This window comes from Camponotus vicinus, unplaced genomic scaffold (genome assembly GCF_025532165.1).
Source record: "Camponotus vicinus isolate PSW18456_S1 unplaced genomic scaffold, iyCamVici1.0 SCAF_12, whole genome shotgun sequence".
Taxonomy (NCBI): domain Eukaryota; kingdom Metazoa; phylum Arthropoda; class Insecta; order Hymenoptera; family Formicidae; genus Camponotus; species Camponotus vicinus.
In genome coordinates, this window is record NW_028141948.1 from 5572417 (window position 1) to 5644505 (window position 72089).

The following is a 72089-nucleotide window of genomic DNA, read 5'->3' on the forward strand; positions in this document are numbered from 1 at the left end:
ACAGACATTTTTTCGATATGTCGAGTATACACATACCGACGTGTGTAGATTGGTTTATAAAATTTTACTTTCAGTTTGCGCAATTCTATGGCGATTAAGTTTTCCGAAAAAACGCTTCGACTATGAAAATTTGGTTTCGCGATCATCGCGTTTGCACCGTATCGTCCATCCCACTTTGTTAATAATTTTACATCAACACGATTACGCACATTTTCCATCGTTTTACCAAATACCGCATCGTTCATTAATTTGTATAAATTTTTTTCAAAATCATTATTCGCAAGTGTTCTAAACTGTGTATTTAATTCGATATAACTGCGAAGCCACGGAGATTGTGTAAATTGTAATACGCGATGTATTTTTGTAACGCGAAGGCCGTATCGCCTACATTGCTGTAGGTTACGATAGTGTATCACGTAACACTTCTTATCGTATAACGTTATAAGAAGCTTGTCTTGCCGCTTGCCGGGCGGCTTGTCGCGTGTCGGACAAAATGGAAGGTCAGTGTGCGTATCGTGAAGATATTGCGGGTACTCGAGATCGACTTCGAGGATATAGCCTGTAGAGGAATCTAGCGCGATAGATGATGCATCAAAATTTGACACGTCATCGACCCATCGAAAATCGGCGTAAGGCAACGGTTGACACATTGCCCATCCGTATAAATTATTAACGTCAAAATACATTAAGTACGACGATGGTTTCGATGGATCGTACGATTGCATGTACTTGTTATTAGCACGCGCGTATCTGTTGGAACATTGGCTCAGACCACCGCGTATACCGCGTTCGATAAACATGACCATGTCGATGTCGGTAAGCAATTTGAACGTAATCTTTGTATGCTTTAACATGGCGTCCCACATGTATCCGGGAAGAGTATAATAATTCGCGGGGTCGAGTCCGTAACTTTCGATGTAACTATCGCGAAAGTTTTCGAAAATATCGGCTAATAACAAGACATCGATTTTCAGGTACAAATCGCTATATTCGCCTAGCGTTCGAATGGAGAATCGCGTCCAGATGTTCTCGGCGTGCGCGTAATCGCTCTCGGATATAGTTTCACCGGTCAAGGAACTGTAAAACGATTCGCGAGGTGGTAAATACGTATCTTGCAACCTGTCCACAGAGTCGACGTATTCGTACGGAAAGACGCCTTTCCGTGTTAATAAACTGAAATTTTCTGCAGATAAATTTTGAAATTCCGATTTTAAAATTTTGAGTTTGTCTTTGTCTAGATAAGATGTCAATTTGTCGAGACTCGATGTAAGAAATTTGTATGATTCGATGAAGCGTAATTTTACATGATTTTTCCATGATTTTTTTTGTCTTCCTTAAGGTCAACATTTTTCGTAAAAGAAATATATTTTTCTTTAGTTATTGGAAATAATTCGATTTCCCCTTCGAACGCTGTGGCTATATCCTTGATAATGAAATGCGCGTCGTATACCCCACCCCCACCCGATAAATTGTGAAAGACTATGGGAATGTAAAAAGATTCTTTGTAATTTAGATTGCAATTTGAGTGCGCGGGATCCCTATATCGCCCGGTCAAATGACAATGATCGCGTACACGTGTATCGTCTTCCGCGAACGATTTTTCACATATATGACAATGTGTCGCGTTATTAAATATTTCCCACTCTTCGGATGTTAAATCTACCATGGGGACATTTGTCGTTAAAATAGTCTTAACGCGAATAGCTAAATTTTTAAGTTCTTCGGTGAACCACAAAACGCAATCGGCGCTACGGCGAGAATTATAAACGGATAATGAGTCGTCGTACGAACAATGCACATAATACGCTATACTAAATATCCGATGGTGTTGGTACAAATTTTGCTGTTCTTCCTCCATCTTGGTCAAAACGCATTCCAAGTCGAAAATTTTTTTAAATTAAAGATTTATGCAATGCATTATATTTTATAATTATATAAATTATATAAATTATACACACCGGTCACAGATATATTTTTGATTCTTGTGTTTGCTCAACTGTGAACTGACAAGTCGTGATAGATTCTTGATCCAAGCGAAATGCCCGACGTTGTTGCCGTCTTCCACGTACAACAAGTTGACGTGCTTATCCCGCTTCTGCTCCGTAAGACGTATCGGGACAATGCTGTTCTCTTTCTCGATGCTGTACACGTTGATTGAGATATTGTTTGCAAGTTCAAATTTTTTAATCTGATTCAAAGTCACTGGAAACTCAATGTCCCGGAGATTCAGCACTGTCGCGTAATGCGGGTACGAGGATTCCCGTTCCGCGTGACTTTCGGTAGGATATAGAGCGGCGACCACTGTCCACGCGAAACATGCATTGTCTTTTGATTGCACGTTAATCACCGCTCTCTTCATCACAATCTCCCGCGGCAATTTAATGTGACATCCCGCGTGCATAGAATTATATTTATTTACATTAACAGTCAAATTCAATATTCGCGACAGTGCCCAGCCACTATCGCGTTCCTGAAATTCTTCCAGCGATGCTAAGGTGGGCTCGATAACGCTCCGTTCGTACCACTCGCGTAAATCAGACGTGCGAAAGAGTTCATAGTTTCTCGTATTGATACTTTTATTCACGCGTTTATCAACCGACGTAAATTCACCGTTGAATATAGTATTCACTTTTACACAATTGTGTCTTTTTATAACGTCTTGCACTTGCTCGAGCACGATGTCTGTGGCATCCTCGATTCATATTATTCGTCTTATTTACATATATCATAAAGTTATTTACGTTTATTTAGCTTTCTTGCAGCAAATACTTAATGGAATAAAGCGTAGGTAAATTACGAAATCGTTCCATGTTTTGCAGAATAAAATGGCCTACTCTACAGCAATAATACATAAAATTTTATGTATTTGCTGCAAGAAAACTAAATAAACGTAATACATAGATATAGAATGCAGTTTATACATATATTATGGCTTGTATTCAGGGGGTCAATTGTGTATTTCTGAAGAAATAAAAATGCGAAAAATAAGCAGCTTGCGTGATCACTAATTGGTGTATTGTATACTTTTAAATCTAACAATATACACCAATTAATACTGCTCACATTTTCACTCCTTTAAAAATACACAATCGACCCCGAACGCGCTTTTATCAGTAAAGCGTCGTCTACAATAGGAGTAAGAGTAATATTAAGAATAGAAGTATAGGAGTAAAAGGAAATAAAACTATTTTATTCGCTCATACGCTTACTCCAGCTCTTTACGCCCGCTTTTACTGCTTAATCTAGGCTTACTCCATGTATTATTTTTGACGATGCTTAAATAAGGTTATAAAGGGCATTCTACAATGACAGTAACCAATAGAGAAAGAATAATGAGACATCCATAAAAGGCAGTCTACAATGGCAGTAAGCAGTATAGAGTAAAGAGTAAGCTTTATGGAATTACTTCACTCTTGTCTACAATGACGGGACAATGCGAGTAATGATTAACCAATCAGCGAATAGACCACCTGAAACTGTAGACAGTGACAGAAGACAGTGATACGAGGTTGGTCGCTGACAGTAAGATAAGTAGGAGTATGAAATGGGAATTGCCCATTTCATTACTCTCAGTCTTACATCACTAAAAACAGTATAATCTCTACTCTTACAACTTTGTTACTGCCATTGTAGATAGCCCTTAAGAGATAAATAAGTTTTAGTATTTCGCGGTTGTCATACAGCAAAATTGATATCAGAGGATCAACCTGATATTGCCCAATTTCCATCCCGAGAGGATAAAACGTCTTATGGCTGTCCACAGGAGCTATCAGGATCTTGTCTTATTCAAGATTAACATGTAAGATAGTTTAAAGATATCTCGTCATAACAGTGCGTAGATGAACAAAACGCACTCTCTATAAGACATGCCAAAGAAAGAAAAATAAAATATGCATATATGTAACTCAAAATGAAATTCCATATAATAATTTCAGTACTTGGTTCCATATAATGTTCTTACATCACAAAGATATATCGATCGACAAATTCGAAAACGTACTCATCTCTCATACACGTCGTTATTCTTTCCTTTCACATCTTTTCTAAACGTCTTATCGCTATCCATAGGAGCTATCAGTAAGACCTTGTCTTACTCAAGATCAATATAGGATAATTTGAGGATATCCCATCATAACAGTGCATAGACGAGTAAAGCGTATTCTCTATAGGACATCCATAGGAGCTATCAGTAAGACCTTGTCTTACTCAAGATCAATATAGGATAATTTAAGGATATCCCGTCATAACAGTGCATAGACGAGCAAAGCGTATTCTCTATAGGACATCCATAGGAGCTATCAGTAAGACCTTGTCTTACTCAAGATCAATATAGGATAATTTGAGGATATCCCATCATAACAGTGCATAGACGAGTAAAGCGTATTCTCTATAGGACATCCATAGCAGCTATCAGTAAGACCTTGTCTTACTCAAGATCAATATAGGATAATTTAAGGATATCCCGTCATAACAGTGCATAGACGAGCAAAGCGTATTCTCTATAGGACATCCATAGGAGCTATCAGTAAGATCTTGTCTTATTCAAGATCAATATAGAATAATTTAAAGATCCCATCATAACAGTGCATAGACGAGCAAAGCATATTCTCTATAGGACATCCATAGGAGCTATCAGTAAGACCTTGTCTTACTCAAGATCAATATAGGATAATTTTAAGATATCCCGTCATAACAGTGCATAGACGAGTAAAGCATATTCTCTATAGGACATCCATAGGAGCTATCAGTAAGACTTTGTCCTACTCAAGATCAATATAGGATAATTTGAAGATATCCCATCATAACAGTGCATAGACGAGTAAAACGTATTCTCTATAGGACATCCATAGGAGCTATCAGTAAGACCTTGTCTTCTCTATAGGACATCCATAGGAGCTATCAGTAAGACAAGGTCTTACTGATAGCTCCTATGGATGTCCTATAGAGAATACGTTTTACTCGTCTATGCACTGTTATGATGGGATATCTTCAAATTATCCTATATTGATCTTGAGTAGGACAAGGTCTTACTGATAGCTCCTATGGACAGCCATAAGACGTTTTATCCTGTCGGAACGGAAATTGGACAATATCAGGATGATCCCGAGATCAATTTTGCTGTCTGGGCACAAGATATATTATAATACTAGCAAGTACAAAGCAATAAGATTATCTCACAGACGCGCCGTGAAATAAGTAAAGAAATAGCGCATATACAAATGCGCGACGCATGAAACAAATGAATAAATGCTTATAGTGCTTCATTTTTCTGCGATATGTGACAACAGTTGGACACGCAGTCAGCATGTCTCGTAAGTAATAAATCAAATTATTATTATTTCTATTTCATTATCTCATTTCAATAGGAAAGTATTAATAACTGTTAATTTTAACATAACTTATAAGTATTTGTTTACTTTTACAGAAGAACCAAGAGGCTCAACCGGCGATTAATGATTCTGCAAATATACAGCAAATATTGCAGCAAGTGGTGCAGGAGCAAAAGCTTCAGCACCAGTAGTTGCAATATTTGCTGCAGCAGCAGCATCAGCAGCAGCAGCAGCCGCAGCCGGAACCGCAGTTGCAGCCGCAGTTGCAGCCACCGTCGACACCGCCACCGACACCAACGTATGTAATAGTATGTATTATATATTATTTATTTTAAATGAATCATTTATTTTGCATGGATATTATAATGAACATTATTACTTATTTGTGTAAATGTTTATTTTTCAGATGTACGAAGAAGAGGACCCGGCAGCCGGTCGCGTGCTCGATGGTATGCCCGGCGACAATTAATGGGCATACGAGGTGGCCGCGTAGGAAATCAGAGCCGCAGCAGAGCCATCTTCCGAGGCATGAGGGGCCGCGGCATGCTAATAAAAAATTATTTTCATTAATTTTAAATTAAAATTAAAATTATAAAAATAATAAAATATACTAACTTCAATAATACATATATAAAATAATTATTTATGTCATTTTCTTCCTTCACCCTCCAATTTACATATTCCCCCTTTTTCTATCTTTCAGATATAATATAACATTAATTAAAATGTGATACAATAGGGCTCCGGGCGAAGGTCCACACTCTAAAATAAAAAACCTAACGCGCCTTTGGTGATATCTCACGGGTGATGAGGAAAATCAACATTCATTTATATTATTTTTATATTATTGTCACGACGCAAACGTATAAGTGGTCAGTATACGTTTGTTGTCGTTATTATTGCAAATATATCGTTACGCCCGCGGAACAACTTTGATATATCGCAGCGCGCACGATGCTATCGTTCGGCACATTCATTAGTTATTATATATTATATTATATAGTATGTATGCATTATGTGTGTTATATATTAGTGATTTTGAGATATGTATATTTAAATTATCAAATGATATATAATAATTATAAATTATAAAATTTTTACAAGTTTTTCTCACAGAAAATTAATCGATCACAAAATAAAAAATCAATAAGTATATAAAGTATATGATGAATGGTGTTAATGTCATAAGAAGACTGAGAAAAAACGTTGAAAAAGTAAAAAAATATAATTAATATTAATAGTGACTGCTTTATATTCAAAAAATATATATTAATAGATTTAATATATATTAATAATTATATTAATAAATATATAATAATTATATTAATAATTAATATGTTCTTTTTCTTTGCATATATTTATTTGTATGTGTGTATACATACACAAATAAGTATATGCAAAGAAAAAGAACATATTAATTATTAATATATATTAAGTATTTTTTGAATATAAAGCAGTCACTATTAATATTAATTATATTTTTTTACAGTCTTTCAACGATTTTTCACAGTCTTCTTGTGACATTAACACCGTTCATTATGCACTTTACATATTTATTGATTTTTTATTTTGTGATCGATTAATTTTCTATGCGAGAAAAGCTTATAAAAATTTTATATTTTATAATTATTACATACCATTTAATAATTTAAATATACATCTCAAAATTATTAATATATAGCATATATACAGGGTGTCCCATTTTAAAAGTTCCACCCTCATAACTTTTTTAATTTTGATTGTAGAAAAAAATGTTTCAGACAATAGTTATATGGCTTAAAGGGGGCCATCAGATGGTGGCAATGATTTGATCTTGGAGAGTCATTCGAAGATCACGTGAAGGTCACCGTCAATTTCTTAAATGGAACTCTCTATATTTTATTGCATATTCTTGTAGCTTATCTCGAGGGCTTTCCAAAACACTATAATAAAATATTTTTCCCTCAAGTACTTTTTGAGTTATAAGGCTTGAAATAATTTATTAATTTTACATAAACCGTAAAATATCTAGCAAGATATTCATTTTTCGATTATCTTATCTTAATACTTTTATGTACAAAATAATGAGAGGAATCGATTGGTGTAAAGAAAACACATAGTTGTTTTTGAGAAAAAATATGTAATTTGCAATTAACCATTACATACTTTTTTTTAAATAACTGTGTTTTCTTTACACCAATTGATTCCTCTCATTATTTTGTACGTAAAAATATTAAGGTAAGATAATCGAAAAATGAATATTTTACTAGATATTTTATGGTTTATGTAAAATTAAGAAATTATTTCAAACCTTATAACTCGAAAAGTACTTGATGAAAAAATATTTTATTATAGTGTTTTGGAAAGCTCTCGACATAAGCTATAAGAATATGCAATAAAAAATAGGTGGTTCCATTTAAGAAATTAAAGGTGTCCTTAACCTCACCTTAACGATGCCATCCAAGGTCAAACCAATGACACCATCTTATGTTCCCCTCAAAACCATACAATTTTTGTCGAAAACGTTTTTCTCTAAAATGCTTAGTTTTTGAAAGAAAAGGGGTGTACGGGTGGTCTAGGACACCCTGTATATATACACAGGGTGTCCCTGAATGGTCTGTACAAACTTTGTGAATAAGTTCCAGGGACCTAAACAAGCAGAAAATGTCCCATAAATATGGTCGAAAACGCTTGCTTCTGGAGTTACGACGGTTCGAAGTTTTCCTGCAATAGCTGGAGAAATTATCACGTCAAATCACATAGGTGTTACAAAACTGTGGAGAGGACCCGCTCCACGATCCGCTCGACGAGATTGAGCGACGGGGCGGGATCCATCGGGGGCCCCTCCATAACAGATGTTCTTTCTTTGGGAGGATCCTCCCGGGAGGGTGACATCCCAGGAGGGTACTCCTCTACTTCCATAGCGTCCCCGCCAGTATCTATCTCGAAAGGCGGGATACGGCAGGGTGGAGGTGAGGCCCTTTTAGCCCTATAGGCCCGAAGGGTCTCTTTGGCCTTCAAGAGCCTCACCTCCTCTTCTAGGCGCCGGATCTTCTCCTGGGCCTCCTCGACCAGGTCACGCGCAGCGCGAAGCTCGCGCCGCGCCTGAGGGCCCCCGCTTCCCGGTCACCCGTTACGCGAATCGTGGCGCGGTGAACAGGTTTGGCAGTTTGGAGGCTGCCACAGCCCGCCGCGAGGCAGCCCGGAGCCAGTGTTGTTAGACGGGCCAGGTTTTCTCGCACATGCGCATTGAATATGATATCACTGAAGTTAATCGCAATGAAATAGGGTTCTATATTCCCTCCCATTGAATCTTTTTTAAATTATTAAAAAATTTTAAATATAAAATATAATATAAAATAAAATATAATATAAAATATAATATAAATTAAATATAAAATAAATATAATATTTTAAATATAAAATTTTAAATATAAAAAATTAAAAATATGAAGTATAAAAAATTTTGAATTACAAATATGAAATATAAGAAGAAACAAAATTCTATAATGTATGCAAATTACGAGTTTAACGAATTTAATTTGTATAATTTATGATTTAAAATATTGATCAATATTATAATATATATATTATATAATATATTCTATAATACGATTTCTTACTATATTTTATAATACTATTACTATTATATTTCTATAATAATATTACTTATTCTAAATATTCATAATATAAAATGATGATAAGAGATACAGAAGATTATAATGAACACAATTTTATATAAATTAAAATTTTTTATTAGGCAGAAATTAAAGAATACCAACATTTGTTGCGTGGGTAAGGAAAACTGTCAAAAACCTTACCAGTATTCATAACATAAAAATACATCTTCTTTCTAACAAAAATATATATTTAATAAAAATAAAACTAGACATTTCATTTGATCAACAAAAAGTAATATATATATATATATGTATATATATATATATATATACAGGGCGATCCTGAAAAACGTTATGTCTTTAAAATGACGTATTCCTGACACCATTCTAAGACAATTTTTCCTTTACCAAAATTTGATTTGAAGCGTAGTTTTTGAATTATGAGCAAAAATAGTTAGTAAATCACGCGTCGGGTACAGAAGGCAGGCAGGAGCGGCGCGGCGTGCCGCGAGCGCGGGCGCAGCTGACCGCCCGACGGGTGATTATCACCGCATGAGTCGCTAACTATTTTATCTTATAACATAAAATTATGCTTTAAATAAAATTTTGGTAAAGAAGAAAATGTCTTAGAATTACGTCAGAAATACGTGTTCCTTAAAATAACGTTATTTTAATAATGAAAAGTTGTTCCGGATCGCCGGCCGTCCGACGTTGCAATCAGCTGATTGCTACACGCGATGTGTGTATGGCGGAGTGTGTGCGTAAGAGAGAGAGAGAAAGAGAGAGAGAGGGAGGGTAGGAGGGACAGACATTCATACACACGCACGCACTTTTTTTCTCGCTCTCTTTCTCTCTTTTACGCAACACTCATACACTCTCTCATTCAGTCTCTCACTCACACTCTCTCGGTCACTCACTCACTCACTTACCTGCTTACTCACTTGCTCACTCACCTTGTAGCAGCGTAGCGAATCTTCATGCTATGTATTGTTGTTATCTGCTGCACGGTTATGATTGCTAGAGATGCGCGACACATCGAAATTTTTTCGATTATTAGTCTCACACTCGATTGACACAATACAGATTACACGATAACGAGTTTACTGTTTATTCACTCACTATTGATTTATCGATACCAAAAATTACTTTCAAAGAAACGCGAATGCAAACAGCACATGACTCGACGTGAAGCGACGGACCGCGGAGACTGCGCGACCACAAGAGTTATGTTGCCAGAAACGCGACACGCGACATCTAACAAACGACTTGCGCGTGGCGCGTGATTGACGCGAGATAAGACGAACGATCGGCTAAAACCTTCGCATTGCGAATGCGGTAGAAAACATGAAACGTATAATGACATACTTAAAAAATTAATTATTTATTATAAATAATAACTATTTCTAATTATAATAAATAATTATTATTTTAAAAAGCATGTGTTGTACGTTATTACGTTTTCGAAATTATTGCATTCACGATGCAAGATTTAAGTCAATCGCAAGAATAATGTAATTTTAATTACGTCGCGTGTCGCGTTTCTGGCAACATAACTCTTGTGGTCGCGCAGTCTCCGCGGTCCGTCGCTTCACGTCGAGTCATGTGCTGTTTGCATTCGCGTTTCTTTGAAAGTAATTTTTGGTATCGATAAATCAATAGTGAGTGAATAAACAGTAAACTCGTTATCGTGTAATCTGTATTGTGTCAATCGAGTGTGAGACTAATAATCGAAAAAATTTCGATGTGTCGCGCATCTCTAGCAATCATAACCGTGCAGCAGATAACAACAATACATAGCATGAAGATTCGCTACGCTGCTACAAGGTGAGTGAGCAAGTGAGTAAGCAGGTAAGTGAGTGAGTGAGTGACCGAGAGAGTGTGAGTGAGAGACTGAATGAGAGAGTGTATGAGTGTTGCGTAAAAGAGAGAAAGAGAGCGAGAAAAAAAGTGCGTGCGTGTGTATGAATGTCTGTCCCTCCTACCCTCCCTCTCTCTCTCTTTCTCTCTCTCTCTTACGCACACACTCCGCCATACACACATCGCGTGTAGCAATCAGCTGATTGCAACGTCGGACGGCCGGCGATCCGGAACAACTTTTCATTATTAAAATAACGTTATTTTAAGAAACACGTATTTCTGACGTAATTCTAAGACATTTTCTTCTTTACCAAAATTTTATTTAAAGCATAATTTTATGTTATAAGATAAAATAGTTAGCGACTCATGCGGTGATAATCACCCGTCGGGCGGTCAGCTGCGCCCGCGCTCGCGGCACGCCGCGCCGCTCCTGCCTGCCTTCTGTACCCGACGCGTGATTTACTAACTATTTTTGCTCATAATTCAAAAACTACGCTTCAAATCAAATTTTGGTAAAGGAAAAATTGTCTTAGAATGGTGTCAGGAATACGTCATTTTAAAGACATAACGTTTTTCAGGATCGCCCTGTATATATATATATATATATAAATTATATACAGGGTGGGCCATTTTAATCTATGCACCCAAATTTCTTTGTACCTAAGACAGATACGGAAAAATGATTCAGACAAAAGTTTTATGGTTTCGAGGGGGCCATAAGATGGTATCATTGGTTTGACCTTGAAGAGTTATTTGAAGGTCACATGAAGGTCACCTTTAATTTCTTAAATGGAACCTACTATTTGTCATTGCATATTCTTGTAGCTTATCTCGAGAGCTTTCCAAAACACTATAATTAAGTACTTTTTTGTTAAGTACTTTTTGAGTTATGAGGCTTGAAATAATTTCTTAATTTTACATAAACCGTAAAATATCTTGTAAAATATTCATTTTTCGATTATCTTACCTTAATACTTTTATGTACAAAATAATGAGAGGAATCAATTGGTGTAAAGAAAACACATAGTTGTTTTTAAGAAAAAATATGTAATTTGCAATTAACAATTCCATATTTTTTCTTAAAAACAACTATGTGTTTTCTTTACACCAATTGATTCCTCTCATTATTTTGTACATAAAAGTATTAAGGTAAGATAATCGAAAAATGAATATTTTACAAGATATTTTACGGTTTATGTAAAATTAAGAAATTATTTCAAGCCTCATAACTCAAAAAGTACTTAACAAAAAAGTACTTAATTATAGTGTTTTGGAAAGCTCTCGAGATAAGCTACAAGAATGTGCAATGACAAATAGTAGGTTCCATTTAAGAAATTAAAGGTGACCTTCATGTGACCTTCAAATAACTCTTCAAGGTCAAACCAATGATACCATCTTATGGCCCCCTCGAAACCATAAAACTTTTGTCTGAATCATTTTTCCGTATCTGTCTTAGGTACAAAGAAATTTGGGTGCATAGATTAAAATGGCCCACCCTGTATATTCATAGAATTTTTACTTCTAACAGAAAACAACAAAACAAAATCAATAATCTGTATATTTAATTATATATATTATAAGTAATAAATAATATTATATTATATTTCATACTAAAAAATGTTTTAAATGATATGATTGCACTGAAAAAAAATAATTGCACATTAAACATTTTAGCAAGGTGATTCATTTAGCACTACTTCAAGATAAAATAAACTAAAATACCACATATTTCAAGATAAAATAAACTAAAATAAATTTGGAAAATAAAACAATGCTATTTAATTGGAGCATACTTTAAAAAAAGGAAATCAATAAAAATGAATGTAATGCCTACAAATCTATGAAATTAAAATGAATACATTAAATAAGTAAAATGAAAATAAATAAATTAAAATAAATAATAAATAAAATGAAACATAAATAAAATGTGAAAATAAAATTAATTATTGCATGTATCTGAATATAAATTTTGTGCATTATGTAGTTCCAAATGTCTTGAATCAACTACAAAATTTGTACAATTAATTTGTTCGGACTGGAAACTTGACCGAATTTTACAAATAGCAGAAATGGTATCATTAGCTAAATGATTTTTTTTTTTACATTTAACATCGGTAACTATAGAAAATATCCGTTCTGCTTCAGCATTAGAATGCGGCAAAGAAAGTACTGCTTCTATTAATAATTCTAACTGTGAGAACATCTTCTCTTCATCAAAATCTTTAAAATCTAATATTTTTCTCCACATATCATCTATTTCTAAGGAAGCTAACTCTTCTTTTTCGGAATTAGTAAAAATTGTCGGTAATATATTTCATTCATATGCTAATTTTGTAATATCAATATTTCCAATTTGCAAAGCAATATAAGATAAATCTCTGATTCTATCTGTATTTTCATAAAGAGCAATTTTGGCTTCTAAAAAATTCAATTGTTTAAAAAGAATATCTTTATATGGTAAACGTTTTATCATTTCTTTAAGCGCTGTTTTATAAAACTCTAAACATTTTAATTTAATTTCTTTTGCGCATTCTAAAGACTGTACATTTAAAAAATTCTCACACTCTGGTCCCACATATACAGGGTGAGCCATTTTAATTAACGCACGCAATTATTTCGGAAATAAAGCATTTTAGAGAAAAATGTTTCAGACAAAAGTTTTATGGTTTCGAGGGGGCCATAAGATGGTATCATTGGTTTGACCTTGAAGAGTTATTTGAAGGTCACATGTAGGTCAACTTCAATTTCTTAAATGGAACCTACTATTTGTCATTGCATATTCTTGTAGCTTATCTCGAGAGCTTTCCAAAACACTATAATTAAGTACCTTTTCGTTAAGTACTTTTTGAGTTATGAGGCTTGAAATAATTTCTTAATTTTACATAAACCGTAAAATATCTTGTAAAATATTCATTTTTCGATTATCTTACCTTAATACTTTTACGTACAAAATAATGAGAGGAATCAACTGGTGTAAAGAAAACACATAGTTGTTTTGAAGAAAAAATATAATTTGCAATTAACAATTCCATATTTTTTCTTAAAAACAACTATGTGTTTTCTTTACACCAATTGATTCCTCTCATTATTTTGTACATAAAAGTATTAAGATAAGATAATCGAAAAATGAATATTTTACAAGATATTTTACGGTTTATGTAAAATTAAGAAATTATTTCAAGCCTCATAACTCAAAAAGTACTTAACGAAAAGGTACTTAATTATAGTGTTTTGGAAAGCTCTCGAGATAAGCTACAAGAATATGCAATGACAAATAGTAGGTTCGATTTAAGAAATTGAAGGTGACCTTCATGTGACCTTCAAATAACTCTTCAAGGTCAAACCAATGATACCATCTTATGGCCCCCTCGAAACCATAAAAGTTTTGTCTGAAACATTTTTCTCTAAAATGCTTTGTTTCCGAAATAATTGCGTGCGTTAATTAAAATGGCTCACCCTGTATATCAGTCAGATCTTTGATATTTTTCTCATCGTCTACATTTAAAGTAGCGATGTGCGTCAAAGCCTCTGAAGTTACAAAATTTTTGGCTAATTGATAAATTAATCGATTACTATTATCAAATAAACTATGAATTAAAATCTTGCGAGACTGAAATAGAGCATTAAAATTATTAAAATAATGCAAGCAATATTTTAAAAATAAAAAGTAAGCTTTAATAGAATTATTATTTAACAATATTAAAATATCTTCGGCAGATTTTGATTTATCTTCTAAAACAGCTAAAGTAAAATAACTTTTTAATACATCCCAATTTTCAAGTAATCTAGTAACACATTTGTGCAAACATAACCATCTAGTATTTGACAACTTTAAAATCTTTCTTCTTTCAACGTGAAAAAGATTTTGAAATTCTTCTAAAATTGCAGATCTCTTAGCACTGCCCGAAATATAAGTAGCAACCCCTCTAATCAAATTTTCACAAAATGGTGGTAATTTCTCACAGGCTTTACTTGCTATAATCGCGGAAGAATGGCAAATACAATTTAACATTATTAAATTCGGTACCTCAAATTTTGAATGTGAATAAAAAGAATTATTACATCCGATCATTACTGACGCATTATCACTTGCCATTCCAACGATATTCTTTATCGGAATTTTGTTATTTTCTAAAAATGTTTTAAAAGTTTTAAACATATTCTTCGCGGTACAATTTGCGGCATCTAACGCTAATAATTCTAATAATTGTGTTTTTACTTTTTTATTGTTTGGTGAAACATATTGCACAAGTACACACATAAATTTGATATCTGTGATATCGGTACTTTCATCTATTAAAATAGAAAATTTACGCGTTTTTAAAATTTCAATAATTTTTTCTGTTTCTCTTTTTGCAATTATTTCTTTAACAATTTGGGTGCACTTAAGTCGGCCCAATGTAAGATCTCGTACAATTTCAGGCTCAGTACAAATATTTTTAATTAAAGGAACTAAATGATCTACAGTGCCAAAAGCAATATTATGTTCCGCGAAAAATGATGCTAATATTATTTCCGCGCGTTTTACTTTATTCTTATGCGTAAGAGTATTGATATCAGGAAGGCTTTGACCAGTTTTATTAAGACTGTTTACTTTTGTTATATGTTTGACCGATTGTGAGTGAGCAACTAAATTTGTCTTACAACACGCAATACTTTTATTACAAATATTACAAAAAGCTTTATTCGGTTCGGAATGGGGAGCCAACCATCCTTTAAAAATATTTTCATCTAACCATGAATGTTGAAATACTCGGACTCTTTGTTTTCTAATGACTTCTTTACTAACATTTACATTTGGATCCATATTGCACAAAAATTATAATAGTTTCTTTACTTACCTAATAGTACCTTTAACCCGTCCTCTGCGATCCCGCCAAAACTAAGGAGCTCCGTGCACCCATTAAATACGTGACTGTCGTCAACGTGAAACGTCATCATTACGTCATGCGCCATTACGCATGCGCGAGAAAACGTGGCCCGTCTAACAACACTGCCCGGAGCCTACCCTTGAAAGTGGTCTTCAAGGAGCCCGAGCGCACCGCAACGTGCTCGACAGCCCCCATCTCCTCCAGTACGATATTAAGAAGGGAGTCCACAGTTTCGTCTGTGTACTCCCTCATCAAATCGCCGGCGGAGGGGATCTTCCCCGCGGTAGCTCCGAAACCCGTTTCGAAGCGCCCCGCGAGGACGTCCCTCTCCGCCTCCACCTTCTCATGCTCGCGTTTGAGCAACTCGAGCTCCCTGCGGACCCTCTCCACCCCGACCCACGCGCCGGTGGTGGGGGGGCGCTCGCGTCCTTTCTTTTGGTGTCCCCCTAAGGACACAACTCTATTTGTGTCCGAGGACATGTCAGAGAACGGCATCATATCACCGCTCCCCGACATGTCGTCGGACAAGTCCATCTCCGAAAGGTCCACAGGAGTGGTGGGTCTTTTCCTCATCTTGGAGGACAGCGGTCCAGGACGCTTGAACACCGCGTCCCCGGCCGCTGCCTCCACTCGTGAAGGACCTGGGGTGAAAGGCCCTGGACTGGCCCGCGCCCCAGCGTCCATCTACGGGCTCGATCATCGCCCGGAGCTGCCATCTCCGCCAGAACTCTTCCGCTTAGTTGCGGAAAGAGCCTTCGCCAACCCTTTAGCCATCACGGAGATCGCCAATTCTCCCCCGGAGCTCTCCGGAAACTCCGGGGTAGCCCGACGTCTGATGATGACGGGGAGGGGACCGGGACAATATCCCCCGCACCCGCCGGGCCCTGGGAGTCCGAAACCCCTGGGCCGGTACGTTTCTTTTCCTTTGTTGCCATTCACATAGTGTAAAGGAATTTGGTTTTCTGTCGGGGTTTTCCTTCCCTTAGGACACGCCGTCCGGAGGCTAACGGGCTGTCCAGACCGGGTTTTTTATCAAGTTTTTCCTTCCTCTAGGTGCGCTCTTAGACCTATCCCAGACTTGGGATGGGAGCTCCCTCACCACGACAAGGTGGCGCACCGACGGGGGAGAGCTAAATCGATTAAACTTCCTTTATTCAAAGACGTTATTATATTTATATATTATATATTACTCACCGAAAATGTTCTTTGAATACTATTCTTTTTTTTTTTGGAGGGGAAATCCACCTTATGGATACCCCGTCCGACGGGCCAGCCGGCCGTTCAAGGCAAGTTGACCCTTCGTGTCTAACGGGGTTATGCTGGACTCTCCCGGCCTGCCCATCCAGACCGGCCAGGCCTACTAGCTAAAACTCCTCGGAACCGTCTTGGCCGCTTATTGTCCAGTTCGAGAACCGCTGCGCATTCTACCTAGCTGAACCGGCTAGCGCATGTATATGCGCTGTTTCCTCTTTCTTCTATACCCTGCTCTCCACCCTTATGTCTTTGTTTTATATTGTCTCTCTTCAGGATCATATGATCTTGGATCATAGATAAGTCTATCCGGTAAGTATGAGATAAGTGTAGGTATGAATGAGTGGGTGGGTAGGTGAATGTATGAATGTGTGAATGTATGCGTGAATGAATGTTAAATGAATGTAAGAATGAGTGAATGATCAAGTGAATGAATGAATGAACGCCTGTATGAATGAACGGATGGATAAGTGAATGAATGGGTAAGTGAATGAATGAATGAATGAATGAATGAATGAATGGATGTATGAATGTATGTATGAGTGAATGAATGAATGAATGAATGAATGAATGAATGATGAATGATTGAACGAATGTTTTAATTAGTTTATTTTAAGTTAATCGCTTCCTATTTCTTCTTCTGAAGAAGGTTCCGCTTCTGCTTCGAACTGTCGTTCTTGTTTTTCTTTTTTTAGTATGACCTTTTAGGCAAACCGGTGTGCCGCTGACTAGTTATCCTTACTCGTTACTATTTCTTTTGCCAGGGACTTAAAGGTAAGTTCATCTATTGGGATGTTGATTCTTTCTAAAAGTTTTCTCCTCTCTTCGGTCCATGCCTCGCATTCTATAAGAGTATGCTCTGCTGTATCTCTTTCGTTACTGGTGCAATGAGGGTAAATATCTGTATTCGCCTTTCCAATCCTATTCAAAAAGGCGTAGAAGACTCCATATCCCGTGAACAATTGGGTAAGCCGAAAGCATGTTCCCGTGTCTTCTGTTAATCCATTGTTCCCATATCGGTAGTATGGCTTCGCGCGTGCGCGCTCCTGCCTTGCTCTTCTCTTGCAGATACTTCTTCCACTTATCTAGTAATCCTTGTTTCTCTTTGTTCATAATCTCTCTATCTTCTTTCTTACTCCCCGTATTTTCCATTTTAGTATCTCTTATTTTTTCAAAATCTCATTGTCTAGCTTCTATCATCAGGTGATAGAGCGGAATTCTCGATAGCATCGCCGTTGCATCCAGGGATACCGTCTTATACGCGACTATCATACGTTGGGATATATTTCTATGTAGTCTTCTTAGTGTATCCTGTACTTTGCCTTTAACTATTGCCCTGTGGGCCCACACAGGGGCGGCATACAGAATAATAGACGCCAATACATTCGCGTACAAATGTCGCTTCTTTTCTGTGGGTCCACGGAGGTTAGGCATAAGGCGCCATAATGATCTGGTGACCTTTGTGACCTTATTGTCGACGTATTCCATGTGTTTCCTGAAGGTAGCTTGTCATCTAGCATCACGCCTAAATACTTCATGACTCTCTTAGATTTGACTACTTCATTATCGACCGTGATAGTTATCTCCGATGGTATTTTCCTAGTAGGAATGAAAATCACTATTTCTGTTTTAGAACTAGATATTTCTAATTTGAGCTCTTTTATCTGTCTTATTGTGCGTGCTATTTGTAATGTATCTCTTCTCTTAGCGCTTTCTACAGATCTGCCCATTGCTACGACATTGTATCGTCGTCATATGCCATCAATCGGCATCCACTTTCTGTATTAGCTCTTAAAACCTTATCGAAGGTTAAATTCCAGAGCAGGGGCCCTAGGACTGATCCTTGGGGTACCCATGCTGGGGTACCACTGCTCTAGTCACAGTGTTTCCGTCCTTATTTACATATATTAATTCCCTATTAGATAAGTAGTTATAGATAATTAGTTGTAAGTATTCTGGGAACCTCTTCTCTCTCATAGCCGAGCAAATGTCAGCCCATTGGAGAGAGTTAAAGGCATTAGAGATGTCTAAGCCTATTGCTATAACTACTCTTCCGTCTCGTTTGTGTGTGAGTTCGATTAACTCTCTCAATTCGATTATCGCGTCAACAGTTGATTTCTGCCTTCAAAACCCATATTGGTTCGGGTTTAGATTAGCTTCTGAGTGTTCTTCCATCCAGTTTGTCAATCTATCGACTAGTACCTTCTCAAATATCTTACTTACTTCTGATAATAAGCATATTGGCCGAACCTTAAGGCGCTCGGGATCTATTACACCTTTCGGAATAAGAATCAACTGTGACTTCTTCCATTGTGTCGGAAAAATTCCATTTTTTAAGCATATAGTGAATCCTTTAGCCAGGTGTTCCATCATATCATCATTTATATACTTTAAATACACGCCTTTTCTTCACTATGCGAAATATTTCCTGAGTCGTAATGTCATATTCGTTTCTCCATTGGTCTGCCATATCTATCCTTTCTTTTTCCTTCTTCTTTTTCGGGAATAGCGAGTCCAGTGTATCTTCGAGGACTGTCGTGTCCAAGGACTCCGTCAATGTAGGTGAGTTACGTCGTAGCTTATCTAGTACAAGTCTGTAGAGGAGTCCCCAAGGGTCCTCCTCTATGGACTTTATGAGATCTTGCCAAGCTTCCGATTTCGCTTTGTTTATTAAATTCTTCAACTCTTTCTTGACTTTCCTAAATTCTTTTTCTTTTTCTCTTTCCAAGTCTTGTACTCTATCCCTCTTTCTTCTATATCTTTTCCATATTCTTCTTAGTCTATACACTCTCTTCTTTTGTCACTGATTTCTTGACCCCACCAGTACATTGCTTCCGTCTTTCTGAATTTTGTTGACTGTCTCGGCATCACAGAATCGCATGCTCTTCTAAGTATTTCGTCTATTCTCTCACTGGCTTCCTGAGGAGTATGTTGGTATTTCTCCTCAAAGTCCTTTGTAGAGTACTCCCAGACGAGAGTTGATTGGAATAAATCCGGATCGAATTTGGAGAACAACCATGCGATTCTCGTATTTCTTTTATTTACATCTAATAATCTGCCTATTTTAATAGCGAATGTAATGTACAAATGATCTGACATCGATAACTCTTCTTTCTCTACTTTCCAATTCTGTAGTGAACTGATCTAGTCTGCTGAACACCATGTGACATCGACAATCGATGTTCCTTGTGGTCTAATGCACGTGGCATCTGGACTATTATTCACTAATCTCAGATCTAGGAGATTAGTTAATTCTATCAGCTCCTTTCCTCTTCGGTCTTCAATTGAGGCGAACCATACAGGGGATTTAGCGTTATAGTCCCCGCATACAATTACTTTATAAACTTCTTTTTTAACAAAACAGTTATAATGGCAATACGAGTCGAGTGTCGATGTTATAACACATTTATTTATAATACAATCAAATAAATATTGATATTAAAGCATACAAAGAGAGGATAGCGAACGTTTCGACCCTATTTTTGGGTCATCTTCAGCGCGAAAGTATATAATAAAAGATAATATAATGAAAAAATATAATAACAAAGTGTTTTATATCGGAGTCTGTTACAAAGGGTGCTGTCTAAAGCGATAATAAATGTCTCGGTATCTCATTATCTTGACGATGCCTACGTAAAAACAAAGGACAAAAGTAAAATAAGTTAAATAAATAATGTAATTAATATGAACAAAGAAAGAAAAAGTACTAAATTAAACATGAAATTACGAGATTGAAATGTTAATTTATTAAAAATGATCTAAATATAAACTGAACATAAAGTCAAAGAAATAAAATAAATAAGTCATAAATAAGTTAAATAAATAATATGACTAATATGAACATAGAAAGAAAAAAGTACTAAGAATTAAACATGAAAATTACGAGATTGAAATTATTTTAATGTCAATTTATTAAAAATGATCTAAATAAACTGAACATATAGTCAAGAAATAAAAATTAAAAGGTTAAAAAGATAAGAAGTTAAAACTACGGAAATAAGACTTACTTCCAGGCATCGAAGATAATGACGCGCCGAGGAGATGAATAGAGACAACTTAACATCTCCGAAGACAAAGATCGACTCGTCTTTAACGGATAAATGTGACTTATATATAAACGGTAAAGAGAGTCAAATAATGTTTCAGATAAAAGTTGTATGGCTTGAAGGGGACCATAAGATGGTGTCATTGATTTGACCTTGAAAAGTTGTTTGAAGGTCACGTGAAGGTCACCTTCAATTTTTTAAATAGAATCCTATTTTTTATTACTTATTCTTATAACTTATCTCGAGAGCTTTCCAAAACACTATAATAAAGTATTTCTTCATTGATTACTTTTCGAGTTATGAGGCTTAAAATATGTACAAAATAATGAGAGGAATCAATTGGTGTAAAGAAAAAACAGTTTAAAAAAAAAATGTAATTGTTAATTGCAAATTACATATTTTTTCTTAAAAACAACTATGTTTTTTCTTTACACCAATTGATTCCTCTCATTATTTTGTACATAAAAGTATTAAGGTAAGATAAATCGAAAGATATATCGAAAAATGAATATTTTACTAGATATTTTATGGTTTATGTAAAATTAAGAAATTATTTCAGGCCTCATAACTCGAAAAGTACTAAATGAAGAAATACTTTAATATAGTGCTTTGGAAAGCTCTCGAGATAAGCTACAAGAATAAGTAATAAAAAATAGGGAGTTCCATTTAAAAAATTGAAGGTGACCTTTACGTGACCTTCAAACGACTTTTCACGGTCAAACCAATGACTCCATTTTACAGCTCTCTTCGAGCCATATAACTTTTGTCTGAACCATTTTTTTCTAACTCTAACAAGGGGAGGGCGCGACCTTCGGAACACCGATTTGAATAAAATTTTAACTGTGTATAGTACTCGATTAAAGAAATATTTGAGGAAAACGAGAGGACGCACCTCTCAGTCGTTTTTGAAAAAAAACCAACTTGAAAATGGAGGGTACCCGATTGACCACGTCGCCAATTGGCCAATTCAAAATAGGACTCTCTGATTGGTTAATTGTTGCTGGTTACCCTAGGCACAGGTTGGTATAATTGAGTGTGGTCAATCGCAACGTGGTCAAACGGGATACTCCCCTTAAAAATATGTCGTATCTTGTATACCGGTGAATTTAGACCGATCATCGAGTAAGCGGCGTAACTCGGGTGGTAAAGCCTACTAGGCGAGACTACTATGTTGCTGGTCACAGGTTCGATCCCGGACTGTGGTAGTTTCTTTTTTATTTTTTTTTCATTTTTTTTAACGCGAAAGCTGCAATATTTTTATAAAATAAAGTTAATTTAATAAATAAATTTATTTTTTTGTTTTTATTTTACATTACGAAAGCAATTTAATTTATTTACGATACGTCGTTAATTTATATTCAATTTCATAAAACCTTACAATTTTATACATTCTATTCGATATTAACCAAAAAAATCAATTAAATAATTACGCCACTATTTAAATTTAATTATAATTTAATACGAAAAATATTTAAACTCATTGTCAACTTCGCTCCAACCGTAACTTGTACAAGATGTACATGATGATGATAGTGAATAAAAATTTTAATACAAAAATTGTTCGCAATTTTACATTAAATAATAATTATATTTAAATAGTGACGTAATTATTTAATTTATTTTTTGGTTAATATCGAGTAGAATGTATAAAATTGTAAGGTTTTATGAAATTGAATATAAATTAACAACGTATCGTAAATAAATTAAATTGCCTTTCGTAATGTAAAATAAAAACAAAAAAATAAAATTATTTATTAAATTAACTTTATTTTATAAAAATATTGCAGCTTTCGCGTTAAAAAAAAATAAACAAATAAAAAAGAAACTACCACAGTCCGGGATCGAACCTGTGACCAGCAACGTAGTAGTCTCGCCTAATAGGCTTTACCGCCCGAGCTACGCCGCTTACTCGATGATCGGTCTAAATTCACCGGTATACAAGATACGGCATATGTTGATTTTTTTCAAAAACGGCTGGAAGGTGCGTCCTCTCGCTTTCCTCAAATACTTCTTTAATCGAGTATTATACACAGTTAAAGTTTTATTCAAATCGGTGTTCCGAAGGTCGCGCCCTCCCTTTTTAAGTAATATCGAGATATTTGATTGACAAAAATAAAATGTGACACCCTGTATGTGTGTGTGTATATATATATATATATATTTGTCAATGTAAAATCTTGTGCTCTTCATATTTGACTTTAAAAAAGGCATAGTTTTATTAAGCGTATAGTTAATAATTAAAGTCTTAATAAATGTACGGTCATCATATGTGACAGTAAGATAATTATTAAATTTTAATTCTTTTGTTCCAGAGCGGCGGATGTGTCAGGGGTTGACATCATCATCTGCGCTTCACTTGGAGAGCGGCTGCGTGTATATTCCAAAGGTATCTTATCTTTTTGCTACGCTCGCTCTTGCAGACTTATAAGCCTCTTATAAGACTTATTAATTAAATTTATTACAACTTGCATTATTAATTTTATTCTTTATAGTTCATTAGTAATATGCCTATATACAGGGTGTAACTGAAAAAGCACCCACGGAGCAAACAGCGTTATTCCTGATTAAAAATCGAGTCGAAAAGTCCTGAACCATTTTGTGCTATAATGCTTAATAAGGTGGTAATTATTGAGTAAAGTTGCGCCAATAAGCACCGACCTTTAGCCTACTTGTCGAAATTTTCTTTAAGGAAATGCTTTTGACGGACGAAATATGATTTTTAATGCAAAATAAAGTTCTTCGCATTATTACAACGCATAAGAATATTGCACGATAGCGGCATGACATAGCGCCGTAGCAGTGGATTAATATAAAGCAATCGTGCTAACTTTGTGTGATTATCGCACGTGAGAACAGACATTAGGATAGTACTGATAGAATATTGATATAGTATTTTCTCTGGTTATATAGAATAATATGAATAATAAGTTGATTGATTATATAATAATAGAGCAAAATTTAAAGAGTAGAGATATACATATAGAGTAGCATAGTGATTATATATTCAAAGTGAAATTTTTGTAACGGAACGTAACAGGATGGTAAGCAGTAGTTTTGAAGTGTTGGATATTAAATTTCTTCGTTAGTTGTCGTATTAAAACAGACAAAAAATTGGTACCTGATCTGTTAAAATAGCTCGAGGAGCACCGTAGATGCAGATAAAATCTTTAGTAAAAGCATCAGCTATAGTTAAAGATGTAGCTTCTGTTACGTCCCGCTAACAAAATTTTTATTTAATTATAACTCATAAAGGCCATACTTATTTTATATACATACAAGTTACTACAATTTTATATACTACATTTTACATATTACCTACACAATTTACTAAAAAGGGGATCAATACGCTATATTATAAGCCTAAAAAGTTATCTTTCAAATAATTGCATTATTTTCCTTTATACAAAGAAAAGTCAGTTATATCCAAATGTTCTTTATACTAAAATTACACTACTTACGTAAAAGATCATTAAAATTAATATTAGAGCATTATAATAAATAGCCACTTTGATCTTCTTATACATTTTTATTAAAAACGTAGTTTGTAGTGTCACGTCCCGCCAATTTTCGAAACATTTTCTTTTCCTTTTCTCTTATAAAATTATAAAGTCCGTTTAGCGCAGTTTGAATTACGCGCCAACGGCGCGCCATGACACATAACTCCAGCAAGCGCCGAAGCGCGGCGCTCCGTTAACTTATCCTACTCTCTGAGCCACGAAGGTAAAGTAGAGAACCATAGACATAGTAAGTATAGACCGAGCATCCATTGTATAAGCGTTAAGTATACGAAAAGAGAGACAAAAGATATAAGATGTGTTTCTTTCTCTTTTCAATGTCGAAGAAGTGGGGAGCACTTCTCCTCATCTCCTCGCGCCGGTTCGTTTCCCCTATTGCGCTATAAAATACATAACCAAACATTGTGTGATGGTTTTTATAAGCAGTGAACATTAATCTTAAAATATTTAAAATGGTTAATGCGTGTTGTGTCTGCGGGAAAGAAACAAATCCAAACGAAAATCGTACATTTCATTGGTAAATTTTTCTTAATGAGTATATAAAAAATTGTATGCATATAAATTATTAAGAACACATTAAAATTAAAATATTTCAAAAATATTTTCTTAAAAATACTAACTAAAAATATATTTTTTAGCTTTACGAAAAATGCAGACCTTAAACAAATTAAAAAAATCAAGTCATAATTTGCCTAAATAATAATCATTATTTATTGACCTTGAAACAGAGTTAATTTATTATTACGCATTCTTAGCCTATTAACATTATTTTGAAATTGTTCACTTTCATAATGTAAACGTACTTCTAAAAACTTTTTTAAAATTAACTTAATAACTTGGCGGCGATGATCAAATAACGGAGATTGATCTAACATATGAGAATCATCAACAAAAATTTTAGTTGGCATAAAACGAAAACATTGACAAATTAAATATTCTATAATATTTTTCTTTGAAAATAAAATACTTCTATTATGCCTCAAAATTTTCTCAGCCACTTCACATATATTAATTACATCGCTTGAAGCTTCAATTAGGCCTCTTCGATTTTGGAGGTCAACATTTGTCATATGATTCTTCCGCAGTAGAAGTTTGCTTACATCCTCTGAATATGTATTTTTATTTCGCAACTTATCACAGCATGTTTGACAAGATAATTTACGCTCTATATTTCTTATAACAAATCCTGCAACGTATTTGATAATATCTCTCGCGTATTCAGAGGGATTATAATTGCTTGACATGAAATAATCATGATCGAGAAGTACATTTTGGAATAAATTATCACTGTCGGCATCGATGTTTTCATTTTTTGTACATTTATCACCTGTCTCGGAATAATTTTCAGATAACGATAGTAGTGTTGTGTCATCTTTAGGCACACAATTAGCACTAAGAGGTACCGATACTTTCGCTAACTGTAAAATCTTCCTATACGAAGCTTTAAATAGCCTTACGCTAGGATTATTATTCCAGCCTCCCATTCGTCTTATTAGTGCAAAAAACGTTTCAACGTGATCCTGTGACAGTTTATAAGTCAAGAAAAAAGTTATTTTGTCTTCGGATAATAGCTGCTCAGCTAAAGTAATAACGTTTTGCAAACAAATTGTAAAGCCTATAAAACCAGTCCTCACATTTGTTTGTAAAATAGGTACATCATTTATTTTTAAATTAGCAATATATTTTATATAATTTTCTACTTTACTCTTTAAAATATTTATATTTGTTTTGGTAATTGCACATTTTAATTCAGTTTTATTATATAAATTCCGGGAATTCAATAAATCAAAAATATCATTAAAAGTTTTACAAAATTTTGCTGTAGCAGAAGCCCCTTTGAAATTAAATTCTGAGTCTGTTTTTATCAGTTTCCTATCAACTTCTGCATGAAGTAATGCACCACTAACGCTATTACTTAAAACCTGAGCAGCTAGATTCACTTTCATTTTTTCGTTATGAAAATGAATGTGACGACGACGAATCTTTACTGCAGGATGCAACCCTTCAAATTCTATAAGTCTGATCAATTTTACAATAAAATTCCAATTTATAAAATTACCTTCTCCATCACGAATAATACCAGATTTTGCAAAATTATTTCGAACAAGTTTTAACATATGACACGGGTCATAAAAAATATATACTGGTTTTTGTGTACAGGGATGTTCAAAATACGACTTTATATTTTTTCTATCGTGTTGTTTTAAGCAAGCTCCTAATTTTTCACACATTGTAATATTCGCAGGAGCACCGTCAAACGTAACACTTCGAACGTCTATCTCGTTTTCATGAAGATAACGTAAAATTTCGCTTAATATAGTCACTTTCTCTTCAGCCATTAAAGATGCGATAAGGTAATATGCAATAGGAATTTTAAAATTTCCATATATATTGACAAGCATGAAAACAAGAGCTTGACTAGCTTCAGTTTGACTAGTGACTCCGTTGCCTAAATCGACAAAGCCTAAAACTCCTCCATTCACAAATTCTATTTTTTTTCTGATACTCATTTCGTCAAAGACTAAATTAAAAATCAATTCTTTATTTCTTTTTTTGGCTTGGTTGATTTGATTACGAATTTCTTGTATCGCCTGCTCACAAATGCCTGGTTCATTATTTAAATTTCTCATCCATCTCCGGAGACTAGTTTCGTGAGGTAAGCATTTTAAAAATGATGATCTAACGTACTTATAAGCAGCTGGAGAATGGAAGTGCAGGGTAACCGCAAATGTTTTTAATTTTTGTGTATAATTTACATTTCGCTTCTTCATAATCATTTTTCTAATAACTTCTTCTACATACGGAGGCACTATATCCTATAAATTATAGATAAAAATGAATTTTTGTTATAGAAATAAACATTAGGTTAAAAAATCAAACAATAAATATAAACTTTTGCACATATTGTGCAAAATCAATATATTTTCTAAATATTTTGATAATAATTCTACAAAGACTTTACAAAATTATCATTTTTGAAAAATGATTAAATAAAAGCAATTGAAAAAAAAAATATATATATATATATTTTTTTTAAATAAAAGCAATTTTAAAAAATATTTAAATTTTTAAACTTAAATCTGTTTACATAAACAATTGTTTGTTCATATATAAACAGGAATATGTTTTCATAATAGGAAACATACACTTGTTTATATTTACACAATTATTTGCCCTTATAGTTGATTGCTCTGTTAAATATAAAACAGGAATAGATAGAGCATCGTACATCATGATTAGTATAAAATAATAGAGAAAGCAAAAACTATTAAAACATCAAAGTTTTTCCAACCTTGAAGGTCGTTTATTGTTGAGTGAAGTTTGCTGACTCCATAGTTGGATCTGTCTTTATAAAAAAAATCTTTTATAAAAAAAAGTATTTTTATCTTTGTTAATCTTATTTTTATCTTTAATGAATAAAATATTTTTTAGCATTATTACTTACTTTTATAGCATCTATACTACTATTTGTTAATAAGCGCTTATTTCCCAGAGATTTCAATAAGCTTTCTAAATTGCAAATTTTTTTTCTAAAACGTTGGCATGTTTCCATAAGATATTTATTTTTCTTCCTACTATATATTGTTGACCTGACAAATGTATTCCACGCCTCATCAGATGTAAAGTTGCTTCTTGTTAAAGTTGCAACTTTATTATTTGGAAGATTCAAATAAATTTTTTTATGTGGCACATTTTCATTACAGATATCCATTTGCCTATAATTAAAAAATTTCTTGAATAAAATTAAATTGACATATGTAATCACTACTTACAAATACACATTACTAATTTTCCTCTTTCTAATAACAGTATTCGTGTTTTGATTTAAACAGTTTTCGTCTTCATAATCATTTATCTGCTCATTTATTTCCCTGTCTGTTAAACTGTTTCTAAAAAAAAGTATAAGATTTAATATTAAATGTATAAATAACTCCATTAATTCTAAATAATGATAAATTGATATTTACCTATTCTCCTTATTAGGTATTGCAATTGAAAGTAGACGTTTCCTTTTTGTAATGTCATGATTAAAATCATTTTTAGAAAAATGATCACTACAAATACGAGCAGATGAATAACTGACAATTTTACCAATTGCTTCAAACCATTTCTGTTTAAGGTCTGCATTTTTCGGAAAGCTAAAAAATATATTTTTAGTTAGTATTTTTAAGAAAATATTTTTGAAATATTTTAATTTGAATATGTTCTTAATAATTTATATGCATACAATTTTTTATATACTCATTAAGAAAAATTTACCAATGAAATGTACGATTTTCGTTTGGATTTGCTTCTTTCCCGCAGACACAACACGTATTAACCATTTTAAATATTTTGAGATTAATGTTCACTGCTTATAAAAACCATCACACAATGTTTGGTTATGTATTTTATAGCGCAATAGGGGAAACGAACCAGCGCGAGGAGATGAGGAGAAGTGCTCCCCACTTCTCCGACATTGAAAAGAGAAAGAAACACATCTTATATCTTTTGTCTCTCTTTTCGTATACTTAACGCTTATACAATGGATGCTCGGTCTATACTTACTATGTCTATGGAGAGAACATTAGGGCCAGCTTGGTGATGCGGGGGTGAAGCACTGGTGGGGAGGGGGATTTGATCGTCGGCCATGTTTGTATGGGGCACTCATGCTGCTATCTACCGGACGATGCCAGCATTATTTGGAGTATCGAGGTGGAGGGAGGAGGGTGAAGAATCGGAGTATAATGACAAGCAGTCATCGCACAAAAAGTCCGTTGTAAGCACGTGTTGTGATTTTGGAGAATAAAAAATATAATTGAGACGCATAAGAATATTATAAAAATGGTACATTGTATAGCGAGAGGATGTAACAATAGATCATCGAGAAAATCGAAGAAGCAGGAGGAAATAGAAAAAATACAAAAAATATCATTTTTTACGTATGTATATAACAAAGGCATATATATGTATGTATGTCTATAATAAACAAAAATAAATAAATTAAAATTTTTTTTGAATCATTTTTATAATTATTACGAAAACTTCTCACCTTTTTATTTATTTATTTTCTTTATTTATTTTTTTTTAATAGCTATCCGGTAGACAAAATTTATATATATATAATTATATATAAATGATAATATAATATACCATATATAAAATATGTCCATAAATATAATTACAGTCAACCAGTATTATATAAAATTATATGTAAAAATTATATGTAATAATTATATGTAAAAATCATTTATTAAAATGATATAATTATATAATAGCTTATTGTATATATATAAAATGATATATAAAAAGATGTTTACCGGAATATACTTAAAAAATATAGGATAAAATATAATCTAGAGAAAATGTTTATAGTTTTCCCAAAAATGAAATAAAAAGAAAAGCTTGGTGTACAGCTATAAATATAACAGAAGCTTGCATAACACAAAATTCAACATTATGTTCGTTGCATTTCCAAAAAGAAGATTTCTATGGATCTTTTGAAACACGCATATGTTTAAAAGAAGATGCAATTCCTTTTGTAAAACTTTTAAAAATTAGATTAATTAATTATTTATTAAACGTAAAAAAATGTATTACAAAAACGTTGCATGTTAATATTTGTAGTTAGAAGAAGCATCAACATCAACATTGTGCAAGAAACAATGCACCAGAAAATTAGAGACAGACGATGATAGCAGACCACTTAAGAAAAGTAAAATTCTATGATGCCTGTACTTATGGATCAGATTGTTGATCAGACAAAAATAACAGAACAGGACATTGTTGATGTTACACAGGTAAACATATAGGCTGAGGAAATTAAATAAAAACAGTAAAATGTCTTCCTTAATTTAGAATACAGAAAATATTAAATAAGCCTAAAACTATGCTTTAATTTGTCTTCTATATACATATATATATATATATATATATATTATATATAATATAAATTATTTTTTTCTAAGATAATTTTTTTTGCTAGCTTTGTTTGCTTGTAAGATAAATAGCTTTTAAAGCTTTAATGTGTATTATTTACAGTCAATATTATCTATACCTGAAAAAACAGTTACTAAAAATATGGCAGAAAAAAGTACTCAAACACGTAAGTTTTTTCTAGATATGACATGCAATAGAAAAGAATATTTTCTGTTTACATGCGTTATACAATATATACAATAAATTTTTTTTATTTTTCTTAGCACAATCTTTCAAAGTTTGTAAAGGTACTGCAGTATCTCCTCGCAGAATTCATAACTCACCGGAAAAGGTAAAATTAAGAGAAGATTTAAAGAGAACGAAAACACACTACCAATCGAAAATAAAAGTTTTAAAACAGAGAACAAGACGTTTGGAGAAAAAGGTAGCAAAAATGACAACCATCTTTGCACATTTGAAGGAAAAAAATTTTTTGCAAGAAGAAGAATTTTATAATTTAAAAGGTATTGCAGCAGGAAATGCAAATTTAATTAAACGAGTAATTTATAAATCAAAAGGAATGCCACTCACTCGCAAGTTTTCACCTGCATTACGAACTTTTGCCATAACGTTGCATTACTATTCACCACGAGCGTATTCGTACGTTAGAGAAACTTTTGATTCATGCCTTCCGCATCCAAGAACTTTAAGCAAATGGTATTGTTGTGTAGGTGGTGAACCTGGTTTTAATCAGGAAGCCTTAGCATATATTAAAGAACGTGTAAAAAATTCAAATCATACATTACTTGGTGCTCTTATGTTAGACGAAATGGCAATAAGACAACATATTGAATATGATGGAAAAAAGTTTTCCGGTTATTGTGATGTAGGCAATAACATTGCGAGTGATGAGTGCAGTATTGCAAAAGAAGCGTTAATATTTTTAATTGTCGGCATTAATGAATTATGGAAAATACCAGTTGGTTATTTTTTAATTAATGGCATAAACGGTGAACAAAAAGCTAATTTAGTAAATCAATGCTTGTCAATGTTACATGATTGCGGAATACATATAAAAACTTTAACGTTTGATGGTGCAGCATGTAATTTAAGTATGATACGTCTTTTACAATGCAACTTAAATCCTAATAATTTACAGACATGGTTTGAACATCCTATCTCCAAAACAAAAATATATGTATTCCTTGATCCGTGTCACATGTTAAAATTGATACGGAACACTTTTGGAGATAAAAAAAATATTATAAATAAGAATGACGAAAATATATTATGGAAATATATCGTATCTCTGCATAAAATGCAAGAAAACGAAGGCTTACATATGGCTAACAAAGTACGAATCGGACATATAGAATATCACAAAAAAAAGATGAATGTTCGCTTAGCAGCCCAAATATTTAGTTTATCTGTTGCGAGTGCACTTAAAACATGCAGAAGTGTGTTAAATGTAGATGCATTTGCGCAATCTGAAGCAACAGAGGAATTTCTGCAGATGATCAACAATTTATTTGATATATTTAATTCTCGAAATTTGCGACAAAAATTTTATAAACGTCCAATAAATCCGGATAATTACGAACTGATTTTTAGCAAACTAGATGAATGCAAAGAATATTTGTCGAATTTAAAACTTGAAAATGGGCAATTGTTAATACATTCTAATCGTAAAACGGGATTTCTCGGTTTCATAATTAATATCGAAAGTTTAAAATTGTTATACCAAGATATATGCCAAACGGAACAAATTGTACCATATATACCTTTGTATCAAATCAGTCAAGATCATCTGGAAATATTCTTTGGCTGCATTCGAGCTTTTGGACGTCAAAATAATAATCCGACTGCTACCCAATTTAAAGCAGCATTTAAAAGATTATTGATTAGAGCAGAAATTAAAGGTGCCACAACGGGAAATTGTATAGCTCTGGATGATATACCTATATTAAATGCAACTTCTGCCTTTAAACCAGACGAAATAATAAATAGAACTTCCACAATTGCGCGTATGATAGACGATTATGAAATTAATAATGAAAACTATATAAATAATTTTGCTTTTGATCATGATCACCCATATGTTATAGCTTTATCACATACTACTTATTTAACTGAATATGCTACAGAAGTTATAACTTATATCGCTGGATTTATTGTTCGGCGTTTAAATAAAAGTATTATGTGTGACCTATGTACAAATGCCTTGATTAATAATACAAAAACAGGAAGATTAATAGAAATTACAGATCGTGGCAGTTTAATATATCCATCTTTAAGCGTAATAAAAATATGTCTTGAAACTGAAAAAATTATAAAATTTATTATGAAAGAAAAACCTAATGTTATACTTAACTCAAAGTATACTTTGCATAATGTAACTAAAAGTGTGCTTTTAAATTTACATAGAAAAATTATATTTGAAGATTTGAAAGATCATTGTAACGATCAAAGTTTTTTAACATGTCACAAAACGCAATTAACAAAAAGCATTATTATTAAATATATTAATATTCGTTATTTTTATATTGCAAAGCAAACAAATACTGGTGTTAGTCAAAGGCATCTTTTCAATAATAGGCATCTTTCAGGCATCTTTTTAATATTATTTAAAGGACAGTAAATTATATATGTACATATTATTTCTTATATTTATTTGTTTCTTATATTATTATATATATTATTGTATGTTCTTGTTCTTATATTATATAATAAATGTCTCTGCATTATCAAAATACACAGATAATACAGCTAAATACTGATAGATAGCAGCACGAGTGGCCCATAAAAACATGGCCGACGATCGAATCCCCCTCCCCACCAGTGCTTCACCCCCGCAGCCTTATGTCCTCTCCTTTACCTCCGTGCTCTGAGCTTCCGAAGCCGCAGCGGTCGAGCCACCAAAATCGAGGGACCTCAGAGCAGGCCCAGACTCAGTCAGTCTAACTCGCGACACCGAACCGACAAGTCCTAAGCTGGACTCTAACTAAATCCTAATTCCAAATCGTAATCTTAACTCTAACTCTAATTCTAATTCCAATTTTAAACTTTAAGTTCATTTATAAATTCATTCTCAAGTTTAAGTATTAGTTTAAATATATTACATTGTATTAATTTAGAAATATATATTAGTGTGTACTAAATCCTGTGATTATTCAAAGGAATCCTAATTCAATAAATCCATATTCCCACGCGATGCGACGTTAACGTATACATATATTCTTATCCAGGCACGTGCTAATAAATTTATTATAATAATTAAATCGGGACTTCGGATTTGAAGTGACGACTCAGAGAGGACGAACCGCTCGCCGCCTACGGAAAATCCGAAGCATAATTAACTATTAAAATTAATAATTCTTATTCGAAGTGACGGCTCGGAGAGGACGAACCGCTCGCCGCCTACAGAGAATTCGAAAATAATTAAACATCAGAACTAATAATTCGGATTCGTGGTGTTTGTTCTGAGAGGACGAACCGCTCGCAAACACAGCTAAGGCAGTCCTTGACAGTGAGGACCGCCGCACATTGAGTCATTGCCAAGGCAACACAAGTCTGAATATGATTTTCAATTTTTACAATGCCCAAGACACGCCGTGCCGGTAGAAAAAACCAACTCCGTCGATTAATAGCAAGATATTACCGTGCCGCGTCCACTGACTATATCGATATCGTGGAGACGAATCATTACGACAAAGAATACGAACTGCTATTCGCCGGTAAGGTGATAAATAGTGATTGCGAGATTAAGTGGAGATTAAGAGCTCAGCTCACACCGATAGACGTCGAGGACAAGCCCCAAGACAGTGAGGACCGCCCGACAACTTTCCACGATGCGTGACGTCATCCAATGTGACTGCGTAATTAATCAGCGGAAATTAATCAACCACATGGTGGAAAATATTCTACAGAATTTTAAAATATACCAGGTAAGTGGAAAATTTGAAATTTTCTGACCAAGAAATCCTACACATGCAAGTTTCACTTTTATTACCCGACCCTTGTTTTTCTGATGCGATCCGAGTTTCATTTTTATTGCCCTGGGCGACCCTTTGTTTGTGAGTCAGGACGATTTCACTTTTATTGCCCCAGGCAATATTCGAGTTTTACATTTTCCAGCCAATTTCAACCGTCTAAAATATTTCCTAAAATAACCCCCCACTTATTCTCATGTAAAATATACATAATATTTCTTAACATACAAATTATTGATATAAATATTATTAAATTAATAATTAATAATCTGTAACTAATCAAATTAGACGGTGTAGAATCATTAAACTTAAATTAGATATTCTAATTCATATTAAGGTCTAATTAATTATAGAATTTTCGTAATTGTTAATAACAGTCGTGTACCCTTCGACTCATGTGCCCACGAAAACTCTACAATTACATTCCTGCTCCCGAAGAGGAGGAAATTATTTTCGAACTCGAACACATCTTTTGTTCTAAGGCATGTGGCTATCGACATATCATCACTAAGGCCACCCTGTGTTTACTCTGTCGCGATAAGCTCCCGCAACTGAGCAGGGGTCTTGAGAATTCGTAGCCCGACATTCATTGCTAATCGGAGATAGCCCAGTTGGTTTAGAGTGCTCTGCGTGTCCTAATCGTGTAACTCGTGTGCACGACGTAAACGAATGCCTCGCGTGCTTGCGAAAGTATTCGGAATATCAAAATAATCCTAACGATTATACCCGCAACTCCGACGGAATGATATACATACACATAATAGATCGAGTTAGCGCCGCTGGAGACGAATTATCCGATTTATTTGCACTTGCCTTATAAATCTTGCACTATTCTTAAATATATCGCTGAAGAAAATTGGCGTTTTATACATCGCGAATATAATAGATCGCGCGTATCCCCGGGAAGAATCGCATAGATTCGTTTGACCCGAAAAAGCAATCATCGTCCGGGCTGTAATCCGAGTACCTGCATTCGCCTTCGCAGCCGCGACCGGCCGGGATGTAACAGGGTCCCTGTTACAAGGACGCCAGCCTCACATATGTCACAGCATTGTGATATTTTTACCTGTGATAGGGTACAATTATTAATTTGCAAACAGCATAGTACACGAAAAACGCAGAACTAAACTATATATAAATAATAGATTTTCAACATTGCGTTTTCACGTAAAGAGTCGTCTACAATGAGATTTTAAGGCCTAAGACTTAAGAAATTGACCAATCACAGTCGAGTATTCTTTTAATATTTGACTGTGATTGGTCAATGTCTTAAGTCTTACGCCTTAAAATCTCATTGTAGACGCCGCTTTACATACTGTATATGTGACAGATATTTTAACCTCTCGTATGACGCATAAAAAAATTGTATTAATTTATTATCACGTTTTTAGTATCAAACTTATCCGCATGATTTCCAAATTTTGATTTTTTAACGAAGTTACATTGAGAAAGTACATTTCTGTGTTAATTTGAAAGAATTATTCTAAAGAGATGCAGTAGATTTTTATGTATATGTAATAAGATACATTGTAGTTAGTGTTTTTTTGTTGTATAATTATTTAGTTTATATTTATATTGTGCATTATTGTTATAGTTGTTTATATTACAAAAGTATATAAAGTTTATGTCATATATGTTTAATTATATTTCTCATTAATGTCATTCTTTTTTCTCATTAATATCATTATTTTTTCTCATTAATGTCATTATTGTTTAATTATATTTCTCATTATTTGTCATTAATGAATCTCTTTCATTTTCTTCTATCTTTATATCTTCACATTTACGTTCTTTACATTTGTATTAGAAATAATGCATTTTTATAGCTACGCAACATATATCTGCTGGAAAAGTTATACAATTATAATGTTATGAGATAGTGTTTTTACAAATTATGTTTATTATTTATTCAACCTAAGAAAGGTTAAATGCTGATGATAATAATTATTCTGGTAAGATTGCTGCATAAATGGAATCTTAATGTTACTGTAGCTACTAATATTATATTATATTTATTTCAATCTTTAAGGAAATATAAGCAATATATCTACAGTTATTTAAATAATTAGATCTACAGTAAATCAGCTTTTATCAGGTGATCTATTTACGAGAATATTACTTTTATCTCTCGAAAATTAAAATAGATATGGTATATTTGTGATTAATTCAACGTTAAGATCTTGTACACAATCTTACCAGAATAATTATTATCAGTATTCAATCTTTTTTTATAGTAAACAGTCAGCGAACACAATTTGTAAAAACACTATCTTATAATGTTATAATATACAATTTCATAACTTTCCCAAAAATAGTATGTGCTACGTAGACACAAAAATGCATTAATTTAAAAAAAATATAAAGATCCCACCACTGAAAATAAAAGAGATTCATTTATGACTGGAATATATTTAAACATGTATGACATATAAACTTTATATATTTTTGTAATATAAACAATTATATTATACAACAAAAACGCTTACTTTTAACTATAATGTATCTTATTACATACATCTCTCTCATAAGAATTTGTTATGTTGCTAAAATAACGAAACTCCTTCAAGTCAACACAGAAATGTGTTTCCTCAATGTAATTTCATTTTAAGAACAAGATTTGGAAATCCTACAGATGTTTGATACTAAAAACGTAAAAACAAATTAATAGAGTGACATACAAGAGGTTAAAATATCTGTCATCTATGAAGTAAACTACGTGAAAGAACATGTTAATATCTGTATTATTTATATATAAGTTTACTTCTGTGTTTTCCGTGTGTTATACTATCTGTAAATTAATAATTGTACTGTATACTGCATCCTATCGTACATAATATATCATGACGCCGTGATACACGGGAGCGTTTATAAAATGGTGTTTTTGAATGATCGGGTTTAATCGCTCCGGGCACAGTATATACAGTAGCGCAACTCTGGCAATTTCAGCGTGGGTAAAAATGAAGTGCACATGCGCGGACTTGGTAGGTAACCAATCACGGCAGTGACCTTCTGTCTCTTTTGCTCTCTTTTTCTCTCTCTTTCTAACCTATTATACACACACTATACAGGGCGAGACATCTGACATCGGAACATACACTATACTGAGTGACTCATTTGAAATATATAATTTCAGATCAGTCACCCAGTATAGCGTATGTTCCGATGTCAGATATTTCGCTCTGTATAGTGTGTGTATAATAGGTTAGAAAGAGAGAGCAAGCGAGACAGAAGGTCACTGCCGTGATTGGTTACCTACCAAGTCCGCGCATGTGCAGTTCATTTTTATTCACGCTAACATCAAAAGTGCCGATAGAGAGTTGCGCTACTGTATATACTGTGCTCCGGGATAGTTTATTAGGCTAATATTACATTTGTCGTACGACAAATTTTTTAAGCACATTGATTGGTTATAGGATAATAATTTTTTGAATCTTTAGAAACGCAGCCAATCAATGTTCTTAAAAAATTTGTACGACAAATGTAATATTAGCTTTAGACGTCATTGCCCAATCACAGCCATTTTTCTGAAGAATGTAACCACATATTCTTCAGGAAAATGACTATGATTGGTCAGTGACGGATTGGTCTAGTAAACTACTCCGGAGCGATTAAACCCGACCATTCGAACACGCCAAAAGATACGCATTAATGCGTTCAACAGAAAAAGCTGCTTTGTGACTGTTGTAAAATTTGTGAATCTAATTGGCATATGTTCTTAATTTTGGCTGAATCTAAGAGAATACGCCAATTAGATTCACGAATTTTACAACAATTGCGAAACAGCTTTTTCTGTTGAACGCAGCTATTGTTTACAGACAGTGTAGCGAAAAACAGAAATATATAATTATATATAAACATTAACTGTGTGATTAAATTACATACATCTCTCTCTCTCTTTCTCGCACAGCGCTATGACAGATTTCTTATCCTCGCGTAATGTTATCGCCTTGTAATAAATTGTTGTTTTTACGTAGAATAATCTGAATGTAAATTCTCCAACTATTGATTTCCGGATGAAGTGATATTGCTGATGTGCATTTTCGGAAAATTGAATTATATAATACTAATCATTTGGAATAGATACAGCTTTGGATAAAGTTGAAATTGCTCGTTTGTTCGTGGAATATTTAGTTTATTGGCATTTTCGAATGGAGTTAATCGCTCTGAAGTAGATTACTAAACATCATTGAGCAATCACAATCATTTCCACTGAATGGCGTTAAAAAAAATGTAATTTGTAATTAACAATTACATTTTTTTTTTCGAAACAATTATGTGTTTTCTTTACACCAATCGATTCCTCTCATTATTTTGTACATAAAAGTATTAAAGTAAGATAATCGAAAAATGAATATTTTACTAGATATTTTATGGTTTATATAAAATTAAGAAATTATTTCAAGCCTTATAACTCGAAAAGTACTTGATGAAAAAATACTTTATTATAGTGTTTTGGAAAGCTCTCGACATAAGATATAAGAATATGCAATAAAAAATAGGTGGTTCCATTTAAGAAATTAAAGGTGTCCTTGACCTCACCTTAACGATGCCATCCAAGGTCAAACCAATGACACCATCTTATGTTCCCCTCAAAACCATACAATTTTTGTCGAAAACGTTTTTCTCTATAATGCTTCGTTTTTGAAAGAAAAGAGGTGTACGGGTGGTCTAGGACACCCTGTATATATATATATACAGGGTGATTCTGAACAGACGTTTGTCTTTAAAAAGATAAATTGTCGAGTCTATTCTAAGACGATTTTCCCTTTACCAAAATTGTCTACGAGGCTTAGTTTTTAAATTATTAAATAAAATAGTTCGCGAATTACGGAACGAGTACAAGAGGTAGACAGGGACGGCGCAACTCACCGTCCGATACAGGCGATCATGTGGGGCGCGCGACGCGATCAGCTGATTGCTGCACACGATGAGTGTAACAATCAGTGTGTGTGTGTGGGGGGGGGGTGTATTTATGCACGCGTATCCACACATGCACCGTACTCTCTCTCTTTCTCTTTCTCCCTCTTTCTCTCACTCTCTCACTCACTCACTCACTCACTCACTTATTCTTACCTTAATAATGAGATTCTTCATACTGCTGATAAATAGCAGTGCCCAGTGTGTTGCACGATAATAATCGTCGTCGACGAGACGTCGTTTCTTCAACACGCAGTCTGACACAAATAAGCGAAGTTTTTTCTTTCATCACTTTCGACACTTTTACAAATTTACTCGCGCACTTAATCACTCACGATTGATAAAAGGAGGAATTTACCAACGCGATGACCGACGACAAGCAGGTCAGGTTAATACTAGCGCCTCTAGCGCTGCCAAACATAAACGTGTAGCATTACGCGCTAGTACTAACCTGACCTGCTTGTCGTCGGTCGTCGCGCGCTTTGCATCGAGTATCGCGTTCTGTTAACGCGTTTCTTTAATCGAGTGTGTAATTAATAATTAAATGCGTTAACCGTTTATTAAATTCGTACCGTAACCGTTGGTAAATTCCTCCTTTTATCAATCGTGAGTGATTAAGTGCGCGAGTAAATTTGTAAAAGTGTCGAAAGTGATGAAAGAAAAAACTTCGCTTATTTGTGTCAGACTGCGTGTTGAAGAAACGACGTCTCGTCGACGACGATTATTATCGTGCAACACACTGGGCACTACTATTTATCAGCAGTATGAAGAATCTCATTATTAAGGTAAGAATAAGTGAGTGAGTGAGTGAGTGAGAGAGTGAGAGAGAAAGAGAGAGAGAGAGAGAGAGAGAAAGAGAGAGAGTACGGTGCATGTGTGGATACGCGTGCATAAATACACCACACACACACACACACACACACACACACACACACACACACACACACACACACACACACACACACACACACACACACACACACACACACTGATTGTTACATTCATCGTGTGCAGCAATCAGCTGATCGCGTCGCGCGCCCCACATGATCGCCTGTATCGGACGGTGAGTTGCGCCGTCCCTGTCTACCTCTTGTACTCGTTCCGTAATTCGCGAACTATTTTATTTAATAATTTAAAAACTAAGCCTCGTAGACAATTTTGGTAAAGGGAAAATCGTCTTAGAATAGACTCGACAATTTATCTTTTTAAAGACAAACGTCTGTTCAGAATCACCTTGTATATACAGGGTAGACCATTTTAATCAATACACGCGAATATCTCGAAAAGGAGAAGTTTTTTCAAAAATGTTTCAAATAAAAGTTTTATGGCTTTGAGGGGAAGAAATAATGACATTATTAATTTAATTGTAGATGGCGCCACTTTAGAGATTTTATCATAGCGGCAATTTTTTTAAATGGAAGTCGATTTTTTTTAAATAAAAATTGTAGCTGGCAATGAGACGAATTCAATAGTTTTTTATTTTTTGAAAGTGGATCATTTTTCACTGAGATACAGCGTTTCAAAGTTTAAGTGAAAAACTTCCACGCCCATACAGCGTGCGTATTTTGTAATTCCAAACCGCTCTCCATTTGTGTGTGTGTGTGTGTGTTGCATTAACGTTATATCATATGGGTGATATCTGTGGTTTCTTAAAATTCTTAGAATGATAGTTCTAGGTATATTTGTTTGTTTTTCTATTTGGTAGCTACTAATATGAGGATTGAGGTAAACTGCAGCTAAAACGACCAATACACGTACACCATTTTTATCATATTCATGTCTTCGTCTCCTACATATCAAGTTACCTTGTTGAGCTCTTAAATAAATGTATCGAATTACAGCATTCAGATGACGCCGATTTGGATATCGAACCTGATAAAGAGCAGCAGATTGACGATAATTAATACGACATTCGCCAAGAATAAGCAACATGTCAACCCTTTCTTGTGAAGAATAATCACCCATAATTTTTGTGTCAACGTAGATTTTAACGAATATCAGTAAGTTTTAACCGCCGATGAGATCAACCCATTCGAGTACTAAACTTTACCTTTTAATCTTAAACTTAATCTTATCGGTAAACAAGGTAATAAACAAGTGTTATTTTTTTATTGTATAAGTGTCAAGGTATGGGGTTATTTGAAAAATGTTATGTACAGGAAGCTACAATGTAGAAGCAAAACTGTTTGTACAAACAGATTAAGAGGTAAAGTTGATCCAAACCGGCGTCATCCGAATGCTGCTGTTATTCGAAACATTTATTTAAGAGCTCAACAAGGTAACTTGATACGTAGGAGACGAAGACATGAATATTATGAGAATGTACGTGTATTGGTCGTTTTAGCTGCAGTTTACCTCAATCCTCATATTAGTAGCTACCAAATAGAAAAACAAACAAATATACCTAGAACTACTATTCTAAGAATTTTAAGAAACCACAGATATCATCCATATCATATAATGTTAATGCAACACACACACACACACAAAAATGGAGGGCGGTTTGGAATTACAAAATACGCACACTGTATGGGCGTGGAAGTTTTTCACTTAAACTTTGAAACGCTGTATCTTAGTGAAAAATGATCCAATTTCAAAAAATAAAAAACCATTGAATTCGTCTCATTGCCAGCTACAATTTTTATTTAAAAAAATCGACTTCCTTTTAAAAAAATTGCCGCCATGATAAAATCTCTAAAGTGGCGCCATCTACAATTAAATTAATGATGTCATTATTTTTCCCCCTCAAAGCCATAAAACTTTTATTTGAAACATTTTTTGAAAAAACTCCTTTTCGAGATATTCGCGTGTATTGATTAAAATGGTCTACCCTGTATATATATACAGGGTGTCGCAGACCACCCGTATCAGCCGAATATCTCAAAAACTGAGCGCGGCAGACAAAAACATTTCAGACAAAAGTTGTAAGGTTTCAAGTAACACATTACTTGAATTAAGAAAAAATATGTAATTTGTAATTAACAATTACGTATTTGTAATTAACAATTACGTATTTTTTCTTCGAAGCAACTGTGTTTTCTTTACACCAATTGATTCCTCTCATTATTTTGTACATAAAAGTATTAAGGTAAAATAATCGAAAAATGAATATTTTACTAGATATTTTATGGTTTATGTAAAATTAAGAAATGATTTCAAGCCTCATAACTCGGAAAGTACTTAATGAAGACTAACTTAATTATAGTGTTTTGGAAAGCACTCGAGATCAGCTACAAGAATATGTAATAAAAAATAGGGGTTCCATTTAAAAAATTGACGGTGACCTTCACGTGACCTTGACAATACTCTTCAAGGTCATACTGATATCGCCATGTAATGCGTTATTTGAAACCTTATAACTTTTGTCTGAAATATTTTTATCTGCCGCGCTCAGTTTTTGAGATATTCGGCTGATACGGGTGGTCTGCGACACCCTGTATATACTCTTATACTATAAAAATACAATAAAAAATATACTTGCTTCCACTAGTCAGAATAATATGAAGATTCTATAACTGATAATGAGAGATTAATTAATTATTAGAATATTATTAATATTAAATTAGTAATAAAGCTCTCTTAAATTAATAAAATAAATGATTAAGATAGGCATGGAGAGCTGAAGATCATTATTAGTAACGAGTTGTACAGATTAAAAAGTCCAGTAGGAAACATTAATAGTTAAAACTTCAATTTAATAAAACAATGATGTTTAGACAATTTAAAAGCGGACGTTTCGACTTGTATTTAAGTCATCTTCAGCGCATATTAATTCTCGGAAAGTACACTAATGTTGTACGCAATGAACATATATATAAATTTATAAATCGCAGTAAAACGGTAGGGAGATCATCTTACGGTTAGACCCATGGAGGAAACGGACACTACAAATTTAGGTTAATAAGCCCAAATTTGTGTGGTTCTAATGGATGTTTGTCAACCACCAGATCATTAGCCGGACTGAAATTAAGTGCACTCGTATACAGTTGATTCAAGAAATTACATTAACATGAGACAATAACCGGTGAACAGAATTAAAATTAAAAATAATAAAATTAAATTAAGTAAATACAAATTAAGAAATTGTTGCACTTATCAGTGATTTACATCAAACTAACAATGTAAAGTTTAATGAGTAAAGAGTAACTTACAATATCATGATGAATACGGATAATTTATATGTCATTGGAAAACTTTATGAACTATATACGAATACCAATCTAATAATCCATTAAAAGCTATATGTTACTTCCTTCATCGAAGGTACAAATATAAATGATAGATAAACGATCATTATACTGGTATAAATTTTTCTGTGTATGACCTTAAGCATCAGGAAGTTTATTTATTATTTCATTGTATATGTCAGGAAAGCATTCTGTGTCTGTTTGTGAATTTAAGCCGTTACGTTTAATATAAATCATTTCAGAAATTAACCTTTTGTAATAAAAGGTTTCTCTGTCTAAAATCTTCACGTCATCCCATTTAAAATCGTGATTAAAATTCAATCTACATATGTTCTGTAATGGCAGACCTATTCGTTATATTTTTATTAATATTCTTCTTGTGTTCATTTATCCTAGTGCTTAATTTCCTGCATGTTTGTCCAACATATGTTGCATCACAACTCTCGCATTCAATCTTATAAACAACATTAGTGTGAGAGCCCTTTGGAATAACGTCTTTATGGGCTTTTATGATCGCATTAAGCTTGTTAAGACTAAAATATGACAAGATAGTATCCGTGTCTTTTATAAAGCTCTTCATATTATCAGTCAAGGATGGAATGAATGGAACCGCAAAATACGAAACACCCTCACTGTCAATTTCAGGTTTATTAGCGGAGTCATTATGCAACAATTGGCGAAGTCTCTGATTAATGTTATCGAATATAAATTTTAAAGGATAACCATTATTAAGTAAAATCCCGATAATATCTATTATGTTATTCTGATGAAACCTAGGGTCCGACAATCTGTAGGCCCTGTCAACCAAACTAAAAATTGTACCTCTTGACTCCGCTAATAAATTGACAGTGAGGGTGTTTCGTATTTTGCGGTTCCATTCATTTCATCCTTGACTGATAATATGAAGAGCTTTATAAAAGACACGGATACTGTCTTGTCATATTTTAGTCTTAACAAGCTTAATGCGATCATAAAAGCCCATAAAGACGTTATTCCAAAGGGCTCTCACACTAATGTTGTTTATAAGATTGAATGCGAGAGTTGTGATGCAACATATGTTGGACAAACATGCAGGAAATTAAGCACTAGGATAAATGAACACAAGAAGAATATTAATAAAAATATAACGAATAGGTCTGCCATTACAGAACATAGATTGAATTTTAATCACGATTTTAAATGGGATGACGTGAAGATTTTAGACAGAGAAATTTTTTATTACAAAAGGTTAATTTCTGAAATGATTTATATTGAATCAACTGTATACGAGTGCACTTAATTTTAGTCCGGCTAATGATCTGGTGGTTGACAAACATCCATTAGAACCACACAAATTTGGGCTTATTAACCTAAATTTGTAGTGTCCGTTTCCTCCATGGGTCTAACCGTAAGATGATCTCCCTACCGTTTTACTGCGATTTATAAATTTATATATATGTTCATTACGTACAACATTTGTGTACTTTCCGAGAATTAATATGCGTTGAAGATGACTTAAATACAAGTCGAAACGTCCGCTTTTAAATTGTCTAAACATCATTGTTTTATTAAATTGAAGTTTTAACTATTAATGTTTCCTACTGGTCTTTTTAATCTGTACAACTCGTTACTAATAATGATCTTCAGCTCTCCATGCCTATCTTAATCATTTATTTTATTATTAATATTATTTCGTTTTTCTACACTTATATATTATTTATTTTTTTTAAATAAGCAGACAAAATTCGTTCTAAATAATCACATCAACTGTACCTAAAGATATTTCGGACAGCACAAAAAAGCCAAAAGATGTTTTAAAAACGTCTAGAGGACTTTAAGACGTCTTTAAGATGTCTTTTGGACATGTGTGCTGTCTGGGATATCTTATCTGGGATATTTTTTCGAAATGATTATAGTGTCATGTATTTATTCAGTCTTTCAAAGATGCATATCAGCAATGCCACTTCGTCTAAAATCCTAAAACAAAATGTCTAGAAAGCATTGGAGAATTTATATTCTCTTTATATAAAAACAATAAAAATTTATTATAATATGGCAACATTATATGAGGTTAAGAAATCTGTCATAATAGCGATGTGCAAGATAGAGAGAGGAGAGAAAGAGAAAAAGAGGGAAGGAAAGAGAGAGAAAGAGAAAGAAATATGTAGTTAGTAAAAAATTTAATATTTATATATCAAAATATATTTGTTTTTCGTGCTCTATACTGTAAACAATTAATAATTCACATTGTCGCATTTTAAATGCGGCAGAGTATAATGAAATTATTAATTGTTTTCACAGACAACACTTTCCAACCTTTATCAAAAACACAACTATATATAACACATAAAATACACAACTCTATATATATAGATATAATAAAGATATTCTAAAGCGTCTTCTACAATGAGATTTTAAGGCGTAAGACTTAAGAAATTGACCAATCACAGTCGAGTATTCTCTTCATATTTGACTGTGATTGGTCAATTTCTTAAGTCTTACGCTTTAAAATCTCATTGTAGAAGACGCTTAATATTGCGTTCCTCTATGTTGCGTGCTTTCCATTTGACCGGGTCTACAATAGGCAATTTAAGCCTTAAGTCTTAAGAGATTGACCAATCACAGTCAAGTATGGAGAGAATACTCGACTATGATTGGTCAATTTCTTAAGGCTTAGGGCTTAAATTACCTATTGTAGATCGGGACTTAGCGACAGAAATCGACGCAAGCTTTATTTTGTCTTTATCATTCATTGGTTATTGAAAAAGATAGAATGGTACTTGTACATCGATTTGTGTCGTTAAATGAAAACACCCCTACTCTAGACATGACAGATCATGACAGATTTTCTAATCTCATGAATATTATTATGTATTAATATTACATAATATTTCTAGTGTTAAACATAGCTATCTATAAGATTTCCATATCTTATTCTTCATCGTACATTGAGAAACCATACTTCAATTCTAACTTGAAAGAGTTTAGCAATATGAAGCAAGTATTTTTTATATTATATTTTTCATATGTTATATATTATTTTATATATTATAATAACACAATACAATAAAATTAACTTTTTAGATGTGACTTTAATTTCCGACAATAATTTTATAATTTTTGACTGGTACCGTAAAGATACCTTTTCCGGTAGATACCTACATTTCCTATCTCAACATCCTCTCTGCCAAAAAAGAGGCACAGTAATTGGTTTAATAGACAAGGTTTTCCGCTTGTCTCACCCTGTTTTCCATTATAAGAATATTAAATTGGCTATCAACATCCTTTTAAGCAATGGATACCCTTTAAATTTTATTTTCCACAGCGGTCAACACACATGTGTTGACCGCTTTAAGAAACACCTTTTCAAACCAAATACCTTAGTGAATAATACCTTAGTGAATACCCAGGTCATAAACACAAATGATCACATTACTTATTTCACGATACCATACGTTCCTTCAATCTCCGGGCGTTTTAAACATATCGTTAAGGATTTGGATGTTCGACTCTCATATTACAGTATCAATAAAATGAAAAACTTCATCAGGGCTCATAAGGATCCTCTTCCTACCTCCAATTCTTTGAACGTCATATACAAATTGAACTGCATGGATTGCGATGCGTCCTACGTTGGACAAACTTGCAGACAACTGCATACCAGAATCAACGAACATCGCAGCCACATTAGACATAATACTAATTCTCAATCAGTCATCACGAATCACAGGGTTGGTTTTGATCATACTTTTGATTGGGATGGCGTTCAGGTTTTGGATCGAGAACCATATTTGAGTAAAAGATTGATCTCCGAAATGCTATATATCAAGAGGCAAAAAAATGGTCTCAATTTGCAAACGGATACTGAACGTTTACCAGAAATTTATTTAAATATTGTCAACAACTTGCCAAAAATTTAACACAGTTTCTATCATAACAAATAGGTCTGCGACTTTGCGTATGTGTACATTTATACATTATTTGACTCTCTTTACCGTTTATATATAAGTCACATTTATCCGTTAAAGACGAGTCGATCTTTGTCTTCGGAGATGTTAAGTTGTCTCTATTCATCTCCTCGGCGCGTCATTATCTTCGATGCCTGGAAGTAAGTCTTATTTCCGTAGTTTTAACTTCTTATCTTTTTAACCTTTTAATTTTTATTTCTTGACTATATGTTCAGTTTATTTAGATCATTTTTAATAAATTGACATTAAAATCTTTCTATGTTCATATTAGTCATATTATCTATTTAACTTATTTATAACTTATTTATTTTATTTCTTTGACTTTATGTTCAGTTTATATTTAGATCATTTTTAATAAATTAACATTTCAATCTCATAATTTCATGTTTAATTTAGTACTTTTTCTTTCTTTGTTCATATTAATTACACTATTTATTTAACTTATTTTACTTTTGTCCTTTGTTTTTACGTAGGCATCGTCAAGATAATGAGATACCGAGACATTTATTATCGCTTTAGACAGCACCCTTTGTAACAGACTCCGATATAAAACACTTTGTTATTATATTTTTCATTATATTATCTTTTATTATATACTTTCGCGCTGAAGATGACCCAAAAATAGGGTCGAAACGTTCGCTATCCTCTCTTTGTATGCTTTAATATCAATATTTATTTGATTGTATTATAAATAAATGTGTTATAACATCGACACTAGACTCGTATTGCCATTATAACTGTTTTGTTTAATTTTATATTTCGAGTCTTATATTTATTAATTTTTATATATTATATTTATCCCAGCAAACACCAAATAACAGTTATATAACTGTTAGTTATAATTTCCCACTCAACAATATAACTGCTACATAACAGATATGTTATATAACTGTTATATTGTTAAGTGGGAAATTACAACTAACAGTTATATAAATGTTACTTGGTGTTTGCTGGGATATTATATATTATTTTATATATTAATTTTTTAATATTATATTTATATTTTTTAAATATTTTCCGTTAATTACGATACAAGAGTATATGCAAGAAAAGCTTAATAATTTTCCAATCATTGTATAATCTCATTTACTATATCGATGATAGCTAAATTATTAGGCTTACATTGCATATATATATTCTCTTGTATTGTAACTGTCAATGAAAATATATAAAAAATACTTGCTTCTAATTGTATCTTTTATTACATACATATAATAACTTGCTCCGTGTTGCTAAAATAACAAAACTATTTCAAGTGAGCACAGAATATGCTTTCTTAATGTTAATTTGTCGAAATAATAAGATTCGGAAATCTTGCAGATATATTTGATATTAAATATATATTGAAATATTAATACATAGTGACATATTTGAAGTTAAAATATCTGTTATGTATGCAGTAAACTTGAAGGAATGCAATGTCATATATGAACTAGACAACATAAAAAAATTCAATTTTAAAATATCTTTATTTATACATATATAGATTATATTTTGATGTGTTTCTTATATATTAAGTGTATATTTCTTGTGTTTTTCTTTGGTTTTTTTTTGCGTTTGGCTGTCTAAATTAATAATTATATTGCACTTTTTCGCATATAAAATCCCATGACATATTTTACTTACAAAAGATATAGTATAACAAATATTGATTAGCATAGCGAATAGTAGATTAGCATAACATAACATAGTATAGTAGTTATTTTAAAAATATTTCAAAGATATTATTAGTCTCTTCAAATGTTGCAGAAATTTTATAAATATTAAAAAGTCGCAATTATATGATGTTTATACAATGTTAAGAACTACATATTAAAAAATGTTACATGCTATTGAATACTATTGCATTAAATTTTATCAATCATATTTTTTTTAACGGATGAAGTTTTTTGATGAGCAAATGTTGAAGTGTGATTATAGTATTATGCTTCAAAGTAAAATTATTTCAAATGTAGTGATTACATTATAACATAGTATGCTTCTCTAAAATAAATGTTTTAAATTAACGCAACAATTAAAGCAATTACCAAAAAGACATTGTCCACATATAGAGTTTGCTGTAGACATTATCCACATGTAGTTTTGCTGTAAAGTTTTGCCTTTAGAGTTTGCATGTAGAGTCTTTTGTTTATTATGTATTTCTTTTTTATTTCTTGAATTTCTCGTAAAAATGGTAACGTTAAGTTCTTCATATGTGTGGCGAATGCTTGAAGAACTGTTTCTCTTTCTTTTTCTGTCCAGCGCATCCTTTTAGTTTTGCCATAAGGAGATGCTAGAAGAAGAACCATGTATTTTTAAAATAGTGTATACATATTAAAAGCGATAAATAATGAATCACAAAAATAGATATGAATTAAATAAATTGATAAATGATAAAAATATATATATGAATTAAACAAAGTATGTTAAAATATAAAAATAAAATTTTATTTTATTAGCTTTACATTTTACAATTTAATTATTAATATAATGGAGTCATGAAAGAAAATAGTAAAAACAATTAAGCTAAAATTCTCGATAATATTTTTCTTGATAATTTATATATTTTTAAAATTTTTTTTAAATGATTCTTCTTCAATAGCTTTTCAATTACTTTACAACACTATTTTGAATAGTCACATTTTAATACTGCTTATCAAAGAAATAAATCTACTAAGAAAAATATAATTCATAAAATTTATTGTAACGCTATTCAATAGTGTATAACATTTTTTAATATGTAGCTTTTAACGTTGTATAAATATCACTATGATTAATTGCACCTTTTTTAATACTTATATATTTTTTAAATATTTATTAAACATTTTTGCAACATTCGCAGAGACTATGTTGTTTAGTAATATCTTTGAAGTATTTTTAAAATAAGTGAATTTTAAGTAAAAATTTCTACAAGATATTTATAAAATCAATAAATGTTAATCTAATATATATATTCTCTGTTTATTGTGTACACAACCAAAATATGAATTTTAATAAATTTTAAAAATTGAATTTTAATAAATTGATGTAAAATACTTACTGGAGCTCTTCCGTTTATTATTTTTTTGTATTTCCTTCGTAATGCTATTATCAGATGTATTACATGAGGATGTATCTGAAATAAATATTTTGTTAGCATTAAAAACAAATAAATTTCGAATAAACATGCGCAAGGTGAAAAATTGAACTTGTTACAATCTAACATTCTTGAAACTTCCCAACAAACAATTCAAGCAAGAAATCATTAATATAAAATTATTATTACAATAACATTTTATAACAAGTAATATTTTTAAGTATGCAGTTCTTAATATTATACATAATGTGAATAATATTTGTGAATAATATTTAGTTTAAACATTAAACATAACATTTCTAGACTATGATTTTAATAAAATTAATAAAATATTAATTTTTCAACTTATAAATTATAAGTTTTATTAGTCGTTAAAATTATTTTAATGATTCTAACAAGTATTTTATGTTTCTTTTTCAAGATCATGTGTAGCTATAAATTAGATATTGTCATATCTATAGATCAAAAATATTATGTAACATTTAATTTTTCACCTTGTATAATTCTCGTTAGATAAAAATAAAGAATTAGTTCCAATATAATTACTTAAAGAAACATTCTCTTTGTCCATTATTATGTCGTTATTATTCTCATCTTCTAATTTTTCATCTTCTCCATCTTCGTATTCGCTATCTGATGAAGATTCGTTTAAATCTTGTTCATTACCTTGGACTGCCTCTAAATATTGCGAGATTTTAAGAATATCTCTACTAGCTAAAGATTGTCTATAATGCTCTCGATGAATTTTTTCTGCGTGTCCCATGAATGTAGCTAAATCGGAAACATCGATATCATTCAGATTCAATTGTATGCAATGAGTTGCTACGTGTCCGTAAAATCGTGCCGCGTAAACTTGATGATTCTATTGCATTGCATTCGCTTCAGAATTTACGCATTAAAATGCAAGCTCTTGGGTAGCTGTACCTATTTTTGTTACAACCGCGTAATCTAAAAAGATACGGATTTTTTTCAGACACTTCGGCTTCTTTACGAAATTTTAAAATTATATGAATACATTTAAGCAGCTAATTCGTCAATAATATCGGCACAGTACGTCCTAATTTTCCTCTTATACAGAATCGACTATAATTTTCTGCTATTTTTCGATTCTCTTCTGATAATGATGTATATATATCGCTGTACATGTTTTTATTTATTCTTTCATAATTTTTGAAGTCTTCAATTAATATTCGTTCTATTTCTCCTGCTCGTCGTCTGTTGAATACATGGATTGACGTTAGTGTTGCCTCTGCTAGAGAAATCCAATTTTTATAAGAAAAGGACTTTTCTAATGCAATGTAATTTCCTTCTCGTACTTTTTTCAAATGTTTATATAATTTTTGAATATCGCATTGATGGTAGATTGGTCTTTTTACGTCTTTTATAAGCTGACTGCGTTTCAATTACAGTTTTATTAATACTCGTTCCAATATCTACGATCAATAATTTTAAAAAATCTCACTAATTTCTTTTTTTCTGAATCATCTGTCTTTATGTATTCTGTAATAAGTAGATTTCCTATATGCTTCAGCAATGTTGATAAATTAGCCGCTACTGCTGGAGTTTTATAAATATTTTCTTCATTATCGTATCCTGCTACTACATTTGTTGCAGAAATGCAATCATCGTACACTTTTGGATGATAGAGTGACTTAAAATCTTCAATATTTGAATTAATTTTTTTTAATGCTAAAAGGAATCGTCCAAGAACGCGCAATCTTGCACGTATCATATCGTGTTGATGTTGTGCTTTATATTTAATGCATAGTTTATTTGCATACAATATTAATAATTCATCATAGCGTATAATCCTTGTTATTTCATCTTCCCTCATTACTGGAAATACTGTTTTCGCTAATGTTTCATTTCCCATATGGTGTATTCTGCAAGTCACTTTTCTGTTCATAACCATGATGCATTTATTTTTGCTAAAATCTTTTTTAAGGCATTTTTGAGAATGATGCCTTATTGTTTGTTTTGCAAAAAAACCTTTACATTTTCCACATGCTATAAAGTCTAGCAGATTTATTATGTTTTTCATTAGGACGTCTGCATACAATAAGTTTTCCATTATTGACTTCTGAGTTTATGTTAAATTTGAAATTGCCATTTCTTCGAATGATATCTATTATTTTTTTTCTTTCTGGGTTGCCTTTAGGTAACATGGCGAACTTTTCAACCTCAGGTTCATTACGGTGTACAGTTTCCAAGTGACGTGAAAGTTGTGTTTGTAATTTCAGGTTCATTACGGTGTACAGTTTCCAAGTGACGTGAAAGTTGTGTTTGTAATTTCAAGCAAAAACAACAATAGTTTTGTTTACTTTATGTATTAGATTATTCTACGTATATATTTTCGTCGTTGCATGCAAATATATCAACATCAGATGAAACATCTACACTTGATGCTGAGGACACAGTTGTATTTAATATTTCTAAATTAAATTGCATTGATTGCGATGCATCCTATGTTGGACAAACTAGCAGACAACTGCACACCAGAATCAACGAACATCGCAGTTATATTAGACGTAACACTAATACTCAATCTGTCATCACTAATCACAGGATTGGTTTCGATCATGTTTTTAATTGGGATGAGGTGCAGATTTTAGATCGGGAACCATTTTTGAATAAAAAATTGATTTCTGAAATGCTATTTATAAAAAGACAAAAAAATGGTCTAAATTTGCAAACGGATACTGAACGTTTACCAGAAATTTATTTAAACATTGTCAACAATTTGCCAAAAATTTAACACAGTCTTCTATCATATGTCACGTCCCCTAGATCCAGCAGAAATTTTTCTTTTCTTACTATCTTCCATCCAATAAGCTACAAGTACAAACTAACATGAAACTAAGAGAGACACACTTATATGTCACCTATAATAAAATGCGAATCTGAGAGAGAGAGACATATATGAATCATCTATATGAGCGAGATAGACTTATATGTAATACTTGGGAAAGACAAGGACGATATAAGGAAATCCTTTTAAATATGAACTTTTATTATACAAACTATATAAAATAATGTAAAATATGTCTAAAAGATTAAGGAGAATCTATTTATGTAAAAATCATGATAAATGACCAATATTTTAAATAATCAATTATTGTAAATCTTTGAAAAAGGTCATTTATCGTAATTTATTATAACTACTATAATGTATGTAGGACACGACCTTGCAAGCAATGCATTCAGAGAATCAGTTAATACGTATTCCTAGAAAACTTTCTCTTAAAGACCACCCAAGAAGTTCGCAAAAATCCATTTCATAGAATAAGCCAAGGAATTTGTTCTTAAAACTCTGTCATAAATTACCCCTACCACTCATTTTCAAAAGTGTATAAAAACACTTCCAACAACGGAAGAGCGGGCATTCTCGTAGATTTACTCTAGACTTAGACTCACTCAGATTCTTACTGTAAAACGCTAGATCAAGTCAATTCAGAATAAAGAATTCAAATTTTAAACAAGAGTATACTTCTTTAATCATCATCAGCGAAGAAAATCTAACTCAAAGCAATTAATTATCCTGGGGTTTTATTCCCTTAACCGCAAGAAGAACCCACAACTAAGACATTCTGTCGAACTCGTAAAACTGTTGGAAGATTCTGTCTCACAGAACCAACTAATCGAAGTTACCAGAACATGACACATAATAAATAGATCTGCGACTTTGCGTATGTGTACATTTATATATTATTTGACTCGCTTTATCGTTTATAAATAAGTCACATCTATCCGTTAAAGACTAGTCGATCTTTGTCTTCGGAGATGTTGAGTTGTCTCCATTCGTCTCCAACGGCTCGTCATTGTTTTCGATGCCTGGAAGTAAGTCTTAATTTCGTAGTTTTAACTTCTTAACTTTTTAATTTTTAATTCTTTATGATTCTATATTTAGTTTATATTTATTTAAATTATTCTAATTGTTGTTGATTTTTAAAAAATTGACAAAAATTTCAACCTCTTAACCTTTCAAGTTTAATTTTATTACTTATTTCTATCTTTGTTCACATTAGTTTACATTATTTATTTAATTTATTTCACTTTTTGTTTTTTATTTTCATATAATTTTTTCTTTGACGACTGATTTTATTACAGGTATCGTCAAAATAATGAGATACCGAAGCATTTATTATTATTTAAGACGGCACATTTTGTAATTGACTCCGATATAAAAACCTTTTGTTATTTTTATCACATCATCACATTTGCGCTGAAGATGGCCCAAAAATAGGGTCGAAACGTTCGCAAACTTTTCTTTGTAATTTGTTCCATACTTATTTGATTGTATAATAAATAACTGTGTTATAAGATCGACACTTGACTCGTATTGCATTAAAACTGATTTGTTTAATTTAATATTTCTAACTTTTTTCTGTTCGTTATGTTCCAATGAACGTAGTTCATCTTCAGATGGCAAATATTCCGATTCACTGCTATCATCGTTAACATCTAAGATATAAATGTAAATAAAATAAATACATGCATTAACGTATAGCTGTAATATCCTTGATCTAGATGCATCTTATAAATATATTAATATTTGCTTATATTTTTATTATCGTTCTCAAAATTTTTCAAATGACACTAAATATCATTAGAGAAATGACACTATAAATGTTATAGAATTAAATTTCATGGGAAACTGTATATGTATTATATGTACATTCACATTAATCATTCATCCCATCTTAGATCTAATGAAATTAATCTAAAGGATGTGTATTCTAATATATCTGTAAGATTTATACATGTGCATAGAGTTCATATGTATAAAGGCCCTTGCACAATGCTAGGCAACAGGCAATAAGAACAGAAATAGTATCTATTCTCTGCTCCTATTGGGGAATATTTTCTATTCTGCGTATTTATTGATGAATAGTTTCTATTCCCTATTCCTATTGCCTGTTACCTAGCATTGTGCAAGGGCCTTAACTTTTATATATAGTTTAGAATAGACATGTATGCTTCGCTAGATCTAGAATGGAGCGAATTATCAATCGTAAGTGTATATAAAATTTTAGATTTAATTAAATCTATTTTTTTTACTTTTCTTATAAAATCTTTATATTTTATTTACAATACAAATATATGTAAATATATTGCAAATAAACAAGAAACTGTAAAGAAAATGAAAAACAGAAGTAATAATATATTTTATATTTATATATGTATATTATTCAAAACATAACATGTAACAACTGCAAAAAATTAAAAAAGTCCAATTTTAATTTGGATATTCATTTTTGTATTATGCATCAAAATCAAGGTCATGACAGCTATAATTCTTTTATTTAACTCTTTTATAAAGTTTCTTTTATAAAGTTGTCTGTTATTATGCTACAATTATACGGTGTTATGTCCCGGCCGGTCGCGGCTAGTGTCCCTAGAATACAGAGTCTGGACAGTTCGTAGACATCTTTTCATTGGTTCAGCTCGTAAGCCCCTCAAAATGGCGGAACGAATCAAAATGCAGCGGAAACGCACATGTATTCAAAGAACAATAAAACATCATTAATATAAATAAAGTAATATAAATAAATAAAATAATGAAAAATAAAATAAAAAATCCTAGAATAAAGATAAAACATCGAAGAACAAGATTTATTTCGTATTTCATTTATTATAAATGTAAAATTTGATCATATACATATAGCAAAACAAGTAGTGATAGTTTCAATCGTAGAGCCTTTTTAATTGTATTATTGGACCATTTCCAGACAGATCGGCCAATATTGTTAATCCACTGTTGCCTTCTATCCATATTTGTCGGCAAGCGATGCATGGAATAATGTTTTTTCGAGGAATTGGAACACTTGGTGACACAACAATAAGGCATGGTTTAGCCTATCATTAAAATTAAATGTATATTTTATTAACATTATTTAGAGGTTAGAGATAAAATAATTTATATGTATTATATGTATTAATAATTATGTTATAATATTTGATATGTTATACATTATATATTATTGTGTTATTATTTATGTTATTTATTACTTACTTTTTCTCTTTATGTGTCTTCAATTCTTCTATAAGAACTCTCTTTCATTATATACACACACACACACATCACACATGGACGCCATTTTGAGGGGCTTTGATTCGGAGTGTCCAGACTCTGTATTCTAGGGACACTAGTCGCGGCTGCGAAGGCGAATGCAGGTACTCGGATTACAGCCCGGACAATGATTGCTTTTTAGGGTCAAACGAATCTACGCGATTCTTCCCGGGGATACGCGCGATCTATTATATTCGCGATGTATAAAACGCCAATTTTCTTCAGCGATATATTTAAGAATAGTGCAAGATCTATAAGGCGAGTGCAAATAAATTGGATAATTCGTCTCCAGCGGCGCTAACTCGATCTATTATGTGTATGTATATCATTCCGTCGGAGTTGCGGGTATAATCGTTAGGATTATTTTGATATTCCGAATACTTTCGCAAGCACGCGAGGCATTCATTTACGTCATGCACACGAGTTAAACGATTAGGACACGCAGAACACTCTAAACCGACTGGGCTATCTTCGATTAGCAATGAATGCCGAGCTACGAATTCCCAAGACCGCTGCTCAGTTGCGGGAAGCTTATCGCGACAGAGGCGGCCTTAGTGATGATATGTCGATAGTCACATGCCTTAGAACAAAAGATGTGTTCGAGTTCGAAAATAATTTCCTCCTCTTCGGAAGCAGGAATGTAATTGTAGAGTTTTCGTGGGCACATGAGTCGAAAGGTACGCGATTGTTATTAACAATTACGAAAATTCTATAATTAATCAGACCTTAATATGAATTAGAATATGTAATTTAAGTTTAATGATTCTACACCGTCTAATTCGATCAGTTATACATTATTAATTATTAATTTAATAATATTTATATCAATAATTTGTATGTTAAGAAATATTGGTAATTATTTAGCTTAGGGGAGCCACCTCGGATAACCTTGACATATATTGTCAAGGTCACTGTCGTGAGTAACATTCAAAAGGTTTTAGCCGGCGCTCGTTGTTTATTTAAAAGTTATTAACAAAAGATTTCATAATTTTAATGCTTTTTATCTCCGAAAATATTGATTTGAGAAAAAATTTTTAAGTAAAAAATAAAGCCGCTGAAAAACTCTACAAAAAAGGTTATATCCTTTTTTTTCATAAACCTACTATTTTAGCTGTTATATAAAAAAATAATTATTTTAAATCACCACTTAGATGATCACTTAATCATTATTTAGCGGAATTTATTTTCAAAAAGACATTCGATGATGAAAACCGATTAGATGCTTTCTTTCGAATAATGGCTGCTATGTATCCTATCAATGAAAATATAAATGAATTATAAATTACAATAAATAAATGCTACATTTATGCTACTTCCTAAAATTGTTATTCTTTATTTTAAATACATTTAATACAATTAAAAAATATCACAAATGTATGTGTACATACACACACACACACACACACACACACACACACGCACGCACGCACACACGCACACGCAGGGGGTTGCAAGGGGGGCCTTGGGCCCCCCTCCCGCAACCACCCCGCCGGTAGGGGACGCATTGCGAAGAGTTGAATCACAATGGATATATGCTGTAAGTTATAAAGCGAGGTCCACCTTGCCTACCGGCGGGATGGTTGCGGGAGGGGGGCCGAAGGCCCCCTTGCACCCCTGCGCGCGCGCGCGCGCGTGTGTGTGTACACATACATTTGTGATAATTTTTAATTGTTGATACGTATCGACATTTATATTACGCGCGCGTTTATGGATCCGCGAGCGAGTCAAGTGTGATGTCGCCCTTATCACCACGAGCCCCCGATTATGCCAAATCATGGCCCCCACTTTTCCGTGTGCCTACGTAGCCAGGACTCGTGATACGGAGCAGGACTTGCTCTCGTCCGCTTTTGTACCGGCTAAGGAGCACACGTATATTAAATATACAGTCTTATTCTCCAGAACTAGAAGCAGTGATATCTATTACCTTACTCCGCCCTATCCTGACCGCCTATACACTTAATAAAGATATAACAATTGTATTAAATTGTATTAAATTCTATATAAATTTAAATTGTATTAAATGTATTTAAAATTATTATTTTTTTATATAACAGCTAAAATAGTAGGTTTACGGAAAAAATGCATATAACCTTTTTTGTAGTTTTTCAGCGGCTTTATTTTTTGCTTAAAATTTTTTTTCTCAAATCAATATTTTCGGAGATAAAAAGCATTAAAATTGTGAAATTCTTTTGTTAATAACTTTTAAATAAACAATGAGCGCCGGCTAAAACCTTTTGAATGTTATTCAGGACAGTGACCTTGACAACATATGTCAAGGTCAAGGTTATCCGAGGTGGCTCCCCTAAGCTAAATAATTACCGAAATATTATGTATAATTCACGTGAGAATAATATTTTAGAAAATATTTTAGACGGTTAAGAAGATGCCGGAGTCGCAGCCGAACTCCGACGGGTAGGCGCCCTCATTTTAACATAACTAAAAGTGTCGGTACATTACCAACACTTATAGTTACCGACAGTATTGTCTAGAATAAAAAACATGCATATTTTAGAAAGAGCAATGTGAAAGCTTTTCTTTACATTGTGTTTAAATGTGTTTATTGGAACAAAAAATATGTTGCATTTTCACTGCTCTATCGTCTCGCACAAGCAACAATTTTAGAGCACAAATTTATCATTATTGCGTACATATTTAAACATAATTCTAATATCATTGCTCTCATTTAGCTATGTCTCTTTATACAGGGTGACCCATTTTAACTTAGGCAGCCAAATAACTCGAAAAATAAGCAAGATAGAGAAAAATGTTTTAGACAAAAGTTGTATGGTTTCGAGGGGGCCATAAGATGGTATCATTGGTTTGACCTTGAAGAGTCATTTGAAGGTCACGTGAAGGTCACTTCAATTTTTTTAAATGGAACATCCTATATATTTTTGTACATTCTTGTAGCTCATCTCGAGAGCTTTCCAAAACACTATAATTAAGTACATTTTCGTTAAGTACTTTTTGAGTTATGAGGCTTGAAATAATTTCTTAATTTTACATAAACCGTAAAATATCTTGTAAAATATTCATTTTTCGATTACCTTACCTTAATAGTTTTATGTACAAAATAATGAGAGGAATCAATTGGTGTAAAGAAAACACATAGTTGTTTCGAAGAAAAAATATGTAATTTGCAATTAACAATTCCATATTTTTTCTTAAAAACAACTATGTGTTTTCTTTACACCAATTGATTCCTCTCATTATTTTGTACATAAAAGTATTAAGGTAAGATAATCGAAAAATGAATATTTTACAAGATATTTTACGGTTTATGTAAAATTAAGAAATTATTTCAAGCATCATAACTCAAAAAGTACTTAACGGAAAGGTACTTAATTATAGTGTTTTGGAAAGCTCTCGAAATAAGCTACAAGAATGTACAAAAATATATAGAGTATTCCATTTAAAAAAATTGAAGTGACCTTCACGTGACCTTCAAATGACTCTTCAAGGTCAAACCAATGATACCATCTTATGGCCCCCTCGAAACCATACAACTTTTGTCTAAAACATTTTTCTCTATCTTGCTTATTTTTCGAGTTATTTGGCTGCCTAAGTTAAAATGGGTCACCCTGTATATATAATAAAAATATATTGTGAAAATATTTATAAATATTATATATTTATAAATTTTACGAATACGGTATTACATCAAACAATTAGTATAATTTTATATTATTAGCTTTTGATTATATTGATTTAACAAACGTCGTACATAAATTGTTATTTGTAGAAAGTTATATGCAAATATCCTTTTTATTGTATATACAGAGTGTCGCAGAGTATTATAGCTGTATAAGCGTTTGTGAAGAAAGCGCAGTAAATTGAAAAAGTCCCCATAGCATTTTACAATTATCGCAATAATAGAAATATTGAATAACATCGGACGAATGTGTATCTCTGCGTGTGTGTCTGAAAAAGAGAGAGAGAGAGAAAGAGAGAGAGAGAGAAAGAGAGAGAGAAACGCTCGGCTATTCGAGCTATCGCACGGTCTAGCATGATAGACATTTTGTCGGCGCGCGGCAAGGGGAAGGACAGTGCGGCGCAACGATGACGGTGTAACCAATAGTAGCGGCGTGCCCTGCTGTCCCTCCCCTTGCCGCGCGCCGACAAAATGTCTAACACGCTGGATCGTGCGATAGCTCGAACGGCCGAGCGTTTCTCTCTCTCTCTCTCTCTCTCTCTCTCTTTTTCAGACACACACGCAGAGATACACATTCGTCCGATGTTATTCAATATTTCTATTATTGCGATAATTGTAAAATGTTATGGGGACTTTTTCAATTTACTGCGCTTTCTTCACAAACGCTTATACAGCTATAATACTCTGCGACACTCTGTATATACAATAAAAAGGATATTTGCATATAACTTTCTAACAAATAACAATTTATGTATGACGTTTGTTAAATCAATATAATCAAAAGCTAATAATATAAAATTATACTAATTGTTTGAGATGTAATATTGTATATTTATAAAATTTATAAGTAATATTTATAAATATTTTCATAATACATTTTTGCCTGAAAAGCATCGAAATAACAGATTTATATCGAGAATAGAATGGGCCCCTCCATCGCCCATTCCCGTGAGACGCAACCATAATATATTTGTTTCGTCTCTCCGATATATGCAAACGAGATATTTGCATTGAGGCATTTTTTTCCAATGATATTCATTTTGGAAAAGGCGACAGTCTATTTTCTGCTACAATTTTAAAAAAATGTTGCCTCATATATTTCACATCAGTGGAATATTTCTCTTTACAAGAATTTCCTCCTAAGGCTATCGTTGTAGCGAAAGCTGCAGCATAAATACCACAGCATATGCCATCAGGTTGTGTTTGAACCTTTTCAAATATTATATTGTTTTTATTTACTAGTGGATAACGGCGATTAATATAATTTTTTTCTTTAGGCACCAATTTATCGTATATACAACCAGGTAAGCTATCGTACACTCGAAGCTTGGTGCCATCAAAAAAAATACATCGCCAGTGGTCACTACAATTTCCTCCAATAATTTGTAAGCTTTTGTTACTACGACTTGCTACAATTATATGAGGGTATTCCAAATATAACACACTTTGGGTTTCAAAATGAGAATTATCTCTTATGACGCGTAAAAATCGGTCCAATGATTCATCATTTATTTTGCTATTTATAGGTAAAACATTATCCTTTATCAAATATAAAGGAGCAACTGAATTATCTAAAAATTGTTTTTGTTTTGCTACATCGTCTTCAGTTAGTTCTTTATTACTCAAGTAACTAACAACGATGCATTCGTCATCTTGTTCTGCACTCGGAGCAGTAACAATAGTTGCTTCCATTGGTAAAATATTCGAAATATTTATTTCAGATTCGAAACATTCATCTTCTTGGATAATGTTTTCGTCTTCTAAATTACATTGTCGAAGACTTTTTCGCTTAATTATTTTTTTGGCTGCTTCTTATTGAGCTTCTATTATGTATCTTGGATTTCTAATTGGCATATGTCTATTATGCCGACTATCCAAGATTTCTGGAAGCATGCAATCATAATAGAAATGTGTTAAAAAGGGCAGCATTTTATTATTCCAAAATACATTATCTCTATTAACACGTACTATTTTCATGCTTTTTGGTGTCCATACAGCGAAAATACAATAATCTCGCTGCGTTACGTTTAATTGCCCTTGAATTTGATAGAAAAATCGATGATTCTCATTCATCTTATTTGGATTTTTCTTATTAAAGATGCCTTTTAGTTGAGGCAGCGTCTTTATGGCCTCTTCTGCTGTTAAATGCTCAGCTGATAGAGGACATTTTATTTCTACCAGACCATCTTTATCAATGAGTCCGTCAGGAGATGCACCTAAGCATGGATTTTCAATGTCAATGAATAATCCGCAAGTTTTAATCTCCTTTTTTAATGTTACGGCCAATTCTTCTTTCGCGATTTTTTCTCTCTCGCGATCATATTTCATAGCCGCGGTATCGATAGAAGAAGGAAATAATATATTCTTCACAATTACGGCGCAGGACGTTGTCGGTCTCATACGACATACGATTCCAAAATTAGACGCCGTTAACATTTCCTGTCTCAATGAGTGCCACAAATCAGATTCACTTTGCTCCATTGTATCACGTTCAATTTGTCTCCAATTTTTTCCATTTTCAAGCAACTTTTCCAAATGATTTTGTCGAAGTTGCTCAAAAACATAGGATGGGAGATCTGGTTTTTGTGATTGCGGGCCATAAAAACTATCTGTGCCTGATTCCCGCTTAAACTTTTTTTGCCTTCCATTCATTTCTCGAGATTCTCTGGTTCTTGCAACTTTTGCTTGTCGTCGCTCTTCCAAAGTCTCGATAATGGGAGGAACATTTTTACATATGCTTTTATGCACTTGCGTGAGAACTTGCTGTGTATTATATTGCACAACTGCCCCCGCAATTCTAGCGTTATAGGAGCCTCGATTACCAAAATTGATGCGCTTTCCACCAATTTCTTTGCAGATTATCGAATTGAAAGACTCTGCAGGATTATTGGTTAATTTGAGCAACAAGCTATCGGAATAAGCGCTTAAATATATCATAGCACTCTCTACTTTTTGATAAAGACCGTGCAACTTGAGAAACGGTACATAATTTTTTTTCATTTCCTCAGCACAGTCACAAATACGACCGCGTTCTTGACATCGTTTATGTTCACCAAATATATGGCTAGGAATATTTAATATATCTTTTTGTAATTTCATAGCCTTATAATGGTCAGGTTGTTCTTCTTTTTTTCGTAAATCAATTGCTTTTATCACTTCTTTTCGTATCTTCAAAATGTTGCTTTTTACAACATTTCGTAGATAGACGAAACCATGCTTTCTATGCATTTTTTGCTGAGTTGTCTCTGCTACAATCCTCAACTTTTTGCACAGATTGCGAAGCAAATGATTTGTACATTCAATTTTTTTAACGGTAACCATTTGTTCGCGATATGGTCTGCAATCAATGATGGTCTGATATACGCTGCTATCACCATCGGCAATAACTGTTCTATAGATTATTCCATGCATTTCTAGGCTACTTTTAAAGCCTTCTGCAATGGCGTCGCTCTCCATACTCGTGGAGCTTGCGTTACGATCGAAATTTTTGTAACACTTATGGTGTCTTGGTTCGATTCTACTTCTTTCTGCCATATCACATATAGTGCAAAATTTATTGCGGACGCCGACAAAAAGGATCTTTTTTGTGCGGTAACCAATTATAGCACCAACGCCGGAAAGAGAATCGTAGGCGTTGCCGTACGATCTCTTCATCCAACTACCATCCGCTATAACAGTTATATACGGAATACCGTTTATTGTTTCTTTTCTTTCGAGAGCGAGTTGCTTTTCAACATCGCCAGCTATTTTCATATTTTCCATAGCTGTTTCCTCGAAATCATCGATAACATTTTCTCGATATTTTATGTAAGTTTTATCAGACATACATGGAATGTTCATAGCTGCACACAGCTCTTCCAATTGGGCAAAACCAATTCCAACTGTAATAGTTCCTGCTACAGCAGCCGTATTTATGTCCAATGTTTTCGGATCTGTGGGTTCTGACCAGATGTTAGCTTCATAATTGCACATTTGGCACTTGAAGAACAATTGCGTCATGAACCCACGGCGATAAGAATTAACGAGTTTCCAATCTTTAAATTGGCACTCTATTCCTTTCGCATGGTTATCAAAGGTTCTGTGGATTTCATTCCACATAAAAGAAATGTCGACAATGCGACGGCCCTAGGCATACTTTCCTGGATACGATTTGTATCAAGAGGGCCATTTTCAATAACAAAATTTTCGTTATTGTCGCATAGTTCAATATTCTGATTATCTACTTCTGATAACATACCTGTATTTGAAGTAGACTCTAGGCGCTGCATTATTTGGGTACCAAGTTTTGAAGCCATCGTATCGGAAAGTTTTACCGATTTTTTAAAATCAATGGATTCATCCCTGGTACCCTTAATGCTGCTGGAGTCATTTGTTTCTTCACAACTTTGTAATAGCTTTAGTAACTGTCGCCTGTAAAGAAAAATAAATGGATTAGTATTTAAAAAAAATTAATAGTTATAATAATAATATATGTCACATTATCTTTATCATTTCATGTAATTTTGAAAAAATAAAACCTCTCAAAAATGAGTACAGTCCTTTGCTTATCCATCTTTAACTAATTACTATAGAAAATTAAGTATAATATGATAAATATAAGTATTATATGATGCAAATAGATTATGTTTTTATAACATAAATGTCTCTTTAATATTTTCTAACAACCAAAGCGCACATGCAAACCGCATCTGGTGTGAAACATTTCTTCAAACAACCAGCTCACGAATAGATCGCCTCTGGGATAAAATATATTTCTAACAACCAGAGCGCACATGCAAACCGCATCTGGTGTGAAACATTTCTTCAAACAACCAGCTCACGAATAGATCGCCTCTGGGATAAAATATATTTCTAACAACCAGAGCGCACATGCAAACCGCATCTGGTGTGAAACATTTCTTCAAACAACCAGCTCACGAATAGATCGCCTCTGGGATAAAATATATTTCTAACAACCAGAGCGCACATGCAAACCGCATCTAGTGTGAAAGATTTCTTCAAACAACCAGTTCACGAATATATCGCCTCTGGGATAAAATATATTTCTAACAACCAGAGCGCACATGCAAACCGCATCTAGTGTGAAAGATTTCTTCAAACAACCAGCTCACGAATAGATCGCCTCTGGGATAAAATATATTTCTAACAACCAGAGCGCACATGCAAACCGCATCTGGTGTGAAACATTTCTTCAAACAACCAGCTCACGAATAGATCGTTTCTGGGACTAACTACTATTATATAATACTATACATTTTTAATTGAGATGTAAAGATAAGCAAAAGACTGTGTTATTACTTTTCTGACCTTATTTTTCGAAATTACACACATATACATACACATATATATATACGGGGTGAGGAAAAAAGATTGGAACCCGAAATATCTCGAAAAATATAAGTTTTATAGAAAATTGTTTCAGATAAATATTGTACGGTTTAAAAAGATTTATTTACTGATCTTATCAGTTTGACCTTGGGTGGCGTCGTCAAGGTCAGGACAAAGTCACCTTGAATGTTTTAAATGAAACTCCTTTTTTTCCATTACATATTCTTGTAGCTTGCCTAGAGAGCTTTTCAAAACACCATAATTAAATAATTTTTTATTCAGTACTTTTTGAATTATGAGACTTGAAATAATTTCTTAAATTTACATAAACCATATAATATCTCGTAAAATATTCACTGTTCGATGATCTTACCTTAATACTTTAATGTACAAAATAATGAGAGGAATCAATTGGTGTAAAGAAAACACATAATTGTTTCGAAAAAAAATTTAATTTGCAATTAACAATTACATTTTTTTTTTCGAAACAATTATGTTTTCTTTACACCAATTGATTCCTCTCATTATTTTGTACGTAGAAGTATTAAGGTAAGATAATCGAAAAATGAATATTCTACAAGATATTTTACGGTTTATGTAAAATTAAGACATTATTTCAAGCCTCATAACTTAAAAAGTACTTAACGAAAAGGTACTTAATTATAGTGTTTTGGAAAGCTCTCGAGATAAGCTACAACAATATGCAATGAAAAATAGTAGGTTTCATTTAAGAAATTAAAGGTGACCTTTATGTGATCTTTAAATGACTATCCAAAGTCAAATTTTTGCCACCAGCTTCTGTCCCCCTCGAATTCAAGTAACTTTTATTTGAAACATTTTGTTGTACATTGAAAAATAAAAAAGTTATTGGGGTGGGTAACTTAAAATGGCTCACCCTGTATATTTAAACCTTGCACCTTTTTAAACCCTACAACATTTGTATGAAACAATTTTCTATAAAACTTTTATTTTTCGAAATATTTCGGGGTTCCGACCTTTTTTCCTTATCCTGTATATATGTATGAAATTTATATCTTGAATAATATAATGTTAAATTAATTAATTTTTTCTAATAAAATTGACTTTATTTAAGAAATATTAACAATAAAAAAGAAATTAGTATATAAAAATATTAATAAACAACATGTAACCTAATGATATTATTAAAAAGGTGCTTATGTAAATATACAATATTTTGAACATTTATTTGCTTTAATTTTAAATTCATGTTACGAAGATAATCTGTAAGAAATATATATGATGAATTAAATAAAATTTAATTTATAATTTAAAAACATGAAAGTTAAATAATTTATATAATTTTAATAATGTATAATAAAAATTTATTACATTTAAAATTAAGTTCATTTTGCATTAATCTTACAAAACATAAAAATTAATTTGAAGCAATATGTAAACTTATAAATAACTTACAAATAAGAGTGTAATCAAATATAAATAATTTCCTTTTAATAAAGATATATTTATGCTCATTATAATCGTATAAAAATGAAATAAATAAATAAAGTAATAATAAGCGTTATATTAATATTAATAAATAAGCTACACAGAATAATTTGATTAAATTAATAAAAAAATCTTTGGCTTATCTATTAATATTTATACACCGACTTATCAGTATTTTTATTTATTTTATTTAATTTTAATTTTTAATTTAATGTATTATTGGATGTAATGAATTTGTAATATTTTGTTGACATTACGCTAAAGAGGGATCAAATATAATCCGAAATGTTCGCTTTTTTTCGTAATTTTTTTAATTTATAAATGTACGAGTAATCAGAAAGAAGGACGTGTTGTGTCTTCTCTGCGCTCCAATTACCGCGCTGTGGCTCTGATTTGCCAATTTTGATTTATTTAATTTAATTTTAGTTATTACTATTTCAGCCAAATTTTAATTTTATTTATTTTTAATTTAAATTAGATCAATGCTCATTTTAATTTTTGTTAATAAATACATTATTTTTATTTTTAAATTATTTTTTTTTAATAAAGTATATATAAAATTAAATACATATAATATAAATTAAATTTTTTACAATAATTTTATTTTATTGTTAAATAATAATTTATATATATTTACATTATATTAGATATTTATATTATATAGTTTTAGTAATAGTAAAATTTGTACTGAATGTATTTCATTAATAATATATTTAATATTTAGAATTAAATTTTTGGGAAAGTTCCTATAATTTATATATATAATTACACTATAAGTGTTTTCTATACATTTTGCATTACTTAGTATAATAGAAAATAAATATAGCAAACAATAGAAAAAAATATTTTACGAAAATAATAAACAAAATTATATTTTATTAAAATATTTTATTTTTTAAAATTATATTTTGTCAATTATGTAAATTTAAACATATATTATAAATAAAAATTAAGATACTTTAATATGATGTCTATTGATATTATTTATAAGTTTTAAGAATAAAATAAAATAATAAAATAATAAATTTGTTATATCAGAATATATCTATTATAAATATATTAAAGAAATATAATAATGTAATTATTATTATAATTTAATTTTCATATATAATTTTCAAATTATATAAAATTTATATATATATTAAATTTTATTATATTTAATCTTTTTATTAAATTACTATATTCGTTGTTTATTTATTTAAAATATATAAATAATGTAATTATAATCAAATATTAATAAACTTTCTGTTCAAATACTATTAAAATTTATTTTAAAAAATTATTACGTATTTACATTAAATTATTTTATAGTTTCATAAAAATTATTAAATTGCAAATTTAAAAAAATTTGAAAATAAAAATTAAAATATTTAAATAAAACATTAGTAAGATTTATATAACATTAGATGTATTTATTTAACTTTGCAAGCTTAAAATTTAGATGAAAATAACTTAAAATCTTAAAACAAAAATTTAATTTAAAATTGTTAATAGAAAATTGTATATTTTATAAATATTAATATATTTTATATTTTAAAAAAATTCTGATATAATACAAATTAGTATAATTATAAAAACCCTCAAAAATATGATAAGATAAAACCTTTTTTTTTAAATTAAACTTCATAAAAATTAAAAAAAAAAGTTCATAAAAATTTATTAAAAGCTGAGATTTAAAATTATAAAAGAAAATTATAATTATAATATTTAAATATTATAATTAATAAATTACAATAATTAATATGAATAAAAATAACATGTAATGAATTAATTATTAAGAGGATCGTGAATTGAATTGAATACTTCTTTTCAATGTAGAGAGACTCTATTATTTAAAAAAAAATTATATAGGAAAAACTGAAAAAATTGGTATATTGGAGGAGAAATAAAATTGGTGGCTACATTAAATGTTAAAGATAATGAGATAATATTAAAATTTTATAATGACATGTAGTTAATATAAATACTGAATATTTTAAAAATAAACACAATCAAAATCTTACATCTAAAATTATTTTGTAAAAAATAAAATGTATAAAGCAAAAATATTTTTCATACAAATTAATAATAGTAATAAACTAGTAATTGATAAAATAGTAATTTGATTAATAGATGAATAAGTTATTAAAATATTTAGATTTCATATATTTCATATTATATACCAATATTAAATGAAATTAAAATGATGAAATATATAGTATATCATTTAGTTGAATAAGGGATAATGAAAAATAATTTTTGGAATTGTTACAAAAATATATAAAAATTATATAAAAACTCTCCAAATAAATAATGTGACATTAAAGGTATAATATATATTACTTATAGGAAGATAGAGAGAGAGAGAGAGAATACATATTAATTATCAAAGATAGAATTAATTTAAATATTACAGCAAATAAAAAATTATAATAAAATGTTTTTCCCTAATTAATAAAAAAATTATTGCAAATTTGTAAAAAAGATAATTAATATGATTATGATTTCATTAATAAAATATACAACAATAGCTTTTTTACCTTAATTTTAACTTTAATTTTAATGCTGTGTAACAAATAAATTACAAATTATTAATTTCCATAAAGTATTAAAAAGTATTTCTATTAAGTATTAAAAAACCATGAGAAAATTATGAGTAAGAAGGAAATATGTGAAAATAACCTGTAGAATAACTTTAAAGTTATTGCTATCACACAGCATATGCAGATTATATACGATGCACATACAGTAACAAACAAATATATTTATACATAAATAAAGATGGGGAAAACAAAAAGAGAATATGTCAGTGACTAAAAATGTATATAAGTGCCGCAAATGACAATAAATCGATCGTTAGCATTGATTGTGATTGTAAATGTCGAAAACTAAGAAAAAGTAAATGTTGAAAATCAGAACAAAAGAAAAATAGTTGTATTTCTCTCTATCAATATCTTATGCTCAATAATATTCAGTGACGCTCAATACGAACGATCAATAATATATATCGCTTTACGGCATTTACACAACCATTCCTTCGCCATTCACTCATTCATTCTCTCACTCATTTATTTATTCATTCTCTCTCTCTTTCTTTCCTCCATCCTTTTATTACGAAAATAAATATGATAAATGAAATACTAACCTTTTCATCCAGCCTTTTTTGAACGAAACTCGGCGTTGATTTAGAGGCAAATGCTTATAATCATATTTTTTCCCCATTATGTGCACACACTATTATAATAACTACATTATAATACACTATAAAAAAACACTAAAATATTGTATTAGAATTCTTTTCTACAGACTGTTTTCTGAACACGTTATAACGCGTTATAACGGTTTACTCAATTCTCGCGCTGTTTTCTTGTTACGCGTAACTGCTAGGCTGTACTGATAGTCTGGATGGGCGGAGTAAGGTGGAGTCGACATATACACGAGCTCGCGATCATCTGATTGCGCGTACAGATTTGCTCTATTCTTTTCATAATAAATATATAGTAAATACTTTATACATATACACACACACATATTTACACACACACACACACATGCGCGCGCGCGTATGTATGTGTGTGTAAAGTATTTACATATTTACAATATAATCATTATAAAAAAGAAAAGAGAGAGAGAGAAAGAATGTAAATAGCTTTTTCATAAAAGTGCATTTTCTTGCGCGAATTATTAAAACGCAATAATATGAGATTGTCGACAAATTTCTGATATGTGCAAATTTGGAAAGCAAATAGACTCGTAACCGACTAATCACGATAGCGATTGTAGTCCTTATAATTGCTTCATTAAAAGAATTAAATTTGCGCGCATCTTTATAAACGTAACAATTCCAAATATTCTCGTCCACATAAAAATAAAAATATTATATATCGTATTTTTGTTATTTGAAGATAATTGTAATGGATTAATGGATCTTTGCGATTAAAATACCAAATCGGACCATTTTTAATTAAATAAATTAATTTTTAATTACATATTTAATTAAAAATGATCCGATTTATGTCGTGTTTGGTGTCATTTTAATCACAAAAATCCCATTAATCCATTGCAATTATTTTCAATTTGACAAAATGCGAAATAAAAATTTTAATTTCTACGATATTTAAATGCCTCAGTTGTTATAGATAAGGAAAGATCTCCGATGTCGTTGAAGCAAGAACGAGAAGGAGTAAGGAGCAAGCGAGATGAAAGAGTTCCGAAGTCTCGCTCGCCAGGCTCGCTTTTTCTTATCTTCAGATATATATGTCATCTTACTATGGAAAAAAAAATTTTCTCTTTCGCATTTTTTCAACTTGAAAATCATTGCAATGGATTAATGGGATTTTTGCGATTAAAATGACACCAAACTTGACATAAATCGGATCATTTTTAATTAAATAAATTATTAATTTTTAATTACATATTTAATTAAAAATGATCCGATTTATATCGTGTTTGGTGTCATTTTAATCACAAAAATCCCATTAATCTATTGCAATTATTTTCGAGTCGAGAAAATGCGAAATAGAAAATTTTTATTTTCCATAGTAAGAATATATATATATATCTGAAGATAAGAAAAAGCGAGCCTGTGGCGAGCGAGACTTCGGAACTCTTTCATCTCGCTTGCTCCTTACTCCTTCTCGCTCTTGCTTCAACGACATCGGAGATCTTTCCTTATCTATAACAACTGAGGCATTTAAATATCGTAGAAATTAAAATTTTTATTTCGCATTTTGTCAAATTGAAAATAATTGCAATGGATTAATGGGATTTTTGTGATTAAAATGACACCAAACACGATATAAATCGGATCATTTTTAATTAAATATGTAATTAAAAATTAATAATTTATTTAATTAAAAATGATCCGATTTATGTCAAGTTTGGTGTCATTTCAATCGCAAAAATCCCATTAATCCATTGCAATGATTTTCAAGTTGAAAAAATGCGAAAGAGAAAATTTTTTTTTCCATAGTAAGATGACATATATATATCTGAAGATAAGAAAAAGCGAGCCTGGCGAGCGAGACTTCGGAACTCTTTCATCTCGCTTGCTCCTTACTCCTTCTCGCTCTTGCTTCAACGACATCGGAGATCTTTCCTTATCTATAACAACTGAGGCATTTAAATATCG

General features: G+C 32.0%; 4 protein-coding genes and 1 long non-coding RNA gene across 6 annotated transcripts; all 5 read right to left on the minus strand.

Annotated features, from left to right (window-relative positions):
• Positions 1-8075: 8075 nt before the first annotated feature.
• On the minus strand, positions 8076-15593 carry LOC145962391 (zinc finger protein 862-like). The gene is made up of 2 exons (XM_083083455.1): positions 14553-15593; positions 8076-8414 (listed from the first exon to the last, which is right to left on the minus strand). Exons 1-2 carry the CDS (start codon positions 15591-15593, stop codon positions 8076-8078), a joined length of 1380 nt encoding a protein of 459 aa, XP_082939581.1.
• A 4704-nt stretch (positions 15594-20297) lies between these two features.
• On the minus strand, positions 20298-21014 carry LOC145963020 (uncharacterized). Its single transcript, XR_014436057.1, has 2 exons — positions 20916-21014; positions 20298-20537 (listed from the first exon to the last, which is right to left on the minus strand). It is a non-coding gene; the product is annotated as an uncharacterized LOC145963020 (long non-coding RNA).
• A 6622-nt stretch (positions 21015-27636) lies between these two features.
• Positions 27637-28887, minus strand: LOC145963211 (uncharacterized). Of its 2 annotated transcripts, none has more exons than XM_083084929.1 (5): positions 28730-28887; positions 28438-28608; positions 28249-28359; positions 27915-28185; positions 27637-27830 (listed from the first exon to the last, which is right to left on the minus strand). In XM_083084929.1, the coding sequence occupies exons 1-5, from the start codon at positions 28792-28794 to the stop codon at positions 27774-27776; spliced, it is 675 nt and encodes a 224-aa protein (XP_082941055.1). In that variant the 5' UTR covers positions 28795-28887; the 3' UTR covers positions 27637-27773. The 2 variants fall into 2 exon arrangements, with proteins under 2 accessions (XP_082941055.1, XP_082941056.1); XM_083084930.1 differs by having other exon boundaries at positions 27637-27815; positions 28730-28883.
• Positions 28888-50400: 21513 nt separating this feature from the next.
• On the minus strand, positions 50401-51874 carry LOC145962392 (uncharacterized). Its single transcript, XM_083083456.1, has 2 exons — positions 51009-51874; positions 50401-50501 (listed from the first exon to the last, which is right to left on the minus strand). Exons 1-2 carry the CDS (start codon positions 51223-51225, stop codon positions 50401-50403), a joined length of 318 nt encoding a protein of 105 aa, XP_082939582.1. The 5' UTR covers positions 51226-51874.
• A 10122-nt stretch (positions 51875-61996) lies between these two features.
• Positions 61997-64282, minus strand: LOC145963574 (uncharacterized). Its single transcript, XM_083085662.1, has one exon. It carries the CDS (start codon positions 64280-64282, stop codon positions 61997-61999), a length of 2286 nt encoding a protein of 761 aa, XP_082941788.1.
• Positions 64283-72089: the final 7807 nt, after the last annotated feature.

Excerpts from the sequence above, each read along its gene's own strand:
- LOC145962392 (XM_083083456.1), bottom strand. The coding sequence starts at position 51,225 with ATGGGACACGCAGAAAAAATTCATCGAGAGCATTATAGACAATCTTTA. Across the intron at positions 50,502-51,008 it reads CAAAGAGAATGTTTCTTTAA|ATACATCCTCATGTAATACA; the intron begins GTAATTATATTG and ends TATTTATTTCAG.
- LOC145962391 (XM_083083455.1), bottom strand. The coding sequence starts at position 15,593 with ATGGATCCAAATGTAAATGTTAGTAAAGAAGTCATTAGAAAACAAAGA. Across the intron at positions 8,415-14,552 it reads GATTACTTGAAAATTGGGAT|GCGCGGCGCGAGCTTCGCGC; the intron begins GTATTAAAAAGT and ends GGGGGCCCTCAG.
- LOC145963574 (XM_083085662.1), bottom strand. The coding sequence starts at position 64,282 with ATGTGGAATGAAATCCACAGAACCTTTGATAACCATGCGAAAGGAATA.
- LOC145963211 (XM_083084929.1), bottom strand. The coding sequence starts at position 28,794 with ATGGTTAATACGTGTTGTGTCTGCGGGAAAGAAGCAAATCCAAACGAA. Across the intron at positions 28,186-28,248 it reads AAGAGGAAAATTAGTAATGT|GCAAATGGATATCTGTAATG; the intron begins GTATTTGTAAGT and ends TTTTAATTATAG. Across the intron at positions 27,831-27,914 it reads GTAGTATAGATGCTATAAAA|ATTTTTTTTATAAAGACAGA; the intron begins GTAAGTAATAAT and ends TTTTTATAAAAG.